Genomic DNA, 72,089 nt, shown 5'->3' with positions numbered 1-72,089 from the left:
ACGGCCAGGGTGCTGACATCGTATGTAACTCTGTTGGCGGAGAATGAATCAAGTCTCCATGTATCTGGCACTGATGGCATTTCCTCACGAAAGTGATACAGTCGTGTTCCATGGTGAGCCAATAACACCCTGTTCGAAGGATTTTTCTTGCCAATACATATCCACTCATATGTGGCCCACAAACTCCAACATGTACTTCTGCCATAACCGTTGTTGCCTGCCTGGCATCTATGCATCTCAACAATCCCAGATCCGGGGTTCTTTTGTACAATATTCCCCCACTGAGGAAGAAACCATTCGACAACCGCCGGAGGGCTCTTTTTTAGTCTCCAGAGGCATGTTCTGGATGTATCCCCATCCTGAGGTATTCCTTGATATCATGAAACCAGGGTTCGCCATCTGCTTCTTCTTCTATGGCATTGCAGTAGGCGTGCTGATCACGGACCTGGATGTGTAGAGGATCAACATACATTTTGTCAGGGTGGTGCAGCATTGATGCCAAGGTGGCCAAGGCATCCGCAACCTCATTGTGAACTCTCGGGATGTGTTTGAACTTTACCGATCGAAATTGCTTGCTCAGATCATGCAAGCATTGTCGGTATGGTATGAGCTTTAGATCTCGTGTTTCCCATTCACCCTGAATTTGATGTACCAAGAGGTCCGAGTCTCCCAAGACCAAGACGTCTTGGACATCCATGTCGGCAGCCAAGCGCAGACCCAGAATGCAAGCCTCATATTCGGCCATATTGTTGGTGCAATAGAAGCGTAGTTGAGCCGTAACAGGATAATGCCGTCCTATTTCAGAAATGAGTACTGCTCCTATTCCAACCCCTTTTGCGTTTGCAGCTCCATCGAAGAAAAGCTTCCAACCCGGTTCCTCAGGTAATTCCAACTCATTCGTATGCATCACCTCTTCGTCAGGAAAATACGTTCTTAAGGGCTCGTATTTTTCATCAACGGGATTCTCTGCCAAATGGTCTGCCAGTGCCTGGGCTTTCATGGCCGTCCTCGTTACGTAGATGATATCAAACTCCGTGAGCAGAATTTGCCACTTTGCCAACCTTCCCGTGGGCATAGGTTTCTGAAATATATATTTCAATGGGTCCAAACGGGATATGAGATAAGTAGTATATGAAGACAGGTAGTGTTTCAACTTCTGAGCTACCCAAGTTAGGGCGCAGCATGTTTTCTCGAGTTGAGTGTACTTGACCTCATGCACTGTGAATTTCTTGCTAAGATAGTAGATGGCCTGTTCCTTCCTTCCTGTGTCGTCATGTTGCCCCAGTACACAACCAAATGAATTTTCCAAGACTGTCAGGTAAAGGATTAGGGGTTTCCCAGGCTTAGGCGGGACCAATACGGGTGGATTAGACAGATACCCTTTGATTTGGTCGAAGGCTTCCTGACACTCTGCTGTCCAACCTACCGCAGCATCCTTTCTCAGCAGCCGAAATATGGGCTCACAAGTTGCTGTGAGTTGAGCGATGAACCTGCTGATATAATTGAGTCTACCCAGCAAACTCATTACCTCTGTTTTGTTCCTTGGCGGTGGCAAATCTCGGATGGATTCAATTTTGGATGGGTCTAACTCAATCCCCGTCGACTGACGATGAATCCTAGCAACTTTCCTAATGGAACCCCGAATGCGCATTTGGCCGGGTTAAGCTTGATATCATACCTCCGGAGTCTTTGGAAAAATCTCCTTAGGTCTGCTACATGGTCCTCCTGACGCCAAGATTTGATGATCACATCATCGACGTACTCCTCAATTTCCTTGTGTATCATGTCATGAAACACCACAGTCATTGCTCGCATGTATGTTGCCCCAGCGTTCTTTAACCCGAACGGCATTACCCGATAGCAGTAGGTTCCCCATGGCATAATAAACGCTGTCTTCTCAGCATCCTCCTCATCCATTAGGATCTGATGATAACCTGCATAGCAATCCACAAAGGATCCGATCTCGCGCCCTGCGCAATTGTCGATCAAGATATGAATGTTGGGTAGCGGAAAATTGTCTTTGGGACTTGCTTTGTTGAGGTTGCGGTAGTCAATGCACACCCTGATTTTTCCATCCTTCTTTGGGACTGGTACCACATTGGCCAACCACTCGGGATACCGAGTGACCCGAATGACCTTCGATTGCAATTGCTTAATCACTTCTTCTTTGATCTTCACGCTCATTTCTGTTTTAAATTTCCTTAGTTTTTGCTTGACCGGAGGGTATGCCGGGTCAGTGGGTAATTTGTGAACCACTAAATTGGTGCTTAATCCAGGCATATCATCATATGACCAGGCAAAAACATCTTTGAATTCCCTGAGAGTTTTGATCAATTCTGTTCTGACATTCGGCTCAATGTGGATGCTAATTTTGGTCTCTTGGATGTTATCAGCGTCTCCTAAATTCACAGCCTCGGTGTCATTTAAGTTAGGCTTGGGTTTCTCTTCAAATTGGCACAGTTCTCTGTTTATTTCTTCGAAGGCTTCACCTTCGTCACATTCAGATTCATCGTCACAAACGACCTTTTGCATCATTGAGTCGGTTTCAGATTGATTTATTAGACTAGGTCGAAGATCCGTTGTGCATGCCATGTCATTAGAACCAGTAAAAAGAGAACTGTTCAGAAAGAAAAAGAACAAGACAAAAATTAAAATGAGACAAAAGAAGAGAACTTTATTAAATTTGCGGGATAAAAGGGTTCACACTTTTACAAAACGAAAGTAAAATTTGGATTACACCCTTGAATAATCCGATCAAACAAATAAACAAACAAAACATTAATCAAAGCCTACTACCAAGACTCCCCTCGGACAGGAAGAGGAGTAACCGTCCAATTGTTGGTCTTGGCCTCAGGCCCCACAAATTGTATCTCTGCTCTGCTGGAACCTTCTCCAGCTTCCACCATACTGACATCCGCGAATAGTCTCTCAAAACTCTGATTCAGGTCTTCATTTATGCCGATCAAAGGTCCTCGAATCTTCGGGATCGCTGACCCCTTGGCACTTGCTTTAACAAAAGACCTTGAGAGGCGTGGCACTGGTTTAGGCAGAAACCAGACCCTCTTCTTCATTTTTCGCGCTTGCTTCCTGTCTGCTGCGGTTGGTTTGAACCCCAACCCGAAGGTTTCCAGATTCTTAGGAAGGGAAACAGGTTGGGCTATCCCTTGAAGCTCAACTCCCAGGCCTTTTCCCGGCACAAATCCATTACCCAGCATTTCTGATACCATCATGACTGTTGCGGCAGCTACCCTAGGGTGCGGGATGATTTCTCCCTCAGAAATTTTGTTGGCCGACCCTGTATCGAGAATCTGATAGACCCAAGGACCCTTGTCATCAGTGGTCTCTATGAAAGGCACAATGGTTCCGCTCATGGTGCATGTTGTATCCTCGCCGTGCAACACGACCTCTTGTCTTTCCCACTCGAACTTCACTGTCTGATGTAGGGTGGAAGGCACCGCTTTAGCTGCATGAATCCAGGGTCGTCCTAACAGCAAGTTGTAAGATACCGTGGCGTCCAATACCTGGAATTCCATGGTAAACAGGACCGGACCAATGGTCAGTTCAAGTACAACATCCCCCACAGTGGCTGTTCCGTTTCCGTCAAACCCCCGGACACAGATGCTATTCTCCCGGATTCTTCCACGGTCAATCTTTAACTGGTCCAGGGTGGATAATGGACAAATATTGGCGCTTGAGCCGTTATCCACCAATACTCGGGTTACCACCGAGTCTTCACATTTGACAGCTAGGTATAGAGCTTTATTGTGCTCTGTTCCTTCCACCGGCAGGTCATCATCTGAGAATGTCACTCTGTTCACCTCGAAAATCTTGCTGGCAATGGTTTCCAGGTGGTTTACAGAAATCTCACTGGGTACGTGAGCCTCGTTCAATATCTTCAACAGGGCCCGACGATGTTCCTCAGAATGGAGGAGTAATGACAATAGTGAGATCTGGGCCGGTGTTTTTCTCAGCTGCTCAACCACAGAATAATCTTGTACCTTCATCTTCCTCAGGAATTCTTCAGCCTCTTCTTCAGACACTGGCTTCTTGGTTGCCACTGGGTTGGTTTTTCTTAGCTCCACCGGAGCAAAACATCGACCTGATCGAGTCAGCCCTTGCGCTTCACAACTGACTTCTTCCACCTGTTTTCCTTGATACGTCACCACTGCCTTTTCATATTTCCAAGGCACAGCCTTGCTGTCAATCATCGGTAGTTGGACCACAGGCTTTATGGTCACCCGTTCTCTACATACCCATTTCAACATGACTGCCGGTGTGGGCAGGATCCCTGGTATTACCAACTTGCTTGGCTCGGGTTTGCTTGCTATGACGGACGGGCTCTTCCCCAATATCACTACCGGCTTGACGCCTTCTCCCTGCGACTGTACACTCGTTCCTCCACTGGTTAAGACTTCTTTCGGGGCGGCTTGGATCATCATCACTGTTTGTGAGGGTTTTCTTAATTCTCCTCCCTCACACACCAACTCAATCATGTGAGTTTCGTGGTGCGCTGGCAGTGGGTTTTGGTTGATGTTAGGAGCCTCCGGTGTCTGGACCTCGATCTTATTGGTGTCAATAAGATCCTGTATGGCATGCCTTAACTTCCAGCACTTCTCGGTATCGTGCCCGAGCATCCCTGAACAGTATTCACAACTGATTGAACGATCCAAATTCTGAGGCGGGGGATTTGGTTCCCGAGTATGGACAGGACTTACCAAACCCAATTGCCGCAGCTTATGGAACACAGCGGTGTAGGTTTCTCCCAGTTCGGTGAAGGTTCTTTGCTTCCGCAACCTGTCATTCCTAGCATCTGGATTTCCCCGGAAACCTGCCCCTGAAGGGTTTCTATATGCCCTTGGTGGAGGGTAGGTGTTTTGTGGCGGTGCATATATGTTCTGGGGAGCCGGTGCGCGCCATTGTGGGCGAACCGGAGGCTGAGTGTATACCTGGGCTTGGTGTACGGAACAATGTGGTTCTCGAGGTGGATAGAAATTTTGTGGTGGGTTGTATGGGTAGTTTGACCTGTGAGGCCTGGGTTGGTTGTAATGTGGCCTGCCAGCCCTGGACCAACTGCCTGCCTCGATCGTGGCAACCTATTCTTTCTTTCTTCTCAACGCACCTCCCGTGCCGCTTTGAATAGCCTGGGTTGTGGCTTTAAGTGCCGAATAGTTCAAGATCTTGTCCGACCTCAAACCTTCTTCTATCATGACCCCAATTTTGACCACCTCGTTGAAAGATTTTCCAACCGTCGTCACCAAGTGACCAAAGTAGGTTGGATCCAATGTCTGCAAAAAATAGTCCACCATCTCTCCCTCTCTCATGGGAGGATCGACTCTAGCTGCTTGTTCTCTCCAGCGGAATCCAAACTCGCGAAAACTTTCCCCGGGTTTCTTCCCAGTTCTCAATAACGTGAGACGGTCAGGGACTATCTATAGATTGTACTGGAAATGACCTGAAAAAGCCTGCGCCAGATCATCCCACGTGTACCACCCGCTGAAATCCTGCCTGGTATACCATTCCAGTGCAGATCCGCTCAGACTTTGGCCGAAATAAGCTATCAAAAGCTCATCCTTGCCTCCTGCCCCTCTCATTTTGCTACAGAATCCCCGCAAATGTGCCATGGGATCACCGTGCCCTTCATATAAATCAAACTTGGGCATCTTGAACCCAGCCGGGAGTTGGACATCTGGGAAAGGGCACAGATCTTTGTATGCCACGCTGACTTGATTGCCCAGCCCGTGCAAGTTCCTGAAGGATTGCTCCAGGCTTTTGAACTTTCTCAACACTTCATCCTGTTCAGGGGCCTTAACCGGCTTCTCAACCTCTGCCGGTACTTCCAAATGGGGATTGTAAGCCTGTGGTTCCGGTGCGTAGAATGTAGGCTCGGGGGGATAGTATTGGGTGTCGTGAGCCTGAAACAATGGCTCACTAGTCGTTCGCTACAAAGGGGCTGAGGTAGGTCCCACGAAAATGGGAATGTTGGGTGTTGGGAGAGGTTGATGGGGTGGTGGAGCTTGGGAATCGTGAGGGCTTCTTTCTTGATGATAGAGGGGATTTGGGCGGCTTGTGGAAGGGCCAGAGTGAGGGTATTCCGGCATGTGTCCCAGTGTCTCAGGGCTCTTTTGTGTTTTGGCTAGGGCTAGCTGCATTGCATGCATCTCTAGTCCCATCCTTTCAATCTTTTCCATTGCTTCTTTTAGCAATTGGCTCATCGGCCTTTCTTCTTCATTGCTATTCTCCGAAGTAGTCATGCTTGATGCTATCGGTCCTTTGGATCTGGTTTGGTATGAATGTGTTGCCAGAATTCTTTAACAACTAACTGCCTGGTATCAGACAACCATAAACTTTGTTAGTGTTAGAGCTTAACAGATTTGATCATAACACATAGAGGATGCAATGCACCTAGGCAGTTAACCGTTTCTACATGCTTTGCTTCAAACCACATGCGTCATCCCGGCTTGTTCATTCGTCTCTTTTAAAGTATTTTGCGAAACTCTGCGTTTTATTTTATTTACATTTTCTTTTCTTTATTTATTAAAAGCGGTCGAATCTTATGGGGATTGCCTACGTATCACGTCCCCGCGTGAATCAGACCAGGCGTAGTTCTGCCTCAAAGTAAAGACACATAGAAATTCTTCCGGAGTCACTTAATTTCATTATCAAAATTTGCTATTACACATTGCTTCAAACAAAATAGCAACAGTACAGACTCCACGGTTCTTTGACCCTATTTGATTGAAGGAAAAATGGAAAACAACATATGGGAAAACATCAAAGCTCAACTAAAACAAGACTCGACCAGAGGTTAATTTTCCAACTTAGGGACCCGCGAGGCATCGTTCGGCCTTTTCGCGGTTCTAGGTGCGAGATCCCTTTCGAGCTGCTCCAACTCGTGCATGGTCTGTTTGACATAACCCATCACTGCTGGGAGAACGGTAACGCAGGTCATGTTTTCACACCGCCGACACCTTCTGATGATGGCATGGGCAATGGCCCTGATCTTGTCTCTGGTTTTTTTCTTCTCTATGAGTAGGTGTCTTATCTGATCACTGCACGTCTTGAATACCTGTGAGTCCTGTATACCTCAGTTGCCGCACTTCTTCCTTCATTTGGGCCAACAAGTCGTAACAGTATCTACTCTCCGATTGGAAATCCCCGGACTGCTTAACTGCTTTAAACTCAAGTGTAGCCATCTCCCTCTTTATTTTGGCCACAGTCTTCTCGTGGTCATGTTTCAATTGGTTCAAACATCGGCGATGCTTATCTACTCTTGTTCCCCACCGTGCCTTGAACTCTGTCATGACCTTTTCGGATTCTTCTAACCTGTCTCGCCATTCCGTGATCTCTCTTTTCAAACCCTTTATCAACCGCTGGTCTGATCGACTTCTGGGCTGCTCATCGAGAGACAATCTCAATTTTTGGACTTGGGCCTTAAGCTCTTCATTCTCTTGGATCAATCTATTCTTTTCGCTTCGATCCGCCGCGATTTGTACGCTGTTATCGAATTTCAGACTGTCCATTTGTAGCTTCAAATCGCCAATCTCTGCCCGATAACCCTTCTCTTTTGCTAACCAGTTCCATTGCCCTTGGGATGATTCTACGAAATCTTTGAGATGCGGCCTCTTAGCCGGTCTTTCGTAGGACAGGCTACCTCTAAACCAAGCGTGATATTCTGGGGAGACTTCCCCTTTTGCCGTATCAATCACACAAGTGTTTGCTGTCAGATGTTGGCATTCACTCCAGATTTGGCGAACTTCTTCTTCAGGGAAATGACCGTTCGGACTGATTTCAATCACTTGGGTACTCAAATCTTCATCTTTATGTACCACTTGGTACCTCCCAAGTTGCCTCAAAACCCGATACGGTGCATAGGGTTGGAAACTTTTCAGTCCCATCAACAGAAAGTGAGGCCGGGTTGCCGGCATGTATATGATTTCCTCGATAGGTGACCATCCGAGTGTCCATTGGATTTGGCTGGCAGTGAGAGTTCGGAGAAATGCGGTCCATGATGTGACTCCCTCAGGTAAATTGAGCCCTTTGATTCTCGTGTAGAATTCTCCAATACAAGTTTTCTCTGGCGAACCATAACCCAAAAGTGAGGAGCGATGGCATAAATGATCGGTCATCCACATTTGCAACAGTAGGTTACATCCTTCGAAAAAGTCGCCCCTGGCTCGACAAGCAGTGAGAGCCCGGAAAATGTCAGCCATAATCATAGGCGCCAGAGTACTTTTATCTTGGGTAAGCAAAGTATTGACGACCCCGGTTATCTTTAGATCAATGTTTCCATCTTTCCTAGGGAACACTATAAGACCCAGAAAGGCTGTCATAAAAGCCACTAGCCTGTGTTCGTCCCACTTTTGTCGGTTGCCTCTACTGCATAGTTTGAAATTTGGCTTATTGAACCCGCCCACGTGGCCGTATCTAGCATATATGAGGTGGAGACTGCAGAATCCTTTGGCAAGATCTGGATGGTGGAATGTCCGAGGTATTTTTAGGAAATCCAGAAACCTGTGTATCGTGACAGCTCTAGGTGCAATCAAGTATTTGAACCTAAAAGGGGCTTCATCAATCTCGATATACCCTGCTATTTCTTCCAACGTCGGGGTGAGCTCGAAGTTCGAAAAATGGAACACGTTGTGTGCGGAATCCCAACAAGTGACCAATGATCTGATGATATCACCCCGAGGCTGAACGTTTAGTAGGTCCGGGAGACCTTTCAGATATTTCCTTACTTTGTCTTGCCCTTCTTTGCCTAAGTCGTTCCACCATAATCGCAATTCAAACGGGATCTTGGTCATTACTGAAAAAGGTTCGTTTTGTACCGTGCTCATCCTACACATTTATTAGGGTGATTATGCCAAGTGAATAAAAAATAAAACTTTATTTAGACGTATACTTTTTATAAAACTTTATGAAAAACCCTGCACATTTATTACTGTGCTCATCCTGCACATTTATTACTTTTTTTTTTGAAAATTAAGGGTCTAAAAACTTTCATGACTTTTGGCAAAACAAGTATTTTTTGCCACAAATAAAGACATATATTTATATTTATATATATATATATTTATATATATATATGTAGAGATATATATATATATCAAAAATAAGACTCTTTTCCATCTTCATTTTTGTGACAGGACAAACTATATATATATATATATATATATATATATATATATATATATATATATATATATATATATATTTTATAAAAAGTATATAAAAGCAGAACGACGACCCCTTTTTCTCTTCTTTTCTATTTTTCCTTTGCATTTAATAAAACAAAACTAATAAGACATTTTCTTTTCATTTTCTCAAAATTTCGGCAGAGTTTTGACGGTATTTTGGCATTGGCCTTTTTTTCAAAAATAAACAATTAACTCCTTAACCGCTATTCCTTCCTTTTTTTTTCTTTTTTTTTTCAATTTCACATTATTCAAACACTGGTCAGCATGCGGGCTCGAGACAAATAAATGCACGGAAAACAAATGGGATGCATTAGGATGGTCCTTTCATATCAGGTTGCTAGTCCTAGACGGACCCAACCCCTGTGTTGAGTCCCCTAAGTCATATGCAACATGATGCAAATAAGCGTTCCTACTAGGGATCCGGCATGAAGTCACGTTATTCTATGTTCAAAACCTGGGTCAGTGTTCTAGACAGTGTACCCGAGCGGACAACTCGAGCCGAGGAGGGGCAACTTACCGGGAACCAAAAGTCCGTCCGGCTTCGTAACTTATCCGTCCTCTTTCTTATTTCGGGTATTGACACTAACAGAATAGGGAGTCTCGACCAGCGAGCCTTTCCCCGGAGGAAAGAAGAGATGGGTTTCGGCACAGTTTATATACAGTTCAGATAATATCAAAGCGGTAAAAGCAACATTTAGCACATTAGGCTCAAACATGTGAACATCAGATATAACCAAATATAACAATTTATCTAAGCTCGAATTTCTAACCCTGAACCAGTGGTTCTGGGTCAAGATATCCCCAGCAGAGTCGCCAGAGCTGTCACACCTCCTTTTTCTGCACCCGCGGGGCGCAAGGGAGGTTTTTCCAATTAAAGGACAATCGAAACGGGATTTGTTTATTTATTTCAGAGTCGCCACTTGGGAGATTTAGGGTGTCCCAAGTCACCAATTTTAATCCCGAATCGAGGAAAATAATGACTCTATATTACAGTCTGCGTACCAGAAATCCGGATAAGGAATTCTGTTAACCCGGGAGAAGGTGTTAGGCATTCCCGAGTTCCGTGGTTCTAGCACGGTCGCTCAACTGTCATATTCGGCTTGATTATCTCTGATTTTGTACAAGTGTGAACTTATGTGCAAAATTTGACTTTTAGACCGCTTTTGTCATTTTACTGTTATTTTATCAAGAATTGCAACATCGTGAAAACATATCTCGAACCACGTTACATCAATGCACCCATGGTTGTTGACATATTTCGACTCGGTTGAGATTTGGATTTAGGTCGCATAAATGCGCACCCGAATTAAGGAGAATAAATTATTAAGACGTGCCTAAAGCAACTAGCGTATTGTTGTTTTGGGTAAGGCCGAAAAATTCGCTAAATGGCCTGTCCCGAATTATAAGTGTTGTAATGTATATACAGTTAGAGGGCCCCGCAGCTGTGTCTATTTTTATTTGACGAGGCTCGTCTCGTTCTACTTTTAAAAGGAATTCGCGACGTCATGGATATGCCTCTCGGATCACGTCACAATCAATATACCCGTGATTAGAAATACATTTCGAATCCGTCGAGATTGGGATTTGGGTCACATAAATGTGCACCCGAGTTTAAGAAGGTAAGGTTTATTAAAGCGTGTCCTAAAGAGACTGACGTGTTGTTATTTTAGGAGGGTTGTGAGATTTGCTAAGCAACCCGTCCTGGAAACTAAATGCTTCAATAATATACATTTAACGAGGGCCCCGCACCTGCGCGTTTTGTTTATTTTCATCGAGGCTCGTCTCGTCCTTATTTTAAAAGGATATCCTATAGCAACTATGTTTCTTGTGGTGTTTGTCTCTACTAATTGAAAACAGTAAATAGCCTTAATCGATTACATGCTTGCAAGCTTACTTATAACAAGATTTTAAAATGCTTTTACAGAGTAATAAAACGTGACTGCGCTTATGGACAACTAGTCGAAAATTATGGGCCCAAACCTAGCTCATGCGAGATGGCCAGACTTGGGCCCCTGTCTTTCCGATATGGGCCTAACTGATCTGTTTCGACTTGGGCTCGGCCTTTATGGGGTTTATATTACAAATTTATGTTCTTTGTCTTAACAGGTAGTTTACTAGTTATATGAGACCATTAATCAGGAAAGGAAGAACTGAACCCCTTGTGTACAGTTTTCATGTTTGGCATACGTTACAGCATATATGGCAAAGTAAACTAAATCTGAGATGCAAACTAATTCATTGAGACCACCTTTATCTAACAACATACATATACAATTATCATTCGATACCCTACATTGACATCTACTATGCTTGCAAGCTAACTTCAGTATCCTAAAATATGAGCTATTAGACATTACTTGACATTCAACACAACAGTACATATATATAAACAACATCTGCAGATCTTCTCTTTATACTCATTGCTCAAACTTTCGAGTTACATTGGTAGTGTAATTGTGTACCTGGTATGGAGGACAAAGAAGAAAGGAATGATCAGCTGGGCAGTATGCAGTAAATACAGCAACAACAGGTACACAGCAACAACACAGCAACAAAATCAACCAACAAAGATGAAGCTCCCGAGTAGTCGAGCAACAAACAACAATCCCAGAAACAGAGTATGAACCAGCAGAGACAGCGGAGTATTCAATGTAAACACCCCAGCAATTCAACAACCACAAGCAGCTCAAACAGGCAACCAACAGTAATTGGCCAAGACAGCTAAACCAACATAAACTCTTATGTAATTTTCAGACAGTGTTTGGTTACAATATTCTGAGACTTTATGTTTCTTGTTTTTCTTTTCTGAAGACTAAGAAATGTCCAACCCCTTTTTAAGTTTTCGAATGGCCTATTTATAAGCCAAAGTGACCAAGTGCAGCTAAGCTGCCCTCATCTGCAACTTGCAGTCTGCCCATACCCCTTAAACCCATGCCTGAGCATCTTTTGTGCCAGCCATTGGTTCCCCACGCCTGGTTTTGTTTAATCAAGAGTGATGGGCTCATTTTATTATTCATTTTAAGCCCCATACCCTTGTGTCTTGTTCCCCATTAGTATTAGTTTAATCTTAATTAGTATCCTACTTGTCAGCTTCATTTAAACTAACCTTTTCTGCCCTTTTCAAACCCCAGGTTACCCCGTTTAACCTTGATTATTACTGCCCTGCCTATTGCAGCATCAGGGCACTTTGGGGCTTTGATTATTCGATTTCAGAACTGCCCCAGCCTGGCCTTTTTTAATTGTTTACAATGTAGTCACAAACTAATATTCATAGGTAATGCCCAACATTCAAATCACAATACAGGCCCATTCAGAATATTTGAACATTCAGTCGTAGGAAACTAATCGACGACATTTATCAGGTCGACTACACTAATTATAACAGGTAATAATCAGTCGCTCATATAAACAATACGTTCAGGGACCTAAAGGGCATCAAACAACTTTTGTTCAATTACTGGGGGGCCTATATGAATTAACTCATTTGACGACTAATCTAATTGATGCACATGTATGTCACAAAGTACATTTAGAACACAGACAGAAAACCAACTGACCAAATAAGAGGCCTTTGACAGAGATGGAAGAAATTCGAATGAAAATAACCAAATAACAAACAAACACAAAGAAGCATGCTGACAACTTAATTAGAACCAAACAAAGAGAAAAGGAAACTTACTGAAAAAGTTTGAAATCAAAACGGACCCAAATCAAACTCAACTTCGAACTCTTGAGGCCGAACAAACTTTAATTAGGGTGTTCTCACATGAGAACACCTTGATTAAGGTCTATTAGACCTCAAACCCTTGTCCAGACCGGCCGAATTCCCCAGGTGCATGTGTTCTAAGGTCTGGATTTCCAGATCTGATTTTTAGGGAGTTGTGGGTAGATTTGGACCAAACCAAGCTTGGTTTGGTCACGAGGAAGGTCAGGGGAGTGTCTGATACAAAGATGGTGAGGTTTGGTGTAGATCGAGTTTTGTCTCGAATCTTCAAATCCAGATTCGAGACGATAGGAGATGATTCGAGGTTCGTGGTTAGCAGATTCGTGTTCAGGGGAGTGAGGGGGTCTTAGGGTGTTCGGGAGGTGGCCACCGGTGTTCATGCCGCCGGGTTTTGGTGGAAGGGAAACCAGGGCGGCTTGTTAGGGTTTGGGGTTTCAGCTTGGGGAAGGAGACGAGTGAGGGGTGGGGTTCGGATAGGGGGCGTGGGGTGAAGGGTTGAGTTTATGTATGGGGAAGGGATTGGATCTGAGCCGTTAGATCAGATGATCTCAACGGCTTGGATCTGATGCTGAGAAATGAGACGGGGTCGTTTGGTAGTTAAACGGGGTCGTTTGGTTTAAGTGAGGGGTTGGATCGGATTGGTTCCTGGGTCGGGTTTTGAAGCGGGTTACTGATAGAGGTCCTGAGCCGTTGGATCGAGAGTTTGAACGGCCCAGATCAGACGCATGATGCGGCGTCGTTTCGGGAGGTGGTCAGGGCAGGCCTGGTTTGGACCGGGTCAGATCGTTGGTTTGGGCCTGTTTTTGTCTTATTTTTTGGGCCCAAATTGATTTCAGCTTTCTTTTGTTTTCCAATTTAAAGAAAAATAAAAATAACTAATAAAACAAATGAAATTAAAACAAATAACAATATAGCACTTCAACATAATTATCATACCAAATAAAAATGTTTAAGTAAGTTAAATCACAACCTAAAACGGACGATGCACACATATATATTTTGAATTTTCTTTTAATGACACATATTTTTTGTATTTTATTTGATAATGATTAAAATGCAAAATGGACAGACCTACAAACGACTAATAACACATGTCACGGAGAAAAAAAAAATCGAAAAATTGTACAGCGAAATCATTCGTCACTATTTTTATTTTTTTGTTTTCCTTTTGGAGTGATTGCTCGTGAAGCAAAAATCTTATGCACACTATGTTACACTATGACCGAGCCGTGAGGCGCCTACGTATCCTTCTTTGAGGAATCAGGTCCAACGTAGTTCTCATTCCTTTGTTTTTTTTTCTTGACTTTTCTTTTGTTCTTATTATCATTACTTTTTTCGTTTTCATTACTGATTCCAAAAGAGGGGTATGAAAGAGTAAATAAGGCTCAAAAGGGGAAGCAAAGGTCAAAGTGTTTGGATAGAAGAAAGAATTGCCTCCGTCATTTCATTCTCTGATAAATGCTAAGTACAAACAAACAACAATTACAATTACCAGAAATCATAATATCTCTTAACTGCATCAGAATTGATAGCCATGTCGACGCATTTCCCTTCGATATCTGTGGATCATAAAGCGTCGGGCGGGCTTGCTCTGTTTAGATTGCGATGATCAACACATACCTCGGATTTTCCGTTTTTTTTTTCTGGCACCACATTAGCCCACCAATCAGGATATCGAGCGGCCCGAATAACCTTAGTATTCAGCTGTTTGGTCACTTCTTCCTTAATCTTCCCACTCACGTTGGTTTTGATCTTCCTGAATTTTGCTGGACGGGGGTAATGCCGGGTCAGTGGGCAATTTTTGAACCACTAGATTGGTGCTTAAGCCTGGCATGTCGTCGTATGACCATGCAAAATGTTTTGAATTCTGTAAGTGCTTTGATTAGTTCTTCCCTGATGTTTGGTTCCATGTGGATGCTTATCATAGCTTCCCTGATGTCATCCGCATCCCCTAGATTGACGACTTTCGTGTCATTTGAGTGGGGCTTTTTTTTTCAAATTGGCTCAACTCTCTGTTAATTTCTTCGAAGGCTTCATCCTTATCGTATTCCGACTTATCATCACAATCTTGTACTATAAGTTCGAAATCAGATTGATTTTTTTAGACTAGGTTGAAGATCCGTCGTGCATGCCATGTCATTAGAACCAGTAGAAAGAGAACTGTTCAGAAGAGAAAAATAAGAAGAAAAATTAAAACAAAATAAGGAATGAGGAAAGAAAAAAAAACTTTCACTTTATTAAAATACGAGATAGCAAGGTTTCACACTTTGGCGAGCATAGGAAAGATCTGGATTACAACCCTGGAATAATCCAGACAACAAAAAGAAAATCAGAGCGCACTACCAAGACTCCCTTCGTATAGGAAGAGGAGTAGCCATTCAATTGTTGATTTTTGCTTTCAACCCCACAAACTGCACATCTGCCTCGTTGGACCCTTTTCCCAACACCATAATTGGCTTGGCATCTACCTTTTCCAACTATACCACCGCTTTTCCACTGGTTAACATTTCTTTTGAACCGACACGGATCATCATCACTGTTTGTGAGGGTTTCTTTGGCTTCCCTCCTTCGTGCATTAGCTCAATCATGTGGGTTTCAAGGTGTGCCGGCAACGGGTTCTGATTGATGTTGGGTGCCTCTGGTGTCTGAACCTCAATCTTGTTGGTGTCAATAAGATTCTGTACTGCATGTTTCAACTTCCAACATTTCTCGGTATCATGTCCGGGAGCCCCCGAACAATACTCACAGCTTACCGAGTGGTCCATATTTTTGGGAAGGGGATTTGGCAATCTGGGCTCAACAGGACTTAACAAGCCTAACTGCCTTAATTTGTGGAACACAGCAGTATAGGTTTCCCCAACTCAGTGAATGTTCTTTGTATTTTTTCATTTCTGAAAGCCTGATTTCCCCGGAAACCTGCCCCTGGAGGGTTCTTGTAGGCTCTTGGTGGTGAATAGGTGTTTTGCAGTGGTGTATGTGTGTTCTGGGGAGCCGGTGCGCGCCATTGCGAGCGAACCGGAGGCTGAGTGTATGTTTGGGCTTGGTTAATAGAAGAATGAGGCTCCGAAGGGTGATAGTAGTGTTGGGATGAATTGTGGTGGTAAGTTGATTGGCGAGGTCGTTGTTGATTATAGTAAGGCGGTGAACCTCTGGGTCCTGACCAAATTCCTGAATCAACTACCGCTGCTTCCTCTCTCTTCTTTCTTCCGATTTCTCCTACCCCGCCTTGAATAGCTTGAGTAGCTGCCTTAATTGCTGAATAGCTCATAATTTTATTTGTCTTGAGGCCTTCTTCCACCATACCTCCCATCTTCACTACCTCGTTGAATGATTTCCCTACCGCTGAAACCAAATGGGCATAGTAAGTTGGTTCCAAGGCTTGGAGGAAGTAGTCTACCATTTCACTCTCCTTCATAGGAGGATCCACTCTTGCTGCCTGTTCTCTCCACCGGAAGCCATACTCTCTGAAACTTTCATTGTGTTTCTTCTCAAATTTTGTCAAAGATAGTCGATCTGGGATGATTTCCAGATTGTATTGGAAATGGTGTGCGAATGCCTGTGCTAGGTCATCCCAGGTGTACCATCTCCCATGGTCCTGGCGTGTATACCACTCCAAAGCTGATCCGCTTAAACTTTGACTGAAGTAAGCCATCAATAATTCGTCCTTTCCCCCAACTCCTCGCATCTTGCTGCAGAAACCCCTTAAGTGGGTTACTGGGTCGCCGTGCCCATTGTATAGGTCAAATTTAGGCATCTTGAAACCAACTGGTAATTGTACATTTGGGAACAAGCACAAATCCTTGTAAGCTACACTGACTTGCCCACCTAATCCCCGCATGTCTCGGAATGATTGTTCTAGACTTTTGACCTTCCTGAACATTTCTTCTTGTTCAGCATTTTTGGCTGGCTTGTCAATTTCGGTTGGGATATCAAAACGAGGAGCAGTTGAATGGATTTCGGAGGCTTTGAGGGTGGGCTCCGGGGGTAATATTGGTTGTCCTAGGCCTGGAATGTAGGCTCACTAGGAGATTTGTGGAATGTAGCCGGGGGAGGTGCTACGAAAACAGGAATCACAGGTGGAGGAAAGTATGAAACTAGTTTTGGAGGTGGAGACTGCGGTGTCTGAGAGGTGGTTCCTCGGTAGTGTTGGTAAATGGGAAAATTTGGGGATAATTTAGTGGTAATATTATCCTGAGTTTGGGTCATTGATGGAGCAGGGTTAGTTGGGTAAGATAGGGGTAACTGCCCTGTAGACCAAGCCTGGTACATTTCAGCCATTTGCTGTTTGAGTTTAAACATCTCTTCTTTCATTTTCCCGACATCCATCTCCTCTAGCTCAATACCTGTGTCAACATCTGGGATAGACATACTTTCGGGTATTGGTCCTTTTGATCTCGTGTGATAATGATAATATGCCAGTATACTCTTTAGAGAAACTAACTGCTTGAATTCTGGAAATGAACAAACTTGTTAGTTTTGAGAATTTAACACATATATAATTACACGTTGAGATGCAATGCTCCTAGACAAATATCCCCTTTCTATTATGCATTTGCTCGACTGCTTGTGTCGTCCCAGTTTTCTTGAAAATTTTATTCACTTATATTTTATTTTATTTTATTATATATATTTTATTGTGGTGGTCGACTCTTATGGAGATTGCCTACGTATCATGACCCCGCATGAATCAGACCTTGCGTAGTTCGGACCAATAAAAGATGAACAATACTAATCATTTTTTTTCAATTTTCATATTAAAATAAACTGGGTTTCAATGGTTTGAAGATGACCTACAAACTCGAAAATCAAACAACCCACATATTTTAATCAAAAGATTTACAAACTCAAAAACAAACGGCCAGCTTCCTTTCCCCGTTTGACAAATGCAACCAAACGACTATTTTTGCAAATGTGGCCCCTTCCAAATTTTGAGGCCGGAGAGGATTATTTTATGACACTTTAAAAACTTGTCCATTCTTTTACGAAAATAGCCTTTCGACAACTGAAAGATACTCTAGGGCTATTTCGGCAAGAACGGTTTAAGACACTGTCGAAGCTAGCTCGGCTTATTTTTGACTAAAGAAAAAAAATTCACCTGACCGTTGACTCTTTGTTTTTTTTTTCAAATTACAATAAAAACCAGGTGTTGCAACACGGCCCTTCAGCGCCTCGGTGACGAAGATTTTTTAAGGCTGTGTGGGTCAACTGAACCAAATTTTTAAAAAATGACCCAAAGGTGGCTGTTTATGCAAAGTCAGCCTTCCGGCGCCCCTTTCGGGAACATTCGGCTATGTCTTGATAAAACAGCGTCACCCGACTTCTTTATGACAAAATTAAAATTTGACATATTTTTTTTTGGCTATTTTGTTTTAGCAAAAAGTGGAGGCTGGACACTGCCCGGCTTATTTATGAAAAAATTAAAATTTTGACATGTTTTTTATTTATTTATTTATTGGTTTTTGGCTTATTTTAGCAAAAAGGGGGTTGGACCCGATGAGGGTTGCCTACGTATCTCACATCCGGTGAGAATCAAACTCGCGTAGTTCGGGCAGGTCAGGAATAAAGTAATTTTAAATTATTATTTTTTTGAATTTGTAAAAGAACTGCTTTAAAAGAAGAAATGAAATATATATATATATATTTGGATTTTTGATTGATTTTGTTGGATTTTTGATTGATTTTCTTTTTGAAAGAAAGATTTCTAAGAATTCCTTTTCTTTTGATTTGAACTTTGAGAATTTCAAAAGTAAAAGGAAGATATTTTTTTTTGTTTTTTCTTATTCTAAGAAGAAAGAAAATATTTTTTTTTTGGAATTTTACCTTTAATAAAAGAAATGCTTTCTAAAAAATATTTTTTGAATTTTGAATTTTCTTTTCAATTTTTAAAGAAGAAGGAAAATATTTTCGAATTTGTTTTATTTTATTATATATATTTTATTATATATATATTTTTTTAATAATTAAAAAGACTTTCTAAAGAAGTCAATAATGGAAAATATTTTTGGATTTTTTGTTTTGAAAATTGGGAGTCTAAAAAAACTTTTCTAGACTTTTTGGCAGGACAAATATTTTTGCAACAAATAAAGATATATATACATTTTTTGGAAATAAAGAAAAACTTTTTGGATTTATATATATATATATTTGCAACAAATAATAAAACCACTTTCAACGCCCGACTCTTTTTATTTTATTATTTTTATTTTTATTTTGGCATCTAAACAAATAAATAAATAAAAACCCATTTTAAAAACAAGACTCTTTTTCATTTTTATATATATATATATATATATATATATATATTTTTTGAAAAATAAGACAGAACAACGATTTTTTTTTCTTTCTATTTTTTCTTTGGTTTTAATAAAACAAACTAATAAGACATTTTTTTTCATTTTCTCAAAATTTCGGCAGAGTTTTGACAGTATTTGGGCATTGGTTTTTTTTTCAAAAATAAATAGTCAATTCCCTAACCGCTATTTCTTTTTTTCAATTTTAAAATATTATTCATGATATTCAAAAGTCAGTCAACACACAAATCCGGATCAAATAAATGCGCAAGTAGCAGCAAGTAAGATGCATCAGGATGGTCATTTTTTTTGGTACACCTGTCCTAGACAGACCCAACCCCTGTGTTGAGTCTCCAAAGTCAAATGCACTTGATGCAAACAATCGCTCCTACTAGGGATCCGGCATGAAGCTGAGTTATTCTAAGTGAAAAAACCTGAGGCATATTGATCTAGCCCTGGCTTACCCAAACGGACAGTTTGAGCCGAAGCGGGGGCAACGTACCGGGAGCACGAAAGTCTACCCGGCCTAGTTACTTGTCCCAACGTCTTATTTGGTATGACTTTAACAGAAAGGTGGGCCACGCGCACGTGTGCACCATAAATTTAGAAGACTCAGAAAGAAGGGGGTTTCGTAGCAGTTGTATAAATTCATAATTCAAATAATATTAAAGCGGTAAAAGTGTCATTTAGCACATTGGGCATATATCATGTAAAAAAATTAGATAATAAATAAAGCCAACTATAACAATTATTTTAAGCTCGAATTCTTGAACCCTGAACCAGAGGTTCTGGGTAAAGTCCTGTGAAGAAACAAACTGTCGCACCTCATTTTTACATACCCGAGAGGGTACAAGGGAGTTTTCTCCAATTAAAGGACAGTCGAAACGGGATTTGTTTGTTTGTTTCAGAGTCGCCACTTGGGAATTTTAAGGCGTCCCAAGTCACCGGTTTTAATCCCTGAATCGAGGAGAATATGACTCTGTCTATTTAACAGTCTGCGCACCAGAAATCCGGATAAGGAATTCTGTTAACCCGGGAGAAGGTGTTAGGCATTCCCGAGTTCCGTGGTTCTAGCACGGTCGCTCAACTGTTATATTCGGCTTGATTATTTTGATTTGTAAAATACATTTTTATTGCATGATTTTATTGTTACCGCTTCTATTTATATTTAAAGACCCTTCTTTGAATCGAATCACGCATACGTATATTCGTGTTATAAATTATATTTTTTTAAAAACATGCGGAGTTGTGTCACGCGCACGTGTACACAATAATATAGATAATATATTTATTAAAACAATTATTTTCGAAATTGTGCTTAAATAAAATCAAAAACATTCGCCCTTTTTGTATAATTAAGTAGTGAACCTCACATCTCGGGTTTTTATGAAATTAATAAGGATATTCTCCGAGGAATCCCTTTTATTAAATATTCGATCGAAGTTGCGCGAACGCATAATCCGAATTGCTTTTAGAAATATAATCAGGTTACGCGAACGTATCCCTAATCACAAAAATATTCTTGATAAGGTTCTCTACAAATTGTTATTACGTGTTGACCGCGAGCCTTTATATTTTTTTTTAAAAACATGCGGAGTTGTGTCACGCGCACGTGTACACAATAATATAGATAATATATTTATTAAAACAATTATTTTCGAAATTGTGCTTAAATAAAATCAAAAACATTCGCCCTTTTTGTATAATTAAGTAGTGAACCTCACATCTCGGGTTTTTATGAAATTAATAAGGATATTCTCCGAGGAATCCCTTTTATTAAATATTCGATCGAAGTTGCGCGAACGCATAATCCGAATTGCTTTTAGAAATATAATCAGGTTACGCGAACGTATCCCTAATCACAAAAATATTCTTGATAAGGTTCTCTACAAATTGTTATTACGTGTTGACCGCGAGCCTTATTTTACACATATGAATCATATATCTCAAATTTTAAAGAATTAATGGCGTGAAGAAGAAAACAGACAATATGTATCTAAAACTAACATTTTTTGTGGATACAACATTTGGATGTCCATAAATCGAATGGTGTATAAAATTGGGAAAGAACTTAAAATGATAAACAAATTAATAATTTCCGCAGAATCTTCATTGTTTCATTTAAGGCGAACTCTTCTTCTATATATCTTTTACATAAAATGCCACGATTTGTTTATAAATCCCATGTCCTTCTCATGTATTTGTTTTAGTCCAAAGTTATAATTATTTAGTTGATTTTTTGATTACGAAGATTGAGTTTGAGATAAATAAACCAATTCTTATTCTCTGCCTATGCGAAAATTTGCAAACACTAACTCTATATTTTGTAAAAAAAAAATCATCGACATTATTTCATACATTAAAAGAAATGAGTTGATTTAACTACGCCATTTGTTATTAAGAAAGAGAATTAATCTACCAATTGATTTAATAAGACGACATCATCTAGCCTTAAACAAAATTGGATATTTGACAAAATAAGCTAGTAATGTAATTTCTGGGTATTTCCGTACTATTCTTTACTTAGCTAACAATATCACAAGATTTAATTAATGGCCAATTTTCTGCAATGTTCCCTATCAATTCAAACAGTAAATGTCATCACTAGTCCTCAAAACATATAAGATTATCATGGAATTTACTACTCCAGAAGGTTAATTAGTTAACAGTTTATCATGTCAAGTATAATACTATACTAACCAATTAAAACAAAACTGAAACTTAAACTAATAAAATTTAAATGAGTAGAAGACATCCTTATAATTCCAAACTTCATTTACTTGTCATGTTGAAGCTTTTCATGACATGAATTTACAGATATGTACCTGATATTGGAAGCAAAAGAAAATGATGATGAGAATCAGCAGCAGTAATAATAGTACAATAGCAACAACTGCCCAGCAACAGTAACAACCCAGTAACAGACCGGTGGAGTAGTAATCCCAAAAACAAAAGCTTTAAGCTTTAAATGAAACAACAACCATTAATACTAATTTCAAACAAAGAAAGAAAGCAGTAGATTTTTTAGTTTTATTTTTATTTTGAAAGCTTAAATATTTTTCGAAATTTTTCTCTCTTCTATTCTCTGTCCGTTTTTTCTCTCTATCTGTGTGTGTATTTTTTTCGTATCTCTCTCTATTTCTGTTCTCTTCTGTTTTTTTTCTTATGTCTTGTGTTCAAGACTTCACATATATAACCCATCCCATAAACCTTTCAATTAATTAAAATCCATACTTTTTCTCTACCCAACCCATTATCTTTCCACTCATCCCCATTACATTAAATAAACATATCACACCACCCCATTTTATTTTGTCCCCCATGCTTCATTTAAAATAATGCAAGATTCCCCCTTTAAATTAAATCTTATCCCCCCTTTATATTAAATAATCATATCACAACCCACCCCATTTCATTTTGTCCCCCATGCTTCAAATAAACAATTACAAAATGTACAATTCCTAAACTACCCCCTCCGACCTTACTGAAATTACCAAACTACCCCTAAACGTACTACAAATTTACCAAACTACCCATCAGCTATAACACATCAATTAATCAAACTTAACCAAAATATAGACAATATGATCAATTTCTAACAATGTTCAAACAACAATATGAACACGGATGAACATCATAACAACTAAAATTTGATTGAACAATATTTTAGCAACAAACAATCCTATTTTCGTATTCAACAACAACAACAAACAAGTATATTTAGATTTCTAACTTCAATCATATTGAACTTAAAATCAATTCTAACAACATTACAACCAACAATTCCTATATTAAACTTTATGAGACAAATTCAAGAAATAATCACAAATGGTAAACAAGAAATCAAGCTATACAAATTTCGGATTCAAGAACAATCAAACAAAGTATGAACATGAATTAAATCTATTTTAAACAACAAACATGATGGATTTAAACGATTAAACCAACATATTTCTCTAACACAACTAAATTCTTTAGACAAATAACAAGATCGACGAATAAACAATTATGAACTTAAGCTTGAACTTAACAATATTAACAATTTCTAACAATACATAAACACATGAAACAAATTGAAGAAATAGTTAATTAAATTTCAATTTGAATCTAACAAACATCATACTAACAAATATTCACTTAAACAATAATACAAACATGAAATGAATATGAAAATAACTAATTAAACTTCTATTTTGAAATCTGAAAATTAATTTAACAAACAACATGAACATGAACAAAACCAAAAAATCAAATATCTAACCATAGACATGAACAAAGCAAACATTCGCCGATTTTAGATTCGAAAAATATCAAAACAAAATAACGGACGAAATAAAATTTAAAAACTACTAACCGGATTGAAACGACAAACAACGACCAAACAAACAACGAATCTTGACGAGCCTCGACCAAAGCTCGAACCAACGATGACTAACACGAGCAGAAAAGACGTGGCAGCTGGGGGGCTTCGAACTGGACGATGAACTTGGCCATGGAAACAGCTGGTCGCGACAGAAGGCGATGGACAGTGATGACGCGACGGAAGGAGCTGGGTTGGGTGGTTGTCGGAACTGTGGTATTTGGGTGTTACTGGTTTTGGACGAAGGAGAAGTGATGAACGGAAGCAGCTGGAAGTGAAGAAGAAGGTAGAACGGGAAGCAGCTGGTCGACGTTTGGACGCCATGGACGTGAAGCAAAAGCAGCAGCTCGGAGACGGCTTCCATGGCGACGCTCAAGCTGAAGAAGACGAAGAAGAACAGCAGCAGCTGAGGCTTGTTTTGGCCTCAAGCTGCTCGACGGAAGCAGCTGGTCGACGCTCATCCATGGCGGAATGAGCTGGACGACGAGGGCAGCGACGGGGGGGGGGGGGGGGGTCCGGCGGTTCAGGCGTCCATGGTTGTTTGTTTAGGGTGGTGTTGATGACGGACAACGACGACGAGGGAGGGGACTGTTTGGTCGAAGGTCTGGACGACGCCATGGGAGGCAGCCATGGTTATCTTGAGGAAGAAGAAGAAGATAGGAGGGGTGGGGGCGGATTGGTTTAGTGTTTAGGGTTTCTTGTCTTTTAATTTTTGTTTTGTTTTGTAAAATGTAAGACAAAGGGGTTTGGGTCTTTTGGGTTATGGACTGGGTCGACCCAATTCGAAATGGACTGGGTCGTAGGGAAGATTGGGCCATTTTTTGGGCCTGTGGCTTGAAATTGAAGAAGAGGCCCAATTCCGACTTTGTTTATATTTTCGCTTTCTTTTCTTCTTTTATTTTTCTAAAACTAAATTATAAAAATACTTAAACTATTATTAAGAACTAAATTAAGTTATAAAAGCGCAAATTAACTCCCAATAACAATTAACGCACAATTAAGTATTAATTAAGCATAAAATTGTATATTTGGACATTAAATGCTAAAAATGCAAACGATGCCTATTTTTGTAATTTTTAATTTTTGTAAAACAAATTAAATTACTAACAATTGTAGAATTAAATCCTACATGCAAAATGCGACATATTTTTGTATTTTTTATTAATTTAGCAAATAAACATGCACAGACAAATACAAATAATTATTCAAAATATCACAAAAATTGCACACCAAAGAAAAATCATTTTATTTTTGAATTTTTGGGAGTAATTCTCATATTGGGCAAAAATCACGTGCTTACAATGCCGATGCTTCAGTCGCCGTACTTCCAACTTCATCTGGGCTATTGAGTCGTACCAGTATCTGCTCTCAATTTGGAAATCCTTTGCCTGATTAGCTGCTTTGATCTCAAGTGCAGCCATCTCTCTCTTTATTTTAGCAATAGTTTTCTCGTGGTCGCCTTCCAATTGATTCAAGTATCGGCGATGCTTATCTGTTCTCGTATCCCACTGTGCCCTGAGCTCCGCTATGACGTTTTCAGATTTCTCCAAACCATCTTGCCATTCCCTGATTTCACTTTTTAACCTTTTTATCAGCTGCTCGTCTGATCGACGCCTTGACTGTTTATCTGCATCCACCCTTATCTGTTTGATCTGGGATCTGAGCATTTCGTTTTCCTGAATTAACCTGTTCCGCTCTCCCAGATCGGTAGCAACTTGCACGTTGTGCTCATATTTCAAGCTTTCCACTTGTTGCTTTAACCTGCTGATTTCGGCGCAATAGCCTCTTTCCTTCGCTAACCAATCCCACTGCCTTTGCGATGATTCGGTGAAATTCCGGATGTGGGGTCTCTTAGCCGGCCTTTCATGCTCAAATTCCCTTCTATACCATGCAAGGTAACCTGGCGCCGTCTCTCCTTTGGCTCGATCCCGCACGCAAGTATCTGATTTCAAATATTGACACTCACTCCAGATTTGGCGAATCTTCGCTTCTGGGAATTGTCCGTTAGGACTTATCTCAACTGCTTGAGTGCTAAGATCTTCCTCATGAGGTACTGTCTGGCATCTTCCGAACTGTCTCAAAACTCGGCAGGGTGCGTAAGGTTGAATGCTCTTAAGCCCCATTAATAAGAAATGAGTTTTGGCTGCCGACATATATAGGATCTCATCAACAGGCAGCCATCCTAAGGTCCATTGTATTTGGCTGGCAGTAAGAGCTTGAAAGAACGAGGTCCATGCCAGGACTCCTTTGGGCAAACTGATCTCTTTGGTTCTCGTGTAAGATTCTTCTATGCAAGTCTTTTCCGGGGAACCATGGCTCAAAATTTCGGAATGATGGCAGAGGTGCTCGGTCATCCATATCTGTAGGAGCAAGTTACAACCTTCGAAGAAATTTCCCCCAACTTTACAAGCTGTAAGAGTTCGAAAGATGTCAGATACCACCATAGGCGCGAGAGTACTATCACTTTGCGTGAGTAAAGTGCTGACGACCCAGGATATCTTCAAATCAATGTTTCCTTCTTTCCTTGGAAATACCAGAAGGCCCAGGAACATCACCATGAACGCTACCCGTCTGTGTTTGTCCCACTTCTGACGAACACCTTTGCTGCACAGTTTGTTGATTGGATTATTGAATCCCCCTCATGACCGTCCCTATCATATATGAAGCATGGAGTACAAAATCCGGCTGCCAGACCCGGGTTGTGGACTGTTCTGGGTATCTTCAATGAATCTAGGAACCGATGTACCGTGACAACTCTTGGGGCGACCAAGTATTTTTGCCTCAACGGAAGTTCAGCATTCCCGATGTACCCGGCCATTTCTTCCAAAGTCGGGGTGAGTTCAAAATCAGAGAAATGGAAAACATTGTGCGCCGGGTCCCAGTAGGTAACCAAAGCTCTTATGATATCTCCCCGAGGCTGGATTTCCAACAAACCCACGAGACCTTTCAGATATTTCTTGACCTCATTTTGTCCTTCAACACCTAGATCATTCCACCATAGCCGTAACTTGACGGGGATTTTGGTCATTATTGAAAAATGTTCATTTTGCATCGTGCTCATCCTGCACATTTATTAAGGTGATTTTAACAAAAATGACTTGACTCAAAAATATTTTACAAAGGGGATCAAGTTTTGAACACGGCCTTTAAACACTTTGAGGACGAAGATTTTAAGGCTGTGTGGGTCAACTGGACAAAAATGCTAAACAAAACCCAAAGGTGGCTGTTTATGCAAAGTCAGCCTTCCGGCGTCCCTTTTCGGGAACATTCTGCTATTTATGACAAAACAGTATCACCTGACTTATTTATGACTCTTTTTAAAATTTTGACACATCTTTTTTTTTCTTTTTTTTTATTTATTTATTGATTTTGGCTATTTTAGCAAAATGGGGTTGAACCCGACGAGGGTTGCCTACGTATCTCACATCCGGTGAGAATCAAACCGGTGTAGTTCGGGAATATCGTGAATAGAGAAAATCAAATAAACCTAGAAAAAAAGAATATATTTTTTTTATTATTTTTTTGAAAAGAGATAAAGACTAAAGAAAATATATATATATATATATATATATATATATATATATATATATATATATATATATATATTTAAGGAAATATTTGGACTATTAGTCTGATTTTATAAAAGGGGTATTACGAAAGAAACAACATTTTTTGAATTATGAATTTTCCGTTTTTTTTTTACTTTTAAATAAATACCTTCTTTTTTTTTCATTTTGAAAGTGATAAAAAAAATTCATATTTTTTTTTAACAACTCAAACTAAGAAGACAAATTTTGTTTTTATTCTCTTTTTTTTTTTAGAAAAATTCCGGCGAGGTTTTGACACTACTTGGACATTGGTTTTATTTTTCCAAAATAAGTAATTATCTCCCTACGCTGCTATTTTCTCTTTTAGAAACCGGTCAGCATGCGGAACTGAAGCAAATAAATGCGCAACACAGATAGGAATGCAGCAGGATGGTCTTTTCATTTCAGGTTGCCTGTCCTAGACGGACCCAACCCCTGTGTTGAGCCCCCTAAGTCAAATGTAACATGATGCAAATAAACGTTCCTACTAGGGATCCGGCATGAAGTTTCGTTATACTAGGTTTATAACCTGGGCATTTGTTCTAGACAGTGTACCCGAGCGGACAACTCGAGTCGAGGAGGGGGCTACGTACCGGGGACCCGCGAGATCATCCGGCTTTGTAACTTGTCCGGCCTCTTTCTTATTTCAGGTATCGACACTAACAGAATAGGGAGTCTCGACCAGCGAGCTTCTCCCCGGAGGTAAGAAGAGAAGGGTTTCGGCACAGTTTATATACAGTTCAGATAATATCAAAGCGGTAAAAGACAAAATTTAGCACGTTATGCAAAAACATGTAATAAAGATCAGATAATAAAGCAAAATATAACAATTATTCTAAGCTCGAATTCTTGAACCCTGAACCAGTGGTTCTGGGTTAAACAATTCCCCAGCAGAGTCGCCAGAGCTGTCACACCTCCTTTTTGCGCGCCCGCCCCCGAAGGGTTAAATGCGCGAGGGGAGTTTTTCCAATTTAAGTGACAATATTCGAAATGGGATTATTTATTTAATTCAGAGTCGCCACTTGGGAAAGGTTTGGTTTTTGGTGTCCCAAGTCACCGGTTTATCTTGAATCCCAAATCGAGGAAAATTTTCGACTTTTCTAAATGAAGTCTGCGAACCAGAAATTCTAAGTAAGGAATTCTGTTGACCCGAGGGAAGGTGTTAGGCACCCTCGAATCCCGTGGTTCTAGCACGGTCGCTTAAATTGTTATAATGGCTAAATATCTGATTTAAATATATGTTATGACTTACGTGCTTTTATTAAGTTTAAACCGCTTTTATCATTATCATTTATTTTTATAGAATTGCAACGTCGTAAAAATGCATCTCGAACCACGTCACAATCAATGCGCCCGTGATTGTCAACACATTTTGACTTCGTTGAGATTTTGATTTGGGTCACATCAATGCACACCCGAATTTAAGAATATAATTTAATTAAACCGTACCTAAAGAGTCTAACGTATTATTATCCTTGGGGAAGGCCGTAAAATTCGCTAAACGGCCTGTCCCGAATTCTAAGTATTTTTTATGGTTAATTATTGAGGGCTCCGCAATTCGCATTTTTTTATTTGGCAAGGCTCATCTCATTTTTTAGAAGGGTATCCTAAAGTGACTACATTTCTATTACGTTTGTCTCTAAAATAATAATAAAAAAAAGGAAGATGCCAAACTTACTTGTTTAGACAAGTACATACTGAATTTTTACTATGTCTGCCGAATCCGAATTTTGTTCGATTACCTGATTGATTGTTTATGCGGTGAGAGTTACCTCATACCTTGTCTTCATCGAGTGAATACGCTTATTAATTTGCTAAGTGAGATTGCAAGCAAACTAATAACATATACTAAACTCATGTTGACGACCTCCAAGTTTGATTTTTAAAACTAGCCTATTTGGACTTGATAAATGAAATTGGCTGTTTAATAAGAAAACTACTACTTATTGAACTAAAAAACGCCTGCTAGTTTTCCTCAAAAAGTCATCGCATTATTTCGAAACAGTGAATCTATACCGAAGCCCAATATCGAACCTGTATCGGATCAAGTAATCTGACAAAAGAGTTGGCGTACATGGCCAAAATCTTAATGTGACCGCATGAGAGTTTATTCGGGGTACATTTGTCCCGGACCAAATACAACAGATTTGGACAATTCAGTGGTCTAGACAAAATACATACAGATGCTTGCCAATGATTCTATGTTATACTGTCATAACTAAATCAAGACCCCAATGATTATATACATTAAAACACACCTGATCTAATAAACAATGCTATCTAATATTTCATCTCAAACAGAATGTATGTTAATTTATACAGAGCAATTGCTGTTGGAACGAACTTAAACAAATGCGGACCGACTACCATTCAACCTAGGGCCATGTTTTGAACATAGGTATTGTGAAGGAATCAACATTCATTTCTTTTATTTCTGCTTCAAAACTTCAAGCTTTCAACAACAAGTAATTTCAGAAGTGTGTACCTGGAAGTGTTTACAGTTGAAGAAGAATAGGAGTCCGCAGAGTAACAATAGGAGCAACACCAAACAGCAGCAGTAACAGCAGGTAACAAACAAGGCAGTGGAAATAGAAACCCCAGATAGACCAAACTTCAGGAAATAAACCAATGCAAACTACAACCAGTGAGCTCAGTTTAAACTTGGAAGGATCAGAATCGATTGAACAAGTAGAAGAACAAATGAAATCCGACAACAATGTGAAGAAAACAGTTCCTGATTTTTCTATATCCTTTCTCTCTTGTATCTGTGTGTGTGTATATCAAAAAATCTGTCCTATCGGTTTGTATGCATGTCCCTTTTATAAGCCTTCACATCACCCCCTTAACAGCCTGTTAGACCAAGAGAATACCCCTCCCATGTGCTATCTCCTTTTCAGTTTCCACTTAGCTATTTAAGTATTAACCTCCCATCACATTCCCTGGCAGACTTACTCTTTTAAATGGGATTTAATACTTCTTAAACTAAAACAGGGTAATGGGCAGCAGAATATGTCTGACAGCATATGCTGTCAAACTATTTTTAAATCAAAAAGCCCTTTATGCAGGAACCAGGCTGTGCACAAATGCACCTGTGGTGCACAAATGCACATGTTGTGCACAAATGCACATGTTGTGCACAAGTGCACATGCCCTCCAATTCAGAACTTAAACAAAACATTCCTTTTACATTTCTGATTCAAATCAACAATTATAAGTACTAAACTCAGTTCCTAATCGATTCAAACAAATGTGTCCAGAAGCAAATCGATTTGTTATTGTTCAGGCAGTTGAAAACTAATTGACGACACATGTCGACTCGACTATACTAGTTATAACACATACAATTGAAACCAAAATCAGACATTTAACAGTGTCGAACACATGATTCGAATTGTACTGACTAAGCAAAATTGTACTCGAGGAATCAGTTGGTCAGTTCATATTTGAAATTCAACTAATTGCACAACAAATACATACATACACATTATCAGAACAATTAGAAGAAGGACTCAATCAAACAACAGAGGTTCAGGCAAGGTGGACAGGACACAGTTGGTAAAATTCGAAACACAAATTTCACAATAACATGAACAGCCTTTTAAACAAGCATGGACTAAAAGAATAAAGAAAAAGGAAAACAGAAACTCACCTTAAATCCGAAAAATCAAAAGCCTTAGCCTGGATTCGAACAGACCTTTCTTAAGGCTGAACGGACTTTAATCGAAGTGTTTCTCAGATGAGAAACACTTCGATTAAGGTCCATTAGACCTTAATCTCTTGGTTTAAACGAGATACGGGCCTAGTGATGAGAAACCCTAAGGTTCCAAAAATTAGATCTGGGATTCATGCTTCCCTGGTCAGATTCGGACCAAACCAAGCATGGTTTGGTCACGAGGGGGTCTGGGGAGTGTCTGGTGTGAAGTTGAGGTCGATTGATGTAAGTCAGGTTCTGACTCGAATCTTCAAATGAAGATTCGAGACGGTGGGAGGGGATTTGAGCTAAGTGGTTAACGGATCCATGTTCAGGATGGCAAGGGGGTTATATGGTGTTAAGGGTAGGGTCACCGGCGTCCATGCCGCCGGCTCTTATGGTGAAAGTATACAGGGACGGCTAGGGTTTGAAGGGGAAGGGTCTGGTGAAGACGAAGGCTGGGGTATTGGATAGGGGGCAGGGTATGGTTGTAGGTTTATATAGTTAGTGGATAGGTGAATCCTGGCCGTTGGATGAGACATGATGAAGGGCCAGGATCCTTCGACTAACAGGGAACGGCGTCGTTTCAAGGGTAAAGGGTCGAGGTCGGTCCGGGTGAGACGGGTCGGGTCTGTTAGTGGGTTCGGGGTGAGAGATCTTGGTCGTTGATCTTTCAGAGATCAACGGCTCAGATCAGCCTGGATTAAAACGGCGTCGTTTGGACGTTCTCGAAGTAGGCTGGTCACGAACCGGGCAAGCATGGGTTTTGGGCTGAGTTTGTTTGGGCCAATTTGTTTAAAATTGGCCCAAGTCCGAGAATTTTTTTTTTATTATTATTTTATTTTCTTCTTTATTTTAAAAACAAAACCTAAGTAAATCAAATTAAAATTAAATAAACACTTAATACAATTATTTGCACACACATTAAAATATTTAAAACAGGTAAAATCAAACAAAACAAAATCACGGACAAAGATGCCTATTTATGATTTTTTATTTAACGAACAGATCCCGGTTCAAATTACGCATGACACATACATTTTTTGTATTTGCTTTAATAAAAATAAAATGGGCAAAATTATAAATAATTAACAAAGTGCCATGTAAAATCCAAAAATTGTACAATAGGATCATTTGTTATTATTTTTATTTCTTTTTTGGAGCGATTGTCGCGTAAAAACAAAAATCACGTGCTCACAATTAACTATCAACTAAATGAAACCAAACAATTAATCTATTCAAGCAAATCCTAACGTATGAATATTTAACTAAAATTAATCTAGAGTAACAAATTAAGAGATCAAAGAAAACAAGTTGGCGAATTATAGAGACGAATTTAATGATAGAGAATATTCTAAAGTTATGGGTTAGCTAACAATCCCGTTGAGTTTTCCACTTAAATCGTCTAATTAATTTATCTGGTTTATTAGTTGACAAGGTTAATATTGCTCGTAGCCTTCTCTCGAAGTACAACTCGCCTATTCAAGTTAACCTAACGCCTATATTCCTATGGAATTAGGATTAACAAGAACGCATTAATATACCTGTATAGTAACCAAGCAAGGCGATTAGGTATATTCCTATCCTAACCGCAAATCCGCTCCCCCTCAGAGTTAAGATCTTGCTCTACTCAATCTTATATGCAATCTAGAATTCTCTCTCCCGTGTTCAATCCTAGATTCGTAGATAGTATTCAATTGGTGATCAAGCAATCAAAAAATTAAGCGCAAGATTGAATAAATAAACCAATATGATAAAATAATAAGAATGATTCAAGCTTCAAACCACAACGTTCATGTAGCACCCAAAACTCTAGAACTAATAAACTATGAGATTAAAGGAAGAGAAGCGAAAAAAACTAGTTAGAAGCCTCCTCCAAGCGTGGTGTGTGTTCCTCCACGTGAATTACCCTTCAAAATATGTTCCCTAGGTCTAAGATGTGTCAAAAGTCACCAAAATAACGTTTTTTCATGTATATATACCAAGTAGGGTCGGGCCTAGACGAAAACACCTTCTCCCGCGTGAAATAGGACAGTTACTCTGTAAAATTTGCACTACCGCGCCGCATCCTGCGGCATCCCATGCGGCGCGGTAATGGAGATTATCAATAGCCTTGCATTTTTCTTGTCACGCTAGTTTTTACACTGCTACGCCGCATCCTGCGGCATCCCATGCGGTGCGATAGTGAGTATTTGAGAGTATGCAAAACATGAAAGTTGTAGCCCTTTCAAATAGCTTTCCAACGATATATTGTGGAACCCAAACAGAGGTCGGAGCAAAAAGTTATGTGTATTTTACTAGACAATGCACCGTATGCCCGCTCGATTCTCCGTTTCGTTCTTAACTATCATTCGTTGATCTCGGACACGATCCCGGCTTAATTACTTGGGCTTTTACTCAGACTTCAAAGCTCTAAATCACTTGAATTCATTCCATAACTCCTACATAGATCGGAATCACTCCTACAAGGCATAAAACATATATTTAGTGGAAAATACTAACGATTAAAGTTCAAACTCAATTAAACTGCAGTAAATTAGAGTGTAATAAGCGACTAAAATATACAATTATAGCCTATCATCAATATTCATCCCAATTTATTTAACGCTCTTTCTTTTTTGGTCAGTTCTAGAAAAAAAGTATCTTTCTCTATGTTGAAATAATTTATCTTTAGAATTCTACTTGAATTAACTTATAACCATATAAATATTTATGATTTTTTCAACCACAAATTTCAATAATATTTTTTTTTTTAATTTCGTACCGTATCAAATATCGTCACATAAATTAAGATAGAGGCAGTAGTTATTTTGAACTAAGAAGAGGATATATTATACCCTTTCCACTCCAGGATAGTCATATCACTCTTAATGTATTGCATCAAAGTCATAAATTTAATATTTTTTATTTTCTGTGATATATAAGCATAATACAATTAGTTTTTTATTACAAAATTAATATATAATTTTAATAAAGTAAACTAAAAGTTGAGTAACCATTCGCAAAATTAACTTATGAATCTTCGATTGCTCATGAATTAGATATATATTTTGCTACGTTCAGAATAAAAGAAAGAGATGAAATAAGTCAATCAAGTTTTGCCAAAAGTAAGTAGCAGTTTGACAAAAGCATGAAGTTCCCACTACTCATTTCACCACCATTCTGTTAAAAAAATAGAATTGGGAATTAAAGTTATAAATAGAAAAAATTAAGAGTAAGAACACGTTTCCATCGGATTGTAATTGTTGAGACAATTAAGTGATACTCTCCTAAAGGTACATTAGTCATTTACTTATACACTAAGCTAAATCAGTTAGTGTTAAATACTTTATATATACATATGTAAAGAGGTGATAAAAAAGAAGAAATGAAAATAACAGACATACGTTCTTTTCTTTCTCTCTTCTTATTTTTTCTTTCTGCTAGTCTCTTATATTCTATCTTCTGCTTCTAACTAGGCTTCATCCCATTCACCTTCTATCAAATTATCTCATGGTATCAGAGCCATCTCGCTAGATATTCTAGTCAAAGAATTGGCATTTAATGTTTGTTAAAATTGCATGTTGCTAATCTTGAAATTCTGAAATTCTTGTGCTTTTCTTGAATTGAAATGGGTTCCATCGGAGAACAATCTTCAGATGGTACAACTACAGGAGATCGTCAAAATCTGGGTATTGGAGTTTCAAACCCAGGAAATGCAGGAATTGCAGGAATCGATTACAACCATCCTCTGTTTCTTTCTCCAGCTGATGTTAGTGGCATACAAATAATTTCGTTCCAGTTGACAGGTATTGAAAATTACTCCATCAGGTTTAGACCTATGCGTGTAGCTTTATTGGGTAGAAACAAATTGGGGATAGTAGATGGTATATGCAAGAAAGAATCATTTCCTGAATTCATGTGGAATCACTGGGAAAGAGTTAATGCAATAGTTCTTTCTTGGATTATGAATTCTGTAACTAAAGGTCTGCTTGGGGGGATAATGTATGCGTCAGGTGCACAAGCAGTCTGGGAAGAACTAGCTGAAAGATTTAACAAGGTTGATGGGTCAAGAACCTTCAACCTGCATAAAGAAATTGCAACCTTGGCCCAAGGAACTTTATCTATATCAGTCTATTATTCACGACTGAAAGATTTGTGGGAAGAATTTGAGTCGTTGGTTCCTGCCCCAGGTTGTGATTGTGCAAAATCAAGGGAATTTATGATCTATTTGCAAAAATTGAAGTTATACCAATTTCTAATGGGACTAAACGATTCTTATGCACAAGCTAGAAGTCATATACTTATGCGAAGTCTTGTACCAAATGTGAATCAAGCATATGCTATAATAGTATGTGATGAAAGTCAAAAGGCTATAGCTTCTACATCAGGGGTGTTAGGAGCTAATCTTAGTGTGGTTACTGTCACACCTCCTTTTTTACCTACACCCCCGGAAGGGTCTAAATAAAGGGAGTTTTTCCAATTAAAGGACAATCGAAACGGGATTTATTATAAAGATTCAGAGTCGCCACTTGGGAGATTTATGGTGTCCCAAGTCACCGATTGAATCCCGAATCGAGGAAAAGATTGACTCTGTTTAACAGTCCGCGAACCAGAAATCCGAGTAAAGAATTTTGTTAACCCGCGAGAAGGTGTTAGGCATTCCCGAGTTTCGTGGTTCTAGCACGGTCGCTCAACTGTTATATTCGGCTTAATAATCTGATTTTAGAACATTTTGAACCTATGTGCCAATTTAACCTTTTAACCGCTTTTACTTATTTAAAGAATTAATTCAAAGTCATTTAAAACATATCGCAAGCCACACTACATGAAATGCACCGGTGGTTCACGACACGCTCTATTTAACCTTGTTGGAAATTAGAACTGGGTCACATGAAATGCACCCCCAGGTTTTAACATGTTCACTTCTACTATCATTATTCAAAATTATGGTAGGGTCACATGAAATGCACACCCGAGTTTAGGAAAGTAAAATTATTAAAAGAACGCGCTTAAAGCAACTAGCGCAATTAATTATTCCTCTGAAACTTTGAGATTATAGTAAGGCCATAGATCATAAATATAGTGCGTGAGAGAAAAATGTGACCTTCAACTTCCATGAATTTCCAGCAAACACGGTCATATTCACCCAAAAGAGAACTTAACGACTTATTAACGTTCTGCTAGAATTTAGCAAACCAAACTGACTCTTAGCTCGTATACAATCAAAACCAAACAAATATCCTTAAAAGCAAAAAAAAACACTAATTTTAGTTTTATGTCCAATAACCCAAATGGCTCAACTTCGAATTAATCCACACGGTGAACCTTTCATTTTTACGAGACTATACAACACATAAATACTCACAAACGACTCTGAAACTTCAGCTACCTTACGCTCGCTCCCTCACTCCGTTCATGTGCATGACTGTGTGTGTGCGTGTGTTCGCCGGCTTCAATGGTGGTCGTCGGTGACGTCGTGCCTCTGGTTTCCGACGAACAGCGGCTAGTTTAAGTTGTTTGGTCTCTGGTTTGTGTTGTCATTTGCCAGTGAGGCAGTAACGGAACGAGAGGGGTGGGGTGAGTGAGGTCGCCGGATTTCCGACGAAGCTTGGTGGCGTCGCTGATTCTTCTTCAGGCTCCTAGGGTTTTCTCCTATCGTTCTAGCGAAGAAGATTATGAAAGCTACGTGGGGGGGGTCGTTCGATGAAGAAGAAGAAGACGCGGGGAGGGTGCTTGTATCGTTCTCCTTTTATGGTTTTTTGAAGGAAAATTAAAATGAGGCCAGGGGTAGTCTCGTGAAGACGACGATCCAAAAGGGGGGTCGGGTCGTTTTTTGTCTGCGCAGCTTTTTGCTTTTCAGCCCTTCTTCGTTATCATCCCCTTCTTTTGTTATCCATGCGCAGCTGCCTTCTTTTGTTCCCAGCCTCTTTCTCGTTTCAGTTTTCGTTATTTTTTCTTTTTTCTTTTTATTTATATAGTCTAGGTTTAGGTAGGGTTTTAGGTTAAGGGGTATGGGCCTAGGAATTATGGGCTTGGCAATTATGGGCTAGGTCTAAAATTAGGCCTAAAGATAGGTTGCTCGAGCCCAAGCTCTATTCTTTCGCTGCGAACGAGATTAAAAATACGGGCTCATTTGTTAATTATTCCTACTATTCAAATAATTATTAAAATAAAACTAACCATAAAAACAAATCTATTTTTGGTATTTTCAAATATCATATTAAAATAAAAATACGATACTATTGTTGTATATATTTTTTTTAAAGATTTTTTTGTTTAGATTAAAAATGACTACAAAATATTAATGAACCTATTTTTGTGATTTTTTGTTTTCTTGTAATAAAATAAAGTAAAATAGTCAAAATTACTCAAAATATCTATATTATGCCTAAATTAAATATTTTACGCTAATATATAAAAAATCTTGGGGAGGGTCAAAAATCACATGTCTACAGCTGCCCCTCTTTGACTGGAAACGTATAGAGTATTCAGACAAATACTGACTAGACAGGTTTTTGACCCGACCCTTATTTGGAGAGACTAAAGCTAAGAGAGAAGGGAGTGTGACCGAGCCCTGGTATCTGGGCTGCCTACATATCCTTGACTTTAAAGGAATCAGGCCACGTGTAGTTTAGAAATGAGTGAGATGACAGAGTATGCCGAGGTGGAGATCCGATCGAGGTGCCGTTCCGCTGAGGTTCCGATCCGCAGTCCTATTGTTAAATCAAAAATCAAAACATGAAAAAGACTAGCTAAGCCTTGTCACACCTCCTTTTTCCGCACCCGATGGGGTGCAAGGGAGTTTTTTCCAATTAAAGGACAATCGAAACGGGATTTGTTTATTTATTTCAGAGTCGCCACTTGGGAGATTTAGGGTGTCCCAAGTCACCAATTTTAATCCCGAATCGAGGAAAAGAATGACTTCATATTACAGTCTGCGCACCAGAAATCCGGATAAGGAATTCTGTTAACCCGGGAGAAGGTGTTAGGCATTTCCGAGTTCCGTGGTTCTAGCACGGTTGCTCAACTGTCATATTTGGCTTGATTATCTGATTTAATACAAATATGAACTTATGTGCAAATTTTAACTTTTTACCGCTTTCATAATTATTATTATTATTTTTTACAAGGAATTGCAACGTTGTAAAAATGTATCTCGAACCGCATTACAATCAATATACCCGTGGTCGTCGACACACTTTGACTCCGTTGAGATTTGGATTTGGGTCACATCAATGTGCACCCGAGTTTAAGAAAATTAAATTATTAAAGGCGCGCCTAAAGCGACTAGCGTATCATCTACTTTGGGTAGGGCCGTGGAATTTTGCTAAATGGTCCATCCCGAAATCTAAGCAATATAAAACAAATATTTACTGAGGGCCCCGCAATTTTGTATTTTTATTTGGCGAGGCTCATCTCATTCTTATTTTTAAAGATAAACCTATAGTGACTACATTTCTTCTATTAAGTTTGTCTCTAAAAATAAAAGAAAATTTCTCAATTAATTACATGCTGGAAAAAAAAACTTATTAGTTATTAGCTTACGGCTAATGTGAATGGAAAATTGCGGTCGAGTTTGTACAAAGAAAAATTGCTTTCATTCTATATTCTATTATTCAATAATACTGGAACATGAGATTGACACACCATAATATCAAAAACAAATTAACTAGTATTTGATTAATTTAAACTAAATTTATTAGATGAAGAAATTATACATATGCAAGCCCATTACTCATTAATTAATCGACTACATTTTTATCCAAAGAAAGGAAAATTATATTCAAACACAAATCTAAACAGGAGGGATTCAACAGGGACAAAGCTTGATTAATATTTCATTTCGCTTCAAACCGAGAGTGTACAAATGTGTACCTGGAAATGACAGTACAAGAAGAAGAAGATCAGCAAAGTAGTATGTAACACAGCAACATACAGCAGCAGAAAGCCCAACACAGTAGCTTCAACACCTCAGTCCAGAAATCCCAGCAACACGGAGAAAACTAGTAAAAATGGAGAAGACAAATAGTGCGGAAATCTCTCTTTATTTTAGTTCGGGATCAGGTCAATGTAGTTCGGGAAGCTTTGGTAGCTGGGACTACCATGGGACTGCAATGTTACTGTTGTTGCATGCTGTTATCACTGCTTACCGATCTCCTTGTTACACCGTGCTTAAAAGAAAACAAGAAGCTAGGCTAGACTAAAATTTGTTCTTGTTGCCTTGCTTTCTTGTCGGCTTGTGTTTCCTCCGGTGCTTTTCTTTCTTGAATTTGGGCGTGATACTGGCCTTTTGCTTTTCTGAATACCAGTTTTCATCATTTTGCTCGGTCCGCTAGGGACATGGCTTTCTTCATCAAGCTTTTTGGCGGTTCCTCTGGTGGGTACGGCTCTCTTCATCAGACTTGTTATGCTGGGCATGATTTAATGTTCACCAGCTGCTTCTTTCAAGACGCCTCTTTTCTTCCTTTTGACTCATGCGCCTGAATTTGTGCTGGGACCTTCTGTTTCCGGTGCTGAGATTTTATTGTTTCCTGCTGGAGATTCTTGTTGTAACCCTCTGTTTTATTGTCTTCTGACTTGATCTTGAAATGTATGCCTCTGTTATTATGGGCGGGCTCCCAACTTCAACACTTGAAAAGTAAAGACTGGAATGTATTCTTCTGTTATTATGGGCGGGCGCCTGGCTTCATCATCTTGAATTTAACAACCTCTATTCTCCAGGTGGGATCCTACAACCAAAACAAACAAAACAAACGAGAATTTCCTAACCCAGTTTGCACTGGGAAGATTTGTGAGTCGTTAGCAAAATTGTAACCTATTTATACTACTGATGCAATGATGAGAGTAAACTAAAGACTAGGCTAGGATGTGCATCTCCTACGAGTAAAACCAAAACTCTTGCTAGCAAATGTGTCTGCTAAAAAAACCTCAATGACTCAAACTAGAAAGTGCTTCTTCTATAGTTGAATCGGAATGAGCTAAACTAGGAAGTGCGTCTCCTAAGGGTGAAAACTTCAAAGAACTAGACTAGGAATTGTGTTTCTTATGGTCGAACTCAAAATGAATCAAACTACGAAGTGCATCTCCTAAGGGTGAAATCTCAATTCCGGAAGTGTGTCTCCTAAAATAAAGTATAACCTGAAAAAGCCAAACTAGGAAGTGCATCTCCTAAAGTAAAAGTATAACCTGAAAAAGCCAAACTAGGAAGTGTGTCTCCTAAAGTAAACTTAATTCAGGAAGTGCGTTTCCTATGCACGAAATTAAACTTAGGAAGTGCGTCTCCTAGGGGTTAAATAGTCTTAGGAAGTGCGTCTCCTATGGGTGAAACCTTAATGATTTTGAACTAGGAAGTGCGTCTCCTATGAATGAAAATAATTTAGGAAATGCGTCTCCTATGCGTGAAATCTTAATTTAGGAAGTGCGTCTCCTATGGGATAAAAGTAAACTTAGGAAGTGCATCTCGTATGGGCAAAACTAAACTTTACGGAAGTGCGTCTCCTATTAGGTACAATAAACTTAGGAAGTGCGTCTCCTGTGGGTACAATAAACTTAGGAAGTGCGTCTCCTATTGGTAGAACTGAACTTGGGAAGTGCGTCTCCTATGGTAAAACTGAACTTTAGGAAGTGCGTCTCCTATGGTAAAACTGAACTTAGGAAGTGCGTTCTCCTATTGGGTACAATAAACTTAGGAAGTGCGTCTCCTATTGGGAAAAACTAAACTTAGGAAGTGCATCTCCTATTGGTAAAACTTACTTAGGAAGTGCATCTCCTATGGGTACAACTATACTTAGGAAGTGCGTCTCCTGTTGGTGAAATAAACTTAGGAAGTGCGTCTCCTATTGGTGAAATAAACTTAGGAAGTGCGTCTCCTATTGGTGAAACTTTTCTTAGGAAGTGCGTCTCCTATTGGGTAAAACTAACTTAGGAAGTGCGTCTCCTATTGGGTGAAATAACTTAGGAAGTACGTCTCCTATTGGTAAAACTTGGCTTAGGAAGTGCGTCTCCTACTGGTGAAACTATTCTTAGGAAGTGCGTCTCCTATAGGTGAAACTATTCTTAGGAAGTGCGTCTCCTCTTGGTGAAACTTATCTTAGGACTAACTTAGGATGTGCGTCTCCTCTTGGTGAAACTTTTCTTAGGAAGTGCGTCTCCTCTTGGTGAAACTATTCTTAGGAAGTGCGTCTCCTTAGGATGTGCGTCTCCTATTGGTGAAACTTAGCTTAGGAAGTGCGTCTCCTATTGGTGAAACTTAGCTTAGGAAGTGCGTCTCCTATTGGTGAAACTATTCTTAGGAAGTGCGTCTCCTATTGATGAAACTATTCTTAGGATGTGCGTCTCCTATTGGTGAAACTGACTTAGGATGTGCATCTCCTCTTGGTGAAACTTACTTAGGAAGTGCGTCTCCTCTTGGTAAAACTTAACTTAGGATGTGCGTCTCCTGTTGGTGAAACTAACTTAGGATGTGCGTCTCCTCTTGGTGAAACTATTTTTAGGAAGTGCGTCTCCTTAGGACGTGCGTCTCCTATTGGTGAAATTTTTCTTAGGAAGTGCGTCTCCTCTTGGTGAAACTAACTTAGGATGTGCGTCTCCTCTTGGTGGAACTTACTTAGGATGTGCGTCTCCTATTGGTGAAATTGACTTAGGAAGTGCGTCTCCTAATGGTGAAACTTATCTTAGGATGTGCGTCTCCTATTGGTGAAACTTAACTTAGGATGTGCGTCTCCTATTGGTAAAAATAAACTTTAGGAGGAAATACATCTCCTATGGGTAAAAAACAAACTTAGGAGGAAATGCATCTCCTAAGGGTGAAACTAAAACAAACTTAGGAGGAAATGCATCTCCTATGGGTGGACCAAAACAAACTTAGGAGGAAATGCATCTCCTATGGGTGGAACTAAAACAAACTTAGGAGGAAATGCATCTCCTATGGGTGGACTAAAACAAACTTAGGAGGAAATGCATCTCCTATGGGTGAAACTAAAACAAACTTAGGAGGAAATGCATCTCCTATGGGTGGACTAAAACAAACTTAGGAGGAAATGCATCTCCTATGGGTGAAACTAAAACAAACTTAGGAGGAAATGCATCTCCTATGGGTGGACTAAAACAAACTTAGGAGGAAATGCATCTCCTATGGGTGGACTAAAACAAACTTAGGAGGAAATGCATCTCCTATGGGTGAAACTAAAACAAACTTAGGAGGAAATGCATCTCCTATGGGTAAAAATAAACTTAGGAGGAAATGCATCTCCTATGGGTGAAATAACTTAGGAAGTGCGTCTCCTATGGGTAAAGCTTAGGAAGTGCGTCTCCTATTGGCAAAACTAGACTTAGGAAGTGCGTCTCCTATTGGTAAAGGCTAGGCTTAGGAAGTGCGTCTCCTATTGGTAAAGGCTAGGCTTAGGAAGTGCGTCTCCTATTGGAACAGACGTGGAATGTATTCCCTTGTTATACAGGTGGGCGCCTAATGGTAAAGACATGAAATGTATTCCCTTGTTATACAGGTGGGTGCCTGAAATATGAAATGCACAGACAAAAAGTATTCCTCTCGTTATTCAGGTGGGCGCCTGTCTATACTAAGACATAAAGTATTCCTCTCGTTATTCAGGTGGGCACCTGTCTTCGAGAAAATTTTCACAATGAGAAAATTTTCTGCCCCGGTTTGATGATTTTCTTTATGGCCTGTCTTTCCGCCATCAATAACGTTCGTTTTCCCTGTTTCTAAATCAAAGAAAAATTTGTTAGTTTAAAAACATGGTAAGCGGTCATGCCACTCTTGTTGGGGATGGTTTCCTCTTTCTCCTTTCCCAGCTTTGTGTTCCATTATGCTATCAAACTTGCTGGGGATGATATTAATTGCTGACACTGGCCCATCCCTTTTATCAATCTCATCTTGATAGGGATACCCTTCTTGACACGGGTTTTGCGCCTGTTCCTTGTACCACTTGGATGTACTAGTTGATGGCCTATTTTGAAGTCATTTCCCACTGGTTCCGACCAAACAGACTCTACTAGGGAATTTTCCTATGAAAGGAAAAAATAAAAAGAAACAAAATAAAGACAAAGGAAAAGATGACTCTTTAACAAAAGAAACTATAAATAAAAATCTATCAAACGCAGATACCGACTCTAATGGCCATGACATGCGTATGTGGCCTATCCTCTGCCGTCAATCGTCTCTCAAGACCTTCCCTTGACGATTCCCCATCTGATTCCCAATCTTATTCGACTTGTAGTGCCCGAAGGGTTTTTTCACTATCAAGCCTCTCTCATTTTGGTTTTCTCTCAGATTTCATCGCCTTATGGTGCCTGTGAAGGTTTTCACCGATAAGACTCTCTCATTTGTATTACTTTCCAGCTGGGGATTTGGAGTGTCGCCGGTATGACTCTTTCTGTTGGAGATTAGAGTCCTTTCTGCTGTGGAACAGAATGTTATGTTCGCCGGTAAGACTCTCATTTGTCTGACTTGGCATCTTTTGAAGACTGGTCAGAAGGTCTTTCTTTGGACCGTAATGTGGGTTTTGGATAGGCTAGAAAGAAAGGGTATAAAAGGCTCAAAAAAATACATTAATTTTGGGTTATTAGTTACAACCTTCGGAATTAGATTTATTCACAATAAACGCAACCTTTGCCCCAGTTTCTTGCTTGGGGATATCCTAACTGATTTTTTTTTTCATTTTTCAAAAATATGACCGAGCCGTGAAGCGCCTACGTATCCTCTTTGAGGAATCAGGTCAAACGTAGTTCCCAATTCCTCTTTTTTCATTTGACATTCTTTTTTTTTCTTTTCTTTTATGCTATCATTTTTCTTTTCTTTTCTTTTCTTTTTTTTCTTTTTTTCGTTTTGTTGTTTTCTTTCTTTCTCTTTTTCTCTTCGTTGCTACTGATTCCGAACGAGGGGTATGAAAGAAAATAAATAAGGCTCAAAAGGGGTAACGAAGGATAAAGTGTTTGGGTAGCAGAACAAAATGCCTTCGTCATTCCAGTCTTCAAAACATGCCAAGTGCAAACAACACAATTAAACAATAGATTTATAGTCTCTTCCGATGATGCTGGACTTTGACAATTATGTTAAACATTTTATTTTTCCTTTGTCATTTCTAAGGCACCGTTGGGTGACACTCTCATTCTCATGCCAATTTGGCGAATCTTGATTTTAACGGTTTTCTTTATATTTTACTTGCCCCAGTTCCATATGACTCGAGCTCTGAATAATCTCAACCGTCCTTATTTCCTTTAAATGGTCTGATCGCCTTTCCAGGGTTTTATGATTAACTTTTAAGGTTAGGCCCAAACTGTGTGCACATGTCATGTCACTAGAATCGGCGCTGAACAAAAATGATAAAAGGACTAAACAAAAAGATGACTGGAAATAATAAAAGACTGGATTTGCTTTAGACTACCGGTGGAATGGTTTGAACAACAAGACAAGCGAAACAAACCAAAATAAAATCCTAAAACAACCTGGACAAACTTAAACAAACCGCTGTGACAAAACGGAAAGATAAGCGGAAAGATATTGACACAAAACAAAATCCGAATTACAATCCTAATAATCCGAACAAACAGAAATGACAACAAAATAAGCCACCAAATGCTTCTTTCTTGTTAACCAAGGAACGGAGCGTCCTCCCACTTTAGCGAAACTGGCATCTTAGCCACTGAGCTTTGCATCAGTATTGCCAGACCATTGCCAACTTCAATATCATCACCCTTAGTCAACAAGTTCCCAATAGGACTCGAATGCTTCTGTCATCACGCCTGATCCCCGCAAAGCGTGCTTTTGGATCTTGTATTTCCGGCTTACCACAAACCAACCACCTTCTTTCTTTGTGATTCAAAACAAAACAGGTTAGAATGGACTCAGTCGGTCCTCATTATTGACAACATCTTTTTTTCTTTTTCTTTTTTTTCGATTTTTTTTTTCATTTTCCCTTTTTCATTTCTTTTTTTTTTCTTTTTCTTTTTCATTCTCTTTTTTTTTTTGCTTCTCATTTTTTGTTGTGGTCGAATCTTATGGAGATTGCCTACGTATCATGACCCCGCATGAATCAGACCTTGCGTAGTTCGGACCAATAAAGATAAACAATACTCAACATTTTTTTTTAATTTTCATATTAAAACAAACTGGGTTTCAAAGGTTTAAAGATGACCTACAAACTTGAAAATCAAACAACCCGCATATTCTAATCAAAAGATTTACAAACTCAAAAACAAACGGCCAGCTTTCTTTCCCCGTTTGTCAAATGCAACCAAATGGTTATTTTTGCAAATGTGGCCCCTTCCAAATTTCACATGAATTTTGAGGCCGGGGAGGATTATTTTATGACACTTTACAAACTTGTCTATTCTTTTACGAAAATAGCCTTTCGACAACTGAAAGATACTCTAAGGCTATTTCGACAAGAACGGTTTAAGACGCGGCCGAAGTTGGCTTGGCTTATTTTTGACAAAACCCAAAGGTATTCACCTGACCGCTGACTCTTTTTTTTTCAAATTACAATAAAAACGTGGTGTTGCAAACATGGCCCTTCAGCGCCTTGGGGACGAAGATTTTTTAAGGCTGTGTGGGTCAACTGGACCAAAATCCTAAACATGACCCAAAAGGTGGTTGTTTATGCAAAGTCAGCCTTCCGGCGTCTCTTTCGGGAACATTCGACTATTTTTTACAAAAACAGCATCACCCTTACTTATTTATGACTCTTTTCTATCATTTTTCAAAAATAGAAAACTCAACATTGCAAACACGGCCTTTCAACGCCTCGGGGACGAAGATTTTTAAGGCTGTGTGGGTCAACTGGACCAAATCTTAAAAATGATCCGAAGGTGGCTGTTTATGCAAAGTCAGCCTTCCGGCGTCCCTTTCGGGAACATTCGGCTATGTTTTGACAAAACAGCGTCACCCGACCTCTTTATGACAGAATTAAAAATTTGAATGTTTTTTTTTTATTTATTTATTTGCTTTTGGCTATTTTAGCAAAAGGTGGGGTTGGACATCACCCGACTTATTTATGACATGTTTTTTTTTATTTATTTATTTGTTTTTGGCTTTTTAGCAAAAGGGGGGTTGGACCCGATGAGGGTTGCCTACGTATGTCACATCCGGTGAGAATCAAACCCGCGTAGTTCGGGTCTCGTGAATAAGTAAATGAACTAATATTTTTTTTATTGGAACTGTGAAAGAACTGCTCAAAGGAAGTATATATATTTTTTTGATTGATTTCTTTTTGAAAGAAAAACTTGTAAAAAATTCCTTTTCTTTTGATTTGAACTTTGAAAATTTCAAAAGTAAAAGGAAGTTTTTGTTTATTCTAAAGAAAAAAAAATATTTTTGGAATTTTACTTTTGATAAAAGAAATGCTCCTAAAAAATATTTTTTGAATTTTGAATTTTCTTTTCAATTTTGAAAGAAGAATCAAAATATTTTCGGATTTTTTTTCTTAAAAGAAAACATTTTTATTATTTTTGTTTTATCAACAATGGAAAATAAAGATATTTATATTATTTTTTGCAAGACATATCTTTTTGGAATTTTATTTTGAATTTTCTTGGCAAGACAAATACTCTTTGCAACAAATAAAGATATATATATCTTTTGGAAATAAAAACTTTTTGGATTTATATATATATATATATATATATATATATATATATATATATATATATATATATATATATATATATATATATATATATTTGCGACAAATAATGAAAGACTTTTTTTTTTTTTGCATTTTCATAAGCAAATAAAATAAAAAAAAACATTTTAAAAATAAGACTCTTTTTTTATTTTCATTTTCATGGCAAGACAAACTATATATTTTTTTTATTTTTTATTTTTGAAAAACAAAAACAGAACGACGACTTTTATTTTCTTAGCTTTTAATAAAACAAACTAATAAGACATTTTTTTTCATTTTCTTAAAATTTTGGCAGAGTTTTGACAGTATTTGGGCATTTGTTTTCTTTTCAAAAATAAACAATCAATTCCCTAACCGCTATTTCATTTTTTTTTCCAATTTCACAATATTCATAATATTCAAACACCGGTCAGTGAGACAAAATAAATGCACAAAAAACAAATAAGATGCATCAGGATGGTCTTTTCATATCAGGTTGCTAGTCCTAGACGGACTCAACCCCTGTGTTGAGTCCCCTAAGTCAAATACAACGTGATGCAAATAAGCGTTCCTACTAGGGATCCGGCATGAAGTCACGTTATTCTATGTTCAAAACCTGGGTCGGTGTTCTAGACAGTGTACCCGAGCGGACAACTCGAGCTGAGGAAGGAGCTCCTTTCCGGGAACCAAAAGGTCAGCCGGCTTAGAAACTTTCCGAGCCTCTTTTATTTAGGGTACGACACTAACAGAATAGGGAGTCTCAACCAGTAAGCACATCCCAAGAGGTAAGAAGAGAAGGGTTTCGGCACAGTTTATATACAGTTCAAATAATATCAAAGCGGTAAAAGCAGCATTTAGCACATTAGGCTGAAACATGTAAAAATCAGATAAAGCCAAATATAACAATTTATCTAAGCTCGAATTCTTAACCTTGAACCAGTGGTTCTGGGTTTAATCCCCAGCAGAGTCGCCAGAGCTGTCACACCTCCTTTTTCCGCACCCGATGGGGTGCAAGGGAGTTTTTTCCAATTAAAGGACAATCGAAACGGGATTTGTTTATTTATTTCAGAGTCGCCACTTGGGAGATTTAGGGTGTCCCAAGTCACCAATTTTAATCCCGAATCGAGGAAAAGAATGACTCCATATTACAGTCTGCGCACCAGAAATCCGGATAAGGAATTCTGTTAACCCGGGAGAAGGTGTTAGGCATTCCCGAGTTCCGTGGTTCTAGCACGATCGCTCAACTGTTATATTCGGCTTGATTATCTGATTTTATACAAATATGAACTTATGTGCAAATTTTAACTTTTTACCGCTTTCATAATTATTATTATTATTTTTTACAAGGAATTGCAACGTTGTAAAAATGTATCTCGAACCGCGTTACAATCAATGTACCCGTGGTCGTCGACACACTTTGACTCCGTTGAGATTTGGATTTGGGTCACATCAATGTGCACCCGAGTTTAACAAAATTAAATTATTAAAGGCGCGCCTAAAGCGACTAGCGTATCATCTACTTTGGGTAGGGCCGTGGAATTTTGCTAAACGGTCCATCCCGAAATCTAAGCAATATAAAGCAAATATTTACTGAGGGCCCCGCAATTTTGTATTTTTATTTGGCGAGGCTCATCTCATTCTTATTTTTAAAGATAAACCTATAGTGACTACATTTCTTCTATTAAGTTTGTCTCTAAAAATAAAAGAAAATTTCTCAATTAATTACATGCTGGAAAAAAAAACTTATTAGTTATTAGCTTACGGCTAATGTGAATGGAAAATTGCGGTCGAGTTTGTACAAAGAAAAATTGCTTTCATTCTATATTCTATTATTCAATAATACTGGAACATGAGATTGACACACCATAATATCAAAAACAAATTAACTAGTATTTGATTAATTTAAACTAAATTTATTAGATGAAGAAATTATACATATGCAAGCCCATTACTCATTAATTAATCGACTACATTTTTATACAAAGAAAGGAAAATTATATTCAAACACAAATCTAAACAGGAGGGATTCAACAGGAACAAAGCTTGATTAATATTTCATTTCGCTTCAAACCGAGAGTGTACAAATGTGTACCTGGAAATGACAGTACAAGAAGAAGAAGATCAGCAAAGTAGTATGTAACACAGCAACATACAGCAGCAGAAAGCCCAACACAGTAGCTTCAACACCTCAGTCCAGAAATCCCAGCAACACGGAGAAAACTAGTAAAAATGGAGAAGACAAATAGTGCGGAAATCTCTCTTTATTTTTTTCTTTCTAGATTTGAACTCTCTATGGTGTTCTTCCACTCTCAATATTTCAGAAAATTTGTTTCTATCTTTTTTACTCTCTCCAAAATGAATTTTGTCCCTGTATATTCTGTGTATCCAGAGTGTATATCGAGTGTATACTGCTCTCTCCGCCCCCTCTTTTCTTCTTCTCTCTATCTAGTTTTTCCTCTTTTTTTCCACCCCTTCTTCCTAAATTTTCTATTCTATTTATAGCAAAATTTTCGAAATTTTCAGATTTGTTTTTTTATTATTTTTTTATTTTTTTATTAAAAGAAATCCCACTTACAAATTGCTTTTATTTTTTTAGAAAAAGAAATCCCACCTTTATTTACTTTTATTTTTAAAATTCCAACTTTAATTACTTTATCTTATTTAAAATCCCACTTTTTATTTTTTTAAAAGAGAATCTCACTTTATTTAACTTTTCTTTAAAAAACAAACCACTATCTTTTCTTTTTCTTTTAAAAATGCTACTTTCAATTACTTTAAATTTTTAAATTTTCAGATACCTTTATATTTATTTTTTAATTCCAACCTTATTTTACTTTTAAACTTTTTAAAACTTTTACTTTTTTTTTAAATTTTCTACATTCTTTTACTTATTTTTTTATTTTTTATTTTTTTAAAATCATTTCCGAAATTACTATATATATATATATTTTAAAATAAAAATAATAAATAAAATAAAATATTTTCGGATTTTTTTATATATATAAAAAAACAAAAAATAAAACTATTAATAGTGATATTTCACTTTTTATTTTTTATTTTTTCGGTTTTGTTTTGTGTTGGACAAAAATGAAGAAGGGGTGTTGGGTTAATGGAGCGGACCGGATCGACCCGGTTTGAAACGGACCGGGTCATGGGGAAAGTTGGGCAATTATTTGGGCCTGTGGTTTGAAATTGAAGAAGTGGCCCAATCCGATTTTTCTTTGTATTTTTTCTCTTTTCTTCTTTTATTTTTCTAAAACTAAATTATAAAAGTACTTAAATTATTATTAAGAACTAAATTAAGTTATAAAAACGCAAATTAACTTCCAATAACAATTAACGCACAATTAAGTAATAATTAAGCATAAAATTGTTCATTTGGACATTAAATGCTAAAAATGCAAAAGATGCCTATTTTTGTATTTTTTATTAATTTAACAAATAAACATGCATAGACAAACATACAAATAGTTACACAAAATATCACAAAAATTGCACACCAAGAAAAATTATTTTATTTTTGAATTTTTTGGGAGTAATTCTCATATAGGGCAAAAATCACGTGCTTACAAGCCTATCAACTACAAGTTACAGGATTCCTATCTATAAGTCTTCTGAAGCTTGATCTTGAGTTTTGAATGGTTATTTATGCAGACTTTAGATTTGAACCTTGACGCTTGCTAGTTGCAGGTGCTAGCTCGTTCTTCTTCAGAGTTTCGGACCAAGACCGGACATGTAGTGCTTGTGACCTCGGCCATGTCTTGAGCAGCTCACATCCTTCATCAACTTCTACATTTGGATTAACTTGTTGCCTTTCTCTCTTTTCCTTTATTGTGACTAACTTCTGTTGATCATCTAGGACTGCTGACTTGCATTCTTGACGCGAGCTTCTTTTGTTACTGACCTGAATTGCATTCTGAATTGAATTCCCTTTCTTCCAGGTGGGCGCCTGATTGCTGAACTTGAACCATCTTCTCTTGTTACTTGTCACTGTTTTCCCTTGCACCTTGGACTATTTTCCCCTGAAATTTGAACTGTCTTCCTTCGAAACTGCTTTCCCTTGAAACTCGAGTTGTCTTCTTTCGACACTGCTTTCCATAGAAACTTGAGTTGTCTCCCCTTGTTCTCCATGTGGGCGCCTGATTACAACAAAACAGACAAAACAAAGAAATTTTTCTGCCCCAGTTTGCACTAGGAAGACTTGTGAGTTGTTAGCAAAATTGTAAACCACTTGTACTATTGATGCAATGATGAAAGTAAACTAAAGAATAGACTAGGAAAACTATAAACTAAGCTTGACTAAAGTAAAAACTGACCCTATTCTCCAGGCGGGGCTCCCTGACTGCTTACTTGAAATGTATTCCCTGCTCTCCAGGCGGGCTCCTAACTTCAACAAAATAGACAAAATACAGAAAATTTTCTATCCCGGTTTGGTGGCTGGGCACAGATATAAGTGTAAAATGGATCACATTACCAAATATCAATAAAACCTTGAAAGCTAAAACTTGAATTGTACTCCCTTGTTCTCCAGGCGGGCTCCTGATTGCTGACTTGAAAGTATTCCCTGCTTTCCAGGGGGCTCTTGACTTCAACTTGAAAGTGCTCCCTGCTCTCCAGGCGGGCTCCTGACTTCAAGATAGACAACACAAAGAATTTGAAAGCTAAAATTTAAATTGTACTCCCTTGTTCTCCATGCGGGCTCCTGACATGCTACGCTTGAAAGTATTCCCTGCTCTCCAGGCGGGCTCCTGACTGCTGACTTGAAATGTATTCCCTGCTCTCCAGGCGGGCTCCTAACTTCAAAACAAAGCAAAGAATTTGAAAACTAAAACATTAAATTGTACTCCCTTGTTCTCCAGGCGGGCTCCTGACTGCTACGCTTGAAAGTATTCCCTGCTCTCCAGGCGGGCTCCTAACTTCAACTTGAAATTTATTCCCTGCTCTCCAGGCGGGCTCCTGACTTCAAGATAGACAAAACAAAGAAAATTTTCTGCCCCAGTTTGGTAACTAGGCAATTTGTAAGTTGTTAGCAATATTGTAAACCAAAATATAACTTGAAATACCAAGATTAGGAAATGCTCTCCTAGGGGTGGAACAATAATGACTTAAACTAGGAAGTGCGTCTCCTAGTAATGAATTTAAATGACCGAGATTAAGAAGTGCGTCTCCTAGGGATGAGAACTTCAGTGACTAAAACTCATACGATCCAAACTAGGAAGTGCATCTCCTGAAAGTGTATCCTAAAAAAAACCCAGACTAGGAAGTGCGTCTCCAAAGGGTATAACTGTAGTGCGTGGAACCAGGAATTGCGTCTCCTAGGGAAAAGCTCAATGTAGGAAGTGCGTCTCCTAAAACAAAAATATAACCTGAAAAACCCAGACTAGGAAGTGCGTCTCCTAGGGGTGAAACTTCAATGACTCAAACTAGGAAGTGTGTCTCCCACGAATGAACTTAAATGAACCAGACTAGGAAGTGCGTCTCCTAGGAGAAAATCTCAATTTAGGAAGTGTGTCTCCTAAAACAACAATACAACCTGAACTACCCAGACTAGGAAGTGCGTCTCCTAGGGGGTGAAATCTCAATTTAGGAAGTGCGTCTCCTAAAACAAAAATATAACTTGAACTACCCAGACTAGGAAGTGCGTTTCCTAAGGGTGAAACTTCAATGACTCAAACTAGGAAGTGTGTCTTCCACGAATGAACTTAAATGAACCAGACTAGGAAGTGTGTCTCCTAGGAGTGAACTTAAATGAACCAAATAGGAAGTGCGTCTCATAGTGGTAAAATCTCAATTTAGGAAGTGCGTCTCCTAAAGCAAAAATATAACCCGAAAGACCCAGACTAGGAAGTGCATCTCCTAGGGGTGAAACATCAATGACTCAAACTAGGAAGTGCGTCTCCTAGGAGTGAACTTAAATGAACCAAATAGGAAGTGCGTCTCCTAGTGGTAAAATCTCAATTTAGGAAGTGTGTCTCCTAAAGCAAAAATATAACCCGAAAGACCCAGACTAGGAAGTGTGTCTCCTAGGGGTAAAACATCAATGACTCAAACTAGGAAGTGCGTCTCCTAGGAGTGAACTTAAATGAACCAAATAGGAAGTGCGTCTCCTAGTGGTAAAATCTCAATTTAGGAAGTGCGCCTCCAAAAGCAAAATATAACTTGAAAACCCAGACTAGGAAATGCTTTTCCCGGTGGTGATGTGTGATCTTCTCAATAGCCTTTGAGTAAGCAGAATTGGGACAGTACACCTAAAAATTTCAACCTTCCAAGCTTTGATATGAACGTAGCTTCCATCCCTATTTTAGACAAAGAAAACTTGTGAGTTTAAACATGGTGGTTGGTTTGTGGCCTTGACTTTGCGACGATTGCTCCTTCACTTGCCATGATAACTTTGATTTCACCTTGAAAGATATTGCTTGCTTACTGACTAACCAATTTCTCGGTCACCCTTATCACAGAAAATACCTCTTCTCCGTTCAGACCTAATACCCTCTATCTGTTGCATTGCTCATGAACTGACATTTACTAAACCTTTGTGTTTCACATGAATCCCAAAGCACGTCAATTGCCACCCACTCAGTGCGTATGTTGTTATTTCTTGACTTAAACCACTGGCCTTGACCTTGAGGCCTATTGCTCCTTCACTTGCCACAATAACTTTGATTTCTGCTTGGAAGACCTCGCTTATCACTGGTTAACCACTTTCTCTGTCAACCTCATCACAGAGAATACCTTTTATCCGTTCACCCAACATCCTCTATCTATTGCATTGTTCATGAATTGATATATACCAAACCTTTGTATTTCGCATGAATCCCAAAGCATGTTGATTGTTAACAACTCAGTGCTCACGTTGTTCTTTCTTGACTTATGCCACTTTGATGTGCTAGACAAATTCTATTCTATACAATTGGAAAGTTGGTAGCAAATTTTGAAGTCATTTCTCACTTGTTCTAACCAAATAGACTCAAGAAGGGGAAGTAAACAAAACAAAAGGAACAAAGTAAGGACAGTGGAAAGAGATGATTCCCAACAAGAAAACTAAACACTTATCAGATGGCCTAATCTGCCAAGCGAGTCCGATGTTCAACTCTTATTGTACTTCTTCGCCGTGAAACTGGGCTTCAATGCTCTGATTTTCCAATCTGATTCATGGTCCTTACTCGACTTGTAGTGCCCGAAGGGTTTTCACCATCAAGCCTCTCTCATTTTGTTCTTTCTCTCAACTTACTGTCGCCTTACGGTGCCTGCGAGGGTTTTCACCAATAAGACTCTCTCATTTTTATTATTTCTTTCAGCTCCCATCGCCTTACGGTGCCCGTGAAGGTTTTCACCAATAAAACTCTCTCATTTTCAACATTTTCCTGCTTGGACCAAAGTGTTGCCTCTGCTATGCATTATCTCTCATTGCTTGACCTGAAATTTCTCGAAGACTAATCGGAAGGTCTTTCTTTGGACCATAATGTGGGCTTTTGGATAGGGTTAGCAAGAAAGGGTATCAAAGGCTCAAAACAATTCAAGTGGATTCAGACTTACAACTTTTGGAATCAGATTTCTTGCAACAACCACAACTTCTACCCCAGTTTCTTGCTTGGGGACTTTTGGATTTTTATTTTTTTGAGACCAAACCGTGAGGCTGCCTACGTATCCTTAAAAGGAATCAGGTCGAACGTAGTTCATGACATAGGAATTGCTTCGTTTTTGTACTTTTCTCTCTTTTTTTTTCTTCTTTTCCTCTTTTTCCTATTTTTCTTTTCTTTTATTTTCTTTTCTTTACTTTTTTTCTCTTTTTGTTGTTTTTTTTCTTTCTTTTTTTTCCTCTTTTTTTCTTTCTTTTCTCTTTTTTTTTTCAACTTCATTTTCTTTCTTCTCTCCCTTTTCGTTCTTTTCTTTTCCTTTTCCTTTACTTATCTTTCATGCTTGTGTTTCTGATCTTTGCTACTGATTCAGAACGAGGGGTATGAAAGAAAATAAATGAGGCTCAAAGGGGTAACGAAGGATAAAGTGTTTAGATAGCAGAACAAAATGTCTTCGTCATTCCAATATCCAAAATATGGCAAGTGCAAACTACACAATTAAACAGACCAAAGAGAACATTTGTAAGATCTTTTGATTGTACTAGACTTGATAACCATATCCACACATTCACCTTTTACATCTGTTAGTTACCAAGCCCCATTGGACAACTACTGAAAGTGCCTGGCAAAGGCCTGAGCCATATCATCCCACGTGTACCACCTGCCAGCATCTTGGCGGGTGTACCACTCCAGGGCTGCCCCACTCAGACTTTGACTAAAATATGCCATCAATAATTTGTCTTTCCCACCGATGCCTCTCATCTTACTGCAGTAACCTCTCAAGTGGACCACGGGATCTTCGTGCCTGTCATACAAATCAAACTTTGGCATCTTAAACCCAACAGACAGTTGGACATCAGGAAACAAACACAAGTCTTTGTAAGACACGCTCATCTGGCTCCCTATCCCTTGCAAGTTTCTTAAAGATTGCTCTAAGATTTTCACCTTCCTGGATATCTCATCCTGCTCCACTGTCTTAGCAAGCTTTTCAGTTTCGTCAGGAGGCTCAAAATGAGGAGCGGGAGAGTATGAATCTGAGACTTTGAAAGTTGGTTCTGGTGCATAGTGTTGGGCATCAGGGACTTTGAACACAACCTCGTTAGAGGATCAAGGAAAAGTAGATGAGGGAGGAGCTACAAGAGCATGAGTGGCCAAAGGAGCGGGATACGAGGTGGTTTTGGCGGGTAGAGTGTGAAAAGGTTGTGGGGTGATATCAGCAGCAGTGGGAATCTGGATTTGGGATAATGGTGGGATAGTTGTAGGGTTTTCGGTGTAGTTAGTGGGGAATGAAGGCGGAGGATGCCCCCTGATCCAAGACTGATACATTTCTGCCATCTGTTGTTTCACCCTTTGGAACTCCACTTTCAATTCAGACTCTGACTCCACAAACTCCCTTGACGGGTCAACAACTCTCGTGCCCAAGTTTTTGCTAGTCATGGCTACCTTGCCCTTTGGCCTTGTATTGAATGGATGAGTTGTCTTAAGAACCACAAACCAACCACCCTTCTGCTACAATGAGGAGAACAAAAGGAACAAAATGAAGTCATCATGTTAGCGTTAGAGCATTTAACAGCTAAAAATATCACATTTCGTGCCATGCACCTAGCAATAATTTACGGTCCAAGAATGACTTCGAGGGTCACAAGGTCACTTGGCATCATCCCAATTTGTTCATTTCAACCTCTCTTCTCTTTGTTTTTCTGGTACTTGCTGGCTTGCCCATTTTCCTTCATTTCGTTTTCTCTTTTTTTTTTTCATCACTCTTTTCTTTCCCTCATATCTCACATCCCACAATTTCACCTTTTTTTTTTCGTTCCCCCTTTTTCTTCATTTTTTTTCTTTTTCCTTTTTTTTTTCTTGTCTTTTAACGTTAAAAAAATGATTCGATCAAACCTATGTAGGTTGCCTACATATCATGACCCCGCATGAATCAGATCTTTGCGTAGTTTTGGAAGATCGGGAATAAAGTAAACATACTAACGTTTCCATTTTTCTTTTTTTTTTCTTTTTTTTCTTCTTTTCTTTTTTGAAACAGGTACTCTATGAGAAATTATCAAGGAAAAACCCTAAAAGAGAAAAATATTTTTTGTTTTTTTTTGAAGGAAATCTAAGGAATAAATCACAGAAAGACATTTTGAATCCTCATTTGATATCCTGACGCAAGATCTCGAAGCAAGCAATGAAAAAGATAAAACAGAATGTTTTTGGATTTCAATTCTGATTGCCTAAAGGAAAAATTCCAATGATAAACAAAAGATAAAGTATTTTTTTTATGTACAATATCCTAAAGTTCTAATGATAATAAAAGATTTTTTTTTTCATTTTTCACTAGTTTCCCGAAGAAACACTTAAAAGAAGATCTTTTTGGATTTTGGAATTAACACCTTAAAGAAAGCTTTTAAAGAAGTACTATATTTTTTTTCATTTCTAGAATTAGTATTCTAAAGAAAATTTATAACAAAATATAAAATGCAACATCTCTTTTTTTGGATTTTTACTTGTAACACATTTCCAAATGCAAAATAAGAAATACAGTAACAAAAGACTATACAAACTTAACTAGACAATACAAATTCTAACATCACCTAAAAGACTAAATACTACTATACAGGACTAAAAAAATAAAACAAAAACGATTGACTCAAAAACATGAAATGGCTCCTCGAGCAGCTCCTGAATGCAGTGATCCTGACTAGATGTCCTAGGGCTCCGTCATGCTCCAACTCTGATAAATAAATCCACACCTATATAAGAAAACTTGAACCAGCACTATGTGAGACAATAATATTCCCTAAGACACATGCAAAACACGATTGAGGCTATTTTTGCAAATTGGCTTATTTGGCCAAAATGTGGCTAGAAGTGCAAAATTTGGCTAAGACCCCGCAAAGCCAAGAACGTAAGATATACTAGGAAGACCGGACCCTATGTGGGTTGACTACGTATCACGCCCCGAAAGACGAGAATCAAGTATGCGTAGTTCGGGCAGATTGGATACAGGCGAGAATAATAAAAAATCACTAATTCATAGAAATCACATTTTTTCTTGCTTTTTCTTGAAAAATGACGAAACATGCAAAATCATTTTGGATTTTCTTTTATTCGATTTTTGAAAAATGATAAAGAGTGCAAAATCTTTTTGAAGTTTCCATGCTTTTTTTTTTCTTAATAAAATGTAACAAAAATATAATTGGGCCCTACTCGCTTCATCCTCACACTTCAGCCTCTCTTTTCTTTTTTTTTTTCCTTTTTTTTCTCTCTTTTTGTCATTCATCCTCAATTATCATTGGTCCTCCAAATGACCCTTTTACCCTTGAAGAAATGCAACATGTAGCACATAGGATGCATCAAGATGGTCCGTTATTTTGGGTACACCTGTCCTAGATAGGCCCAACCCCTGTGTTGAGTCCCCTAAGTCAAATGCACGTGATGCAGACAAACGTTCCTACTAGGGATCCGGCATGAGGCTGTGTTTTTCTAGGTTTAAAAAATCTGGGTTTATTTGTTCTAGACTTGGCTTACCCGTCTGAACCTCGTTCTAAATTTGGAATATGACTCTAACATAAAAGAAGTCACACGAAGTGCACACTTCTTCATGATTTAGAAGACTCAGAGAGAAGAGGGATTTCGCAACAATTTATATACAGTTCACGGAATATCAAAGCGGTAAAAGCAATCAATTAGCACATTAGGCCCAAATCATGTAACAAAATCAGATAATGGATAAAGCCAACTATAACAAGTATTCTAAGCTCAAATTCTTGAACCCTGAACCAGAGATTCTGGGTTCTGTCCCCAGCATAGTCGCCAGAGCTGTCACACCTCCTTTTTTACCTACACCCCCGGAAGGGTCTAAATAAAGGGAGTTTTTCCAATTAAAGGACAATCGAAACGAGATTTATTATAAAGATTCAGAGTCGCCACTTGGGAGATTTATGGTGTCCCAAGTCACCGATTGAATCCCGAATCGAGGAAAAGATTGACTCTGTTTAACAGTCCGCGAACCAGAAATCCGAGTAAAGAATTTTGTTAACCCGCGAGAAGGTGTTAGGCATTCCCGAGTTTCGTGGTTCTAGCACGGTCGCTCAATGTTATATTCGGCTTAATAATCTGATTTTAGAACATTTTGAACCTATGTGCCAATTTAACCTTTTAAACGCTTTTACTTATTTAAAGAATTAATTCAAAGTCATTTAAAACATATCGCAAGCCACACCACATGAAATGCACCGGTGGTTCACGACACGCTCTATTTAACCTTGTTGGAAATTAGAACCGGGTCACATGAAATGCACCCCCGGGTTTTAACATGTTCACTTCTACTATCATTATTCAAAATTATGGTAGGGTCACATGAAATGCACACCCGAGTTTAGGAAAGTAAAATTATTAAAAGAACGCGCCTAAAGCAACTAGCGCAATTAATTATTCTTCCGAAACTTTGAGATTATAGGAAGGCCATAGATCATAAATATAGTGCGTGAGAGAAAAATGTGACCTTCAACTTCCATGAATTTCCAGCAAACACGGTCATATTCACCCAAAAGAGAACTTAACGACTTATTAACGTTCTGCTAGAATTTAGCAAACCAAACCGACCCTTAGCTCGTATACAATCAAAACCAAACAAATATCCTTAAAAGCAAAAAAAAAACTAATTTTAGTTTTATGTCCAATAACCCAAATGGCTCAACTTCGAATTAATCCACACGGTGAACTTTTCATTTTATAAGACTATACAACACATAAATAGTGCGCACTAATTTTTCCATAAACACATAAACATTAACATAAACACATTATCATAAACTTTTCATTTTTACGGCAAATTAACCTTATGTGTTGATGTGTTAATCATCTCATATAGATCTTTGGGATTATAAATTTTCCATAAGAAACGAAAATATGAAACACTCAACAACCAACAAAGTGCTTTCTACAAAGAAACGAAACATATCCTAGTAGCAAACAACTATCCACAAAGTTCCCTGATAAACTTATTCAAGCAACCACATCAATTATACAATGAAAATATCACATCAAGGGATGCCTCCCAGAGCAGAAAATGACAGAAGCTCAAAAACTCATCTATGGAAGTTCAAGATCATCAATAAATTGAAGCAAATAAACTAACTATTCCAAATAAGAAAATTGATCAAACGATGCATTAAACTCATGAATAATACTTGTGAACAAAATAATCAGAGGCAAGAAAAACTGACCAAAAGTAAACAGAACCAGCACCAGAGCTACGAACGTTAACCTCGAAAAATTTACGACCTCGCCGGACCCGAAACCCGCCTCACCTCGATGTACGAACGGAACGCGGCAACTTTCTACACGACTCGAACTCACAAACGATTCCGAAACTTCAGCTGCCTTACGCTCGCTCCCTTACTCCGTTCATATGCGTGACTGTGTGTGTGCATGTGTTCGCCGACTTCAATGGTGGTCGCCGGTGACGTCGTGCCTCTGGTTTTCAACGAATAGCGGCTGGTTTAAGTTGTTTGGTCGCTGGTTTGTGTTGTCATTTGCCGGTGAGGCAGTAACGGAAGGAGAGGGGTGAGGTGAGTGAGGTCACCGGATTTCCGGCGAAGCTGGGTGGCGTCGCTGCTTCTTCTTCAGGCTCCTAGGGTTTTCTCCTATCGTTCCAGCGAAGAAGATGATGAAAGCTACGTGGAGGGGGGGGTCGTTCGATGAAGAAGAAGATGCGGGGAGGGTACTTGTATCGTTCTCCTTTTCTGGTTTTCTGAAGGACAATAAAAACGAGGCCAGGGGTAGTCTCGTGAAGATGACGATCCAAAAGGGGGTGGGGTCGTTTTTTGTCTGCGCAGCTTTATGCTTTTCAGCCCTTCTTCGTTATCATCCCCTTCTTTTGTTATCCATGCGCAACTGCCTTCTTTTGTTCCCAGCCTCTTTCTCGTTTCATTTTTTGTTTTTTTGTTTTTTCTTTTTATTTATATAGTCTAGGTTTAGGTAGGGTTTTAGGTTAAGGGGTATGGGCCTAGGAATTATGGGCTTGACAATTATGGGCTAGGTCCAAAATTAGGCCTAAAGATAGGTTGCTCGAGCCCAAGCTCTATTCTTTCGCTGCAAACGGATTAAAAGTACGGGCCTATTTGTTAATTATTACTACTATTCAAATAATTATTAAAATAAAACTTACCATTAAAACAAATCTATTTTTGGTATTTTCAAATATCATATTGAAATAAAAATACGACACTATTGTTGTATATATTTTTTTTTAAGATTTTTTTTAGATTAAAAATGACTACAAAATATTAATTAACCTATTTTTGTGATTTTTTGTTTTCTTGTAATAAAATTAAGTAAAAGAGTCAAAATTACTTAAAATATCTATATTATGCCTAAGTTAAATATTTTCGCTAATATATAAAAAATCTCGGGGAGGGTCAAAATTCACATATCTATAGTTACAGGAAATTATGATGCTGCATTATATACTAGAACTGCTGTGGGTAACCAAAGGTTTAAGAAATATTACAACATCTCGTGTGATTTTTGTAAGATGAAGGGGCATAGTAAAGAGAATTGTTACAAGATAGTGGGATATACTTGTGATTTTAAGTCAAAAAAGAGAGGGGGAGCAGGAAATGGTGCAGCCTACAATGTATTTGGGGAAGGTGTTCCACAGAATGGTATACTGACAAACAATATGACTGCGGGCAATCCAAATACAATTGGAGTAAACCAAACTGCAGGACAAGGGCAAGAGAATATAATGACTCAGCTATCTCAACTTGGAGTGTCTCCATTTACACAAGAACAGTATGATCAGATCCTGCAATTACTCAACAAAAATCCTGCACCAGTTAGCAACAATACATTATCATCTGCAACAAATGTAGCAAGTACAAGTACAAGTACAACTTTACTAGCTTCAGAGGATAGTAAGAAAGAATGGATAGTTGATACATGAGCTACAAATCATATGGTAGCTGACCTAAAACTGTTAAAAAAATTCATATGTGGTTCAACCTGAAATTCCAAAGAAAGTCTATATGCCTAATGGTGACATTTCATGTGTGACACATATCGGAGCCAGCAAATTACCAAACAAAAATATCATTACTAATGTGTTTCATCTGCCTCAATTCAAGTTCAATTTGTTATTAGTTTCTAAATTGACCAAAGAGCTAAGGTGTTCAGCTACCTTCTTTCCTGGCTTCTTCATTTTCCAGGAACTCTTCAATGGGAAGGTGAATGAGATTGGTAAGGAAGATAATGGTCTTTACATACTTGATGGTCAAACATCTGGAAGTTGCTCAGATGTCTCTTTGGCAGTAAAAAAGAAGAATGTTGAAGGTGAAATAGTTCAGTCAGAAGATATTGAATTGTGGCATAAAAGGTTTGATCATGTATCTACTACAGTTCTTAGACATTTGCTACCTATAAATGTAGAGCTTATAGCTGACAAAGTGAATAAGTGTGCAGTATGTCCATGTGCAAAACAAACAAGATTGCATTTTCCTGATAGTAGTATTAAATATGTTGCTTGCTTTGACTTAGTACATATGGACTTATGGGGTCCCTACAAAATAGCAACATATGATGGCAACAAATATTTTTTGACTGTGGTTGATGACTATTCCAGAATGTGTTGGGTGTTCTTACTTAAACTGAAGTCTGATGTGTGTGTGATAATTAAGCAGTTCATCACCTTTGTTAAGACTCAATTTGATAAGGTCATTAGAGTGATCAGGACAGATAATGGAACAGAATTTGTCAACTCTGTTTGCAGTAGTTTGTTTCAACAACTAGGCATAATTCATCAAAAGACATGTGTCTATACTCCTCAGCAAAATGGAGTTGCTGAAATAAAGCATAGACACATACTAGAAGTCACTAGAGCTATTAGGTTTAAGGCAGGGATTCTAATCAAATTTTGGGGTCACTGTATGTTAGCTGCAGTATATCTTATAAATAGGATACCTAGCGCAGTGATCAATAATCAATCTCCCTATGAGAGGTTGTACAGAAGAAGACCATCCTATAATCACATGAAAGTTCTAGGATGTCTATGTTATGCAAAAATGGTTCAACAATATGACAAATTAATGACAAGAACTAGACAAGCAATTCACATGGGATATGCAGAAACACAGAAAGGATATCTACTTTATGATCCCACTAACAGAAGCTTCTTTGTCAATGGAGATGTGATTTTTAGAGAAGATGTATTTCCCTTCAAAGTTAAACAAAAAGTCACCCCACTTATATTTCAAAATTCTGTTCCTGACTCAATGTCATATGATTTATATAGTACCCCTGAAGGTCAACTATCTGGAATCAGAACATTTACTACTCAGACATTAAATACTCAATCTGAAGTAGTTGAACCTCTAGAAGTACAGAGTACTGATATGGATCAAATCAATGAGGTTCAAATAGAACCAGATGAGTCTCAACCTCTTATCAATGCTCAGCACTTTCCTGAACCTCTAGAAAATCAACATCAAGCTAAAGTTGTTGAGATAACTGAATCTTTAGTGAATCAAAACCAACTGGTAGGAGGTGGAATTAGGAGGTCTGGTAGACAAAAAAGGCAACCTATTTGGATGAATGACTTTGTGTCTCTAAACATTCATCATGAGGTTCCTTATGCTATGTCTAAGTATATCACTTACAATAATGTCTCTCCATATTACCAAGCATATATAGAAGCCTCCTCATCTACAACTGAACCCTCAAACTACTTTGAAGCTGTTAAAGACCCCAGGTGGGTAGATGCAATGAAGGCAGAAATTGAAGCCTTAGAAACCAATCATACATGGGACATAGTCTCATTACCTGAGGGCAAAAGTCCTATAGGATGTAAGTAGATTTATAAAATCAAATACAAGGCTTCAGGAGAAATTGAAAGATTCAAGGCGAGACTAGTGGCAAAAGGGTATAGTCAAAAAGAAGTCATTGACTATCAAGAAACATTCTCACCAGTTGTGAAAATGAAAACTATCAGAACTGTCTTGTCTATTGCAGCCGGTAAATAACGGAATATACATCAAATGGATATATACAATGCTTTTCTTCAAGGGAATTTACATGATGAAATATATATGCAATTACCACAAGGATTTAAGAGTCAGGGGGAGAAAAATCCAGTGTGCAGACTCATAAAATCCTTGTATGGGCTAAAACAAGCCCCAAGGCAATGGAATGCCAAACTAACAGAAGCTTTACTAAGTTTTCAATTTCAACAGAGCCAATATGATCATTCTCTCTTTATTAAGAAGACAAGTGAAGGCACAATAATAGTTCTTGTATATGTTGATGACATGCTGATTACAGGTGATAGTCTAAAGCTAATTGAAGACACAAAAACTACTCTACAACAAACCTTTAAGATGAAGGATTTAGGTGAGCTAAAATACTTCCTAGGTATTGAATCTGCAAGATCCAAACAAGGGATCTTAATGCATCAAATGAAGTACACACTAGAACTCATTTCTGAAACTGGCCTAAGTGCTACAAGGCCAGCTATAACACCTATGGACAGCAATGTCAAGTTAACTACAAAAGAGTATGATGATTATATTGAAGAAACAGGTAAGTCAGAAGATGATTTACTTCCTGATCCAAGCATTTATCAAAGATTAATTGGGAAACTTCTGTACTTAACTATGACAAGACCAGATGTATCATACAGTGTACAAAACTTAAGTCAATTCTTACAGCAACCTAAAAAATCTCACATGGAAGCTGCACTCAGAATTGTGAAATATCTGAAGAATCAGCCGGGGCAAGGAATTCTTCTGTCCAGCAAATACAACAATAATATTTTTGCATATTGTGATGCAGATTGAGCTTCATGTCCACAATCTAGAAAGTCTATAACAGGCTACTTAATTAAACTTGGAGAATCTCTAATTTGTTGGAAGTCAAAGAAACAGACAACTGTCTCAAGAAGCTCGGCATAACCCGAGTACAGAAGTATTGCTGCTACAGTTGCAGAACTGATTTGGTTATTGGGTCTACTTAAGGAAATTGGTATTGAAGTAAAGACACCACTTGACATTTTCAGTGACAGTAAAGCTGCTATGCAAATAGCAGCAAATCCCGTTTATCATGAAAGGACTAAACATATTGAAATCTATTGTCACTTTATAAGGGAAAAAATAGTCCAAGGAGTGGTTACAACAAAGTACATTTCCACAAGGGATCAGCCAGCTGACATCTTAACCAAAAGCCTCAGTAAAGTTCAACATGATTATCTTTGCTCCAAGCTAGGAGTTCTTAACATTCTCTCACTACCTAGTTTGAGGGGGAGTGTTGAGACAATTAAGTGATACTCTCCTAAGGGTACATTAGTCATTTACTTATACACTAAGCTAAATCAGTTAGTGTTAAATACTTTATATATACATATGTAAAGAGTGATAAAAAAGAAGAAATAAAAATAACAGACATACGCTCTTTTCTTTCTCTTTCTTATTTCTTCTTTCTGCTAGTCTCTGCTATTCTATCTTCTGCTTCTAACTGGGCTTCATCCCATTCACCTTCTATCAAACTATCTCAGTAATCTAATATTTGGTTAGTTGTTACATTGCATCAATAATTAAATGATTAACAAAGTAACCAAAATCTAACAAAGAAGGAAAAGATAGCTTACATTAATTAGCTAAAGCAAGTTGAGGTGACATTGAGCTTGTCCATTACAATAGGTTATTAATTAACGTCAAAGAATGTTTAATCGAAAGCTTCCATATTTTAATCTTACTTAGAAAGACCGGGCATCGAAAAGATGTATAAACTTCATCGATTTTTAATGCTTGAACCATGCTATGAAATAAATCGATAAAGCATAAATTCAATTCGAAAGTAGTAAATGAGCAACATATGATTAAAGATCTTATATGGTTATTAGTTAAATAAAAGTTATTTTATGTATCAATCCTAACAATTCTGACAACTCATAGAGTGACAACTAGTTTTTGGTATATCAAGAGATATCACAATTGCCAAAAATAATACTTACATTACATTTGCAAGTAAAAGAATAATTCAACAAATATGGAATAAAACAATACCGGAAGGTTCACAAGAAGCTTCTATAGCTTCAAGTGATTAATATTTGGTTTGTCACATCTTATTTCAAGTAATTTATAAACAAGTAAACAACTTGACTTAAACACAATCTAATTTGTCTCAACCTTAATCAGTAACAACTAATATACTAAAGTAATAATTAGTGTAGCGGTGACAACTTCCTCTCAAATTCGTACTCCCTTCCTCCAATGTCTCTATTCTACAAAATCTTTCCTTAAAGAGTTTCGTAATCGTACAATCACTTTATTGATGTTCACATGGTGTTTCTTTATGCTTTAGTTTTTCTTTGTTAATATAGAAAACTTGATTTATTGTTAATATATATATATATATATATATATATATATATATATATATATATATATATATATATATATATATAAAAGACTATGTCTTTTTCCCATTCCTTAAACTTAGGAATATGGAACAAGTCTTAATCCGACTTAATGTTACGTCACATCATTGGTTTAAGGTAACCTATAACAATAGGTATTTGTATAAAGACATCATAATTTGGTAATAATCTAGAGGATATAGTGAATTTAGTATATATAATTTGTTAAGAATTAAGATACACCAATAATCGTGTAAAGAATTTTATCCTATAAATCCTTTTCTCCCTCTCCTTCCCTTTCATTTTCATATACCATCAAACCTCTCTATAACAATCTCGTTTGTTCCGAAATCTTTTGGCTGCTATAGTGAAATGTTGTTAAATATAATATAATATAATATACTATAGTGAAATGCTGTTATAGAAGACATATATTATAACATAATATATTATTCAGTTTCGAGAATAACTCGACTTTTATAGTAAATGACTATTATATAAAGATGATGTTATAGAGATGTCTCACTATATATTTACTATTATACACGTTTCTCTGTATTGACAATAACTACGACCCTTGCTAATAATGCAATTAATATTTACACCCTCTTACACAAAATTATCAGACTAAGAACTCTTAAATTAAACTTCAATTTCAAAACAGCTTCCTTCTCTAGAACTAATTACTAGAGGCTTCCTATAAAATGGGATGTTGAGCATCTCTAGAACTAATTGTCAAACTTTAATTCAATGTTTATAATATGTGGCTAGAAAAAGAAAGACCATTAATTTTTCAAGATTTTGTGTGAAAAAATGTTAGCTTTTGTCAAAAAGAAAAGAAAAATGTATCTTATCTGTTTGCCTAGGTGGTTATGCAGAAAGTATAGTGTAATCATCATTAGAGGCGAACTAGAACATTACTAAACTTCAACTAAATTTATTACTTTCGACTCGAATTGTATCGTGAAATTTTCGCCGGTTATCCCTTTTTTATATCAGTTGCTTCCTAATGGTTATTTTTTGCTCTTCCAATTAATGGACCTTTTAGATCACTACCTAAAGATCAAAAACTTATGAATAATATGAAAATCTTATGAGAAAACTTTAGATTACGATTTAAAAAATTTGTAAGTTATTACAAGCGTTAAATTACAATCTAATATTTTATAAGCAAGCTAAAATTATATGCGCAAACATTACATCCGAATCTAATGTTATGAGGATTCAGGGGAAACAATTTTTCAAGAGCTATAGTTGCAGGACTTTTTAAAATAGTGACAAAATGTAAACAATGGCCTAAGAAACAGACATCTGCAAGATCAGCCAATATTATCTACATGTTGACAATTTACCTACACGTGTGAACTCACAATATAAAATAGAGTCAAAATGTCTGCTATTTGACTCCAATAATGATATGATATGCAGCCGCACGTCAAATGCAATAAAACGAGAACAATTAGAAGCATTTCTTGCTTTTGTTTTATTTCTCGTCTTCTCCCAATTAATTGTAATTACATAAGAGATTAGGACGAAGCTTTTGACTAGAATGCCTACTTAAAATTTCCCTATACGTGATACTAAATATACTTAGTTAATACAACAATCTGGAAATTGTTTTGAAAAAATGCAGACTTCGAATTATCTCACCAATGAGGAACTAGATATTTTTCACATAACATAAATTTCAAAGAAAATTGATGAAGAAAAAGGAATATGATTGCGCCGTGGTCGAGGCGGCGATGGATAGATATATGGGTGTAAAAACTTATATGTATAAAATTTTACATTAAATTAATGAATGTAAAGTGTCTCCTTGTACACACATTTATCACTTATTATGATAAATGATATGTACTCTCATTTGAATTATAAGTGCTAAGTGATTACTTAATTTAGTATAAACATTTTATGTGAGATTTGAGAAGTATTGAAGTATTCGAACCTCGAAAGCCAAGAATTTTATGTCTTCCTCGAGCCAATGCAAGATAACATTTTTTCATACTTTTCTTTGACCAAACTCGCTAGGAAATTAATTGATCTTCGTACTTCCATTTAGTTCTTGCATTCTCAATTTAGTTAGTTGATTGACTAGCTTCTATTGACTTAACTTAGAGGCATTACTCTGGGGCGGATCCACATGGGTCAAAAGGGTTCAGATGAACCCACTTCGGCGGACAATAATATTGTATTTATAGGCTCTTTTAACCTATGTTGCTTGGATCTTTCAAAATGTCGTTACACACATATCGAATCCTCAAAAGAGGCATTACTTTTGAAGGATCTTGGATATACCTGACAATATTTTGAAGGATCCGACCTCAAATCTCTTTTCAAATCCTTAAAATACGGTCTATGAAATTAATGAATGTAAAGGAAAAGTACTTTTGTTTGTCCTATTCATGTACAAGCAAATATGTTTTTGTTTTACCCTGTAAGAGACTGTTTTTACAGCTTGAACCTATGATCTCCTGGTCACATGATATCAACTTTACCAGTTACGCCAAGATTTCGCTTCTTAATAAATAAAAATAAGCAACTGTCACGATCCTAAACCCGGACCCGGTCGTGATGGCGCCTCTCGTGAAGACAAAGTCATCCGACACTTATCCATTTCAGTTTTAAGCAGTTAACAATGAGAATTAAGTCTAAAACTTGATAATTAATCCAACATTTAAGCAGTCAACAGTACAAATATGTGGAAGAACAACCCAATATAGCCCGATACCGGGGTGTCACAAGTCACGAGCATCTACTAAGGTCTAAAATACAACGGAATTTCTGTAATTGTGCTAAATACAGTCTAATGACATCAAAGGGAGAAAAGCAGTGGTGCGGAAGTCGGGCAGCTATCTTGCTAAACTCCAAATACTCTGCCTCTGATCAACTAATATCCACTACCGGGTGCAAAAAATCTACACACAAGGTGCAGGGAGTAAAGTGAGTACTCCAACTCAGTGAGTAATAATTATAACTAAGACCGAGTGATAGGAAAACACGAAAAGTACATCAACATGTTGTATAGAAGTAGTACAAAACTAGTAAGAAAGCAATGAAGCTGTGAAATCTCTTAAAGCATCTTAGCTCAGTTTAAACTTCTTTAAAAATGACTTTTCAACAGTTAAACAATTGAATGCAAAGCAATTAGAACAGATAAGCACAGAAAATTCGCCCATCGGGCACAAATACACAATAAATGACAGACCAATAAGACAGGTAAGCACATAAAGGATTGGCCCTCAGGCACAATGTCAACAATACCAGCCCCTTGGGCTATATCTCACATCACAATGGATAGCCCCGCTCACTGGGGGTGTGCAAACTCCTGGAGGGACTCCTTACGGCCCAAGCACAATATCAAGCCATCTCGTGGCATCATCACTAGGCCCTCGGCCTCATATCAACAAGCCACCTCGTGGCGTACATATCTCAGGCCCTCGGCCTCATAATCAATATCAAATGTTTCCTCACAACATAGGCCCTCGGCCTTACTCAGTCAAAATCCTCACAAGCCACTCGGGCAATAGTAAAACATGATTCTCAGCCCAAAATATCATTTAAAAGATCATTTAAGTGTTAAAACAGAGTAAACATGGCTGAGTACGAAAACAGTGAAATATAACATGACTGAGTTCAAGTATAAAGTCAAAATAGTGAGGAAATATCAATAAAAGTCCCCTAAGGGTTCAAATAGTTGGCACGAAACCCAAATATGGCATTCAGCCCAAATAATGATGATAGCAAATAGATTTCAGTCAAATACGAGGTAAAATAGTCATTCGGGATGGACTAAGCCACAATCCCCAATAGTGCACGGCCCCACGCTCGTCATCTAGCATGTGCGTCACATCAATATAGCACAACGATGTGCAAATCCGGGGTTTCATACCCTCAAAACATCATTTACAATCATTACTCACCTCGATCCAGTCCAAACTCTAGCCCGTGATGCCTTTGCTCGTACGAATCGACCTCCAGATGCTCCAAATCTAGCCACAATAAGTACATTATCATTAAACTATGCTAAGAGAATGAAGCCCACTCAAAAATATCCAATTTATATCAAAAATCCCGAAATTGCTCAAACCCGACCCCCATGCCCACGTCTCGAAATCCGATAAAAGTCATATCAATATAATCCTCATCCTCTCACGAGTCTATACATACCAAGAACATCAAAATCGGACCTCAATTGTCCCTTCAAATTCCCAATTTACACTCTCCAAAGTCAAGCCCTAATTTCCCAATTTTTAGGCTTTAATTTCCACATTTTTCACGATTAAACAAGTAAAAATCAACATAGTATCGAGTATTGAGTTCAAAAATCTTACCTCCAGGTGTTATCTCTTGAATCCCTCTTCAAATCCTTTCAAAAAGCTCCAAAATCGCCCAAAAATGGTGAAAGTTAGCCCCAAAATCGCGAAGGGTGAAATATATACATTCTGATCTAGGCATTTTCGCACTTGTGGCCAACCCACCGCATTTGTGGTGCCGCTTTTGCGGTCCAAGAGCCGCTTCTGTAGTCTTTCACTTAAGTTACCAATACCGCATCTGTGATGCCTTGCCCGCACCTGTGCCTTCGCAAGTGCAGCTCCAAAACCGTTTCTACAGCCACATCATTCCCAGCCTATTTCCGCTTCTGCGACCAATCTTCCGCATTTGCGGCGTCGCACCTACGGTCCTAAATCCGCAGGTGCAGAAACAATAGAAACAACAAATCTACAGCATTCACCAAACTCCCAATCTCTCCATCGACCATCCGAAATCACCTCGAGGCCCCCAGAACCTTAACCAAAAGCACAAACATAACCCGTAACCTTATTCAAACTCGTCCCAACCTTCGGAACGCTCAAAACAACATTAAAAACTCAAAATCACATCAAATTCAAGACTAGGATTCCAAAATCTTTCGAATTCTATTTTTGATCAAAAACCCAACCAAACCACATCCGAATGACCTGAAATTTTGCACACACATACCAAATGTCACAACGGAACTACTGCAACTTCCGGAATTCCATTCCGACCTCTATATCAAAATCTCACCAATCAACCGGAAAATGCCAAAATCTCAATTTCGCCAATTCAAGCCTAAACCTTCCACGGACTTCCAAAATGCATTCCGATCACACTCCTAAGTACCAAATCACCTAACAGAGCTAGCCAAATCATACAAATTCCGATCCGCGATCATATACCAACAAGTCAAATCTTGGTCAAACCTTTCAAATTTTAAGCTTCAAACTGAGAACTGTTCTTCCAAATTCATTATGATTACCCTAAAAATCAAAACCAACGATTTACATAAGTCACAATACATCACACGGGGCAAGTCATGCTCGAGAACTGGTGAGCAAAGTGCAAAAGCTCAAAATGACCGGTAGGGTCGTTACATCCTCCCCACTTAAACATACGTTCGTCCTCGAACGTGCCCAGAGTTGTTCCAAAAGCCAACCAATCGCTGAATAACCTTACGATGAACATACCCGGGGGTGATCCCACGTCATCCTATCTCGTATAGGTCCGATAACACAATGTAACTGAAATTTAAAAATCCAGCCTAGCCCATAAACCTTAGAACCACATTTCCACTTCTGAAATCATCCACCAGATCAGAATCTCACATCTATACTCTGAATAAGCCGGAACAAGCTGTAATAACCCATACCTGCAACCTCAGGTGTAATTACATGATATACCACATAACTCAAATGCTTATAGCGATAATTTCTAATCACAGCAGCTACATCCAACAATCGAATACCGATAGAAAACCTCTTATCAACTAAAGTTTCATCCCAACATTTTCATATATTGCCAATGATAAATGAAACACGCAATAAACCAAATCTGTTTGTATTCATTCTAGATCCCAACGATCTCATCTAATCCAACACAACTACTCTGGCGACATGACACCTCAATACAGACTAAAGCCATAACTTGCGCAATCCGTGCATCGATAAGCAACAATCCAAACATACTCAAATCATGGAAATGACTCAAATGAAAGAGTTGTACTGCAAGCTCCCTAGTACCATCTCAACACAATGCTGAGAACCCGACAAACGTCGTAGAAATAGAATACACGAATCCAATCTGCAGGATCATACCTCCACATAGCTTCGCTCTAATGCGCGACCTCATCCAAACACTGGTCCACACGAAACACCTCAAGTCACTATGCTTAAAATCGACAACCATGCGCAATATGATGTCTAAAACCAAAGCAATCATCATAACCATCGTGAAGAAATTGACATAACATTACAAAACCCGAAAGAACATAACCGATATGCCATCCGCCGAGCAATACCCAATACTCTTCTCGCTCGAATTCCAGTACGAAACTCCAATAGAAATGCACCACATGTGCCTATAACCAACAAATTCCAATGTCTCGCAACACGTAAAGGTAACTTAGAGATCCTCTCAGAACACTAATAACTCAATAATAATTGAATCAACACATCCCTCACCAATGGCTACTCGAAGTCAACAAAGCTGTCTCGATGCAAAACATACATCCATATAGGTCTACAAATGAACCCTTATCAAGGAGTTCCTGAAGCTGATCCTTCAACTCCTTTAACCCCGTCGGTGACATACGCCACGGTGCTCGGCACCAAATCAATACCAAAATCAACCACCCTGCCTATG

General features: G+C 38.3%; 1 protein-coding gene and 1 long non-coding RNA gene across 2 annotated transcripts; one reads left to right on the top strand and one right to left on the bottom strand.

The window, feature by feature from the left end:
- Window positions 1-34,456: 34,456 nt before the first annotated feature.
- On the top strand, window positions 34,457-55,172 carry LOC107767340 (uncharacterized). The gene is made up of 2 exons (XM_075220733.1): window positions 34,457-35,242; window positions 55,092-55,172. The coding sequence occupies exons 1-2, from the start codon at window positions 34,457-34,459 to the stop codon at window positions 55,170-55,172; spliced, it is 867 nt and encodes a 288-aa protein (XP_075076834.1).
- Window positions 55,173-56,560: 1,388 nt separating this feature from the next.
- On the bottom strand, window positions 56,561-60,087 carry LOC107796628 (uncharacterized). Its single transcript, XR_012694379.1, has 2 exons — window positions 59,248-60,087; window positions 56,561-56,769 (listed from the first exon to the last, which is right to left on the bottom strand). It is a non-coding gene; the product is annotated as an uncharacterized LOC107796628 (long non-coding RNA).
- Between the last annotated feature and the right edge of the window lie 12,002 nt (window positions 60,088-72,089).

The sequence above is a fragment of the Nicotiana tabacum genome, chromosome 8 (genome assembly GCF_000715075.1).
Source record: "Nicotiana tabacum cultivar K326 chromosome 8, ASM71507v2, whole genome shotgun sequence".
Lineage (NCBI taxonomy): Eukaryota > Viridiplantae > Streptophyta > Magnoliopsida > Solanales > Solanaceae > Nicotiana > Nicotiana tabacum.
This window is presented reverse-complemented; position numbering and strand designations above follow the sequence as displayed.

Excerpts from the sequence above, each read along its gene's own strand:
- LOC107767340 (XM_075220733.1), top strand. The coding sequence starts at position 34,457 with ATGGGTTCCATCGGAGAACAATCTTCAGATGGTACAACTACAGGAGAT. Across the intron at positions 35,243-55,091 it reads TAGGAGCTAATCTTAGTGTG|TGTTGGGCATCAGGGACTTT; the intron begins GTTACTGTCACA and ends TCTGGTGCATAG.